Here is a 71,171-nt window from a genome sequence, read left to right as displayed (position 1 = left end):
GCCTGGTCACCCCATGCAGCCTGCTGTTCGGTCGTCCATCTGGTATTTTAGGTCGTGACAGCCCCTAGCTTTTTATATATTAAGTAGTAGTAGTAGCTGTAGTAGTATAGAAATGCTGGGAAAGGCACTACATAAATTTATCACTGAAAAATATTGGCAGTCCACAAGAATAGGTAATACATTATGTGCATTTGAAACCACAGGATGTTTGGAAATGACTATTTTATTTATAGCTATGAGATTCTGTACAAATCTATATCTTTCCCCATTGAGTTTCTTTACTGGAAGAGTAGGAGAATTACAGGGGCTTGTACATGGAATTACAAGCCCTTATGATTGTATAATGGGCTTTATTCCAGTTAGTACATAAAGGATATTGGTGACTTGAAAAGGCCTGAAGTTGCATTGGAATACCCTGTAACAAACATTCAGTCAGTTCCTCTCATGGAGGTTATTTTAAAATCATTTTTGGCATCATGGGGGTGCCATTGGAAAAGACATCCATTAAAGGCTCTCTCCTGTGTTGTTGGAAGGGACCTTCTCAGGTGCCTAACCTCAAATGGACATCTGCCCCTGTTTCTGACACTTGACTCCACCTAGAGCGGAGATCACAAACTTCTCGAGGTGAGAAACCACCACCATCAGAAATAGACAGCGTCCCTAAGACACTGACAAGGCCCGGTTTCCTACAAATTGATGTTGAACTTTATTAGTTTGATTGTCTTTACCTGTCTGCAACTATTAATAATAATAATAGTTACGCTTGTTCTTTAGGCTTTTCTCAAACCTCGTGTATATAGCCCAACTGCTAATAACTGCTGAAAGAATATAAGGTAACTTTTATATTATCAACAACACTCTTTTTATGGTTTCTCTTTTGAAATGTAGAAGAAATGCTATTGCAAAAGGAAGGAAAGGGATGTGTATATTTTTAAGAGAAGTTAAAAGGAAGTAGTTTGTCCTAATAAGTTGCTCATTTCTGAAAGAGTAAAAAGAGACAAACTAAGAACAAGGGAAGTTGCAGAAAGTTAGCGGAAGAGGAATATTGAAAAAGAATTGTATGTATAAATGCTAAAACCAAATTATGGGAACGTGCCTACCCCCTAACCCAATAAGGACTACTGACTATATTAATTCAGATAGAAGCTGAAGTGGCTATAAAAACGTGGCCTTCTATTCCTACTGCTGAGGCACAGGGAATTTACTTATGAAACTCTTACTGTTCTCCGGGCCTCTGGAACTTTTAGATAGTAATGATAATTTACAGCACTGTGTTCTTACAGTCTTGGCCCCTATTAAACCTTAAGGTTACAGCTTCCAATTGCACAAATACTGGGAATCAGATTAATAACAACACGTGAGTGCTTCCAATGGGAAGTAGATGGGCCATAGTGAATAGAAAGCCATCTCAAGGTCAGATTATGAAAGCTGAAAATGTGTATGGTGTGCCCTCAAACTATAAGTTAGTGTTACACTAGATGCAAAATACAGAGAAGTGAGACAGACAGCACCACTTGGATCATAATAGCTCATAGGTTAGAAATAATCCAGAGTATTTTTCCCTCCCTCCCTCCCTCCCATCCTTCCTTCTTTCCTTCCTTCCTTCCTTCCTTCCTTCCTTCCTTCCTTCCTTCCTTCCTTCCTTCCTTCAAGAATAGTTTATTGGTTTTTAGAGAGAGAGGGAGAGGGAGAGAGAGGAACAGTAATGTGAGAGTACATCAATCAGTTGGCTGCTTCCTGCACTCCCCCCACTGGGGATCGAGCCTGTGACCTGGTGCAAGGGATGATGCCCTACCAACTGAACCACATCAGCCAGAGCCAGAGTATTTTCCTTAACAAAGGCCCATGGGACCTGACTGCCTCCCATTTACCTGCCTTTCACTTTTGAGAAAAAAATCTGCCTTGACTTTCAATTCAGGTTATGGTCTTGACCCATCCCCAATGGTTCATCGTTCAGCAAGACAAACACTGAGCATGAGACTTCCTAGAAATGAACCTTCTTAGTACCATGAGATGTCATTATCCAACCAAAGAGTTGGTCATCAGTGCATCCTTTAGCTTGATTTATGCCCAAAAGGGAGGAGTGTGGACAAAAAAGGGGCCACATACTAAGCCTGACAAGCTCAGGGGAGGCCTACATGATGGCCGTACAAATCCAGAGGCCTAAAGTAACCATATGGGATGTCAGAACTGTGACCCTGTCACTGCCATGTGCCCTGAGATGGACCAGTACACACACATCTATCAGCTGGATTTTCACAACAGTCCTACACATTTACTGAGCACTCCAGTGTTTGCCAGGCATCTTTCTAAGCTCTTAGCACATGGGCACATGCAGGTACACACATACAACATCCTGATGAGGTAGGCATTGTCTTCATCCCCATGTCACAGAGGAAGACACAGTGGCACAGAGAGGTTGAGTAACTGGCCTAGATACACACAGTTGGTAAGTGATAGATTGGGAGTCAATCTGTTGGCACCGGAGCCCACCTTCTTTGACTTTACAGTCAACTACAAGAGCCCCGGCAGTGGGGAGGGGTGAGCAAGTGGGGCCACTGGCTCTGAGATGGCCAGGCTGCCTGGCGGTAACGGAAGGGGGCTCCTGAGTCTGAACGTCTGCCCCTTCTCCCAGTCTCCTGCCTTGTCTGCTCCGGGAGGAAAACAAACATGGACAGGACGAGACTCAGGGTTCATCTGCGGGCTGCTGTTTTCCCAGCTGTGGTGTGGCTGCCTCCTCCCAGCTGCCCTGAGCCAGGCCCGGACTCCAGCGGTTCCAAGGAGCCAGGACAAAGTGTGGGAAAATTAGCAAACACAGGAGCAAAAGAAAATAAAATCAGCTGCAACTCCTCCGCTCAGAGAGACACATGGACAGCACGTCTGCTGCTTATCTGGCAGGTTGTCTTTCTAGCAGCGTGTGCATTTGTATAGGCACAGATAGGTGGGAACCTATAGCGGCATAACATAGACATTCATTCATTTGACAATATTGTGGTTGTTTTTCCAGATTGTTAAATGTTCTTACAACCTATTTTTCATTAGCTTTCCCATCATTGGTTTATTTTAATTTACAAAGGTATTATATATAGCACCTTTAATTACTTGCATTTTTCATTGAAGTGTAATTTGCATACAAAGTCACCCTTCCTAGTGTTTATGTCTGAGTCTTGACAAACCCAAAGCCATGTAATCACCACCTTAATCAACATATAGAACAGTCCTTCGCCCCCACGAAGTCCCCCTGTAGTCAACCACCACCACCCCTCAGTCCCGGCAGCCTCTGATGTTTCCTTTCTTATAAATTTGCCTTTTCCAGAATGTCATATAAATGGAACCACAGAGCACATAACATATAAAACTGCCTTTGAGTCAATGAGAAGAGGCTAATAAGGAGCACAATAGAAAATATGCAAAAACATGAACAGAAACCTCATAAAAGAAGAAGCAGAAATGATTCATAAACATGAGAACAGACATTCCACCTCATTATTAGTCAAAGAAATACAGATTGAGACACAATCGGATTGCATTACACAGTCCCTGGACTGGCAATGATTTAAAAGCTGGACAGCATGAAAGGATGATGAGGGCCTGGAGGGGCCAGTGAGCATCTGAACTTCAAAAGCAGGTTTCCTTTACCTTCAGTGGATGCTGTGCTGTGACGTACACACAGATACACATGCACTTTCACTCCCAGGCTTACCCCAAAGAAGCACACCTGTATGCCAGCTACATACGCAGGACTACTCATAGAAACACTGTTCGCAATAGCAAAACACCGGGAGAGAACTCAGATATCTCTATATATAAAAGCCTAAGAGACCAAACGACCAGTTGGCCGGTTGCTGACAAGCATTGACCACTAAGGGGCAAACACTCAATGCAGAAGCTGCCCCTGGTGGTCAGTGCGCTCCCATAGCCAACCTCCCGGGGGCCCTCCCCCTGGCCAGCTGACACCTGCCCCCTGCCCCCCATCGGCCCTGATTGCTGGCCAGGCTGAGGGGACCCCACCTGTGCATGAATTTGTGCACTGGGCCTCTAGTTCATTAATAATACAAAATAGATACATTGGCCCTGGCCCCTATGGCCCAGTGGTTAGAATGTCGGCTCGCCCCTGGTCAGGGCCATGTGGGAGGCAATCAATCAATGTGTCTCTCTCACATCGATGTTTCTCTCTCTCTGTCTCTCTCTCTCCCTCCCTCCCTTCCACTCTCTCTGAAAATCAATGGGAAAATATCCTCAGATGAGGATTAACAACAACAACAAAAAGAAAATAGGTACATTGCAATCTGCAGTTGTACCACATACACTGTAATAGGCAGACAATGAAATACTGTATAGCAGTGGCAGAAAGTGAGCTGCCGCTGCTGCTGTGTCCACATGGATGAATCTCAAAGCAGCCTGTCCAGGGAGAAAGCTGAGTCACAGAAGAATATATTCAGTCTGACTCTATCCTAACAAAGTTCGAAAACAGATGAAGCAAAAGAAAAACTTCTTAGGGATTTATATGTAAGGGGTAAAACTATACAGAAAAGCCAGGAATGGGTTACCCCGGGCAGGGGGTAGGAATGTGGAGGGAGGGGTATATTAGCCATGTTTTATTTTTGTGTCTACAGTGTTTTAACATCTTCAAACTCTTGCTGGCCAAAGAGAGATGGCCCACCCAGGGGTAGCCAACTCTTAGAGATAGCAGAGGGCTCTGCCAAGAGCATGCCTTTTATAAGCAAACCATAAGGACCCAGTTTATCTAACTCACACGCCAAGCCAATATTTCTCCCGCTCAGGGCCAGCTACTGGACAATGGGAGACCACCCCTATAGTCCAAAGCCCACTGGAATTATTCAAGCCAGCCTCTCCTAAGCTGTTCGGCCTGCCCTGCCTTGCCTTTTTCATGGAAACCCCAATAAATGCCATGCCCAAGTGCTTCCCTCTACCCTGGTCTCCTGATGTCTTTCCCATGTGGCCCTGAGTGGCATGGTGCACCCCCTTCTGTTGGGAAATGTAAGTAATACATTTTTTAAAAATTGATTTCAGAGAGGAAGAGAGAGGGAGGGAGAGATAGACATACCAATCAAAGAGAATCATCAATCGGCTGCTTCTTGCATGCTCCCTACTGGGGATCGAGTCCAACCTGGGCATGTGCTCTGACCGGGAATCGAACCTTGACCTCCTTGTTCATAGGTCGACTTCAACCACTGAGCCACACTGGCCAGGCATAAATTCTTTTTTAAACGGCATTAGCCTCTCCTAGTTTTCAGTCAGTTACCTCCATAAGTTAAAATCTGTGGGTGCAGCCCTGGTCAGGTTGCTCAGTGGTTAGAGCGTTGGCCCATACACCAAAGGGTCGTGGGTTTGATTCTCAGTTAACGGCACATACCTGGGTTGCAGGTTCGATCCCCAGCCCCAGTTGGGGTACATGGGGGAGGCAACCAATCAATGTGTCTCTCTCACATCAATGTTTCTTTCTCTCCCTCTCCCACCCTCCCTTCCACTCTCTAAAAATCCATGGAAAAAATGTCCTTGGGTGAGGATTAACAACAACCAAAAAATCTGTGGGTGCAATCATTGAAATGGAGGATTTGATCAGGGAGGGGCACAGATCATGCCAAGGTAACGGTCATGTTCTATTTTTTAAACAGACTGGTGGGTGCCAGGCATTTATCATTATTCTTCAAACTGTACATTCATACCTTGTATCTGTAGACTATGCCACAATAAAAATGAAATAAATCCATAAACATTTTTGTTTACTATGAAAGTAGCACATCATTGAACCAATGTTAATTCCTTAGTTTGGATAAAAGTACTATGGTTATATATGATGTAAACATTAGAGCAGCAGTTCTCAACCTGTGGGTTGCCAACCTGTGGGTCGCGACCCCTTTCGCAGGGGTCGCCTAAGACCATCGGAAAACACATATATAATTACATATTGTTTTTGTGATTATTCACTATGCTTTAGTTATGTTCAATTTGTAACAATGAAAATACATCCTGCATATCGATTCATAACAGTAGCAAAATTACAGTTATGAAGTAGCAACAAAAATAATTTTATGGTTGGGGGTCACCACAACATGAGGAACTGTATTAAAGGGTCGCAGCATTAGGAAGGTTGAGAACCACTGCATTAGGGGAAGCTAGGTGAGGGGAAGTCTTCATGCCATCTTTGCAATCCTTATGCAAGCCTACAACCTTCCCAAAATGAAAGACATTTTACGCCCCACAGAAGCCAAGCCGCGCAGGGTCCTGGAGGCCACTCGGAAGTGATTGGATTCTGTTTACTGAGCGATGGGGAGTCAGTTACTGGCGGGTTTTCAAAAGGTGGGGCAGGGTCCCATGGATGTGAAGACAAAACAGTTTCTTAAAATTTTCAAATATTGGCAGATATGTGGAGGCAGAACTTCCTTTCAGCCAGATGGAGATTGCTGTGGTCTTGGCCATGTGGTCCCTGGGATAGGAGGACATGTGGAGGGGGAGCAAGAGAGAACACAGCGTCCATTGATCGGAGTGGACAGCAGATGGGAGGGAGTGTCCCACGGACCTCATAGGAGGGTCCTGGGGGAGATGGGGAGGAAATGGCAAGGACAGAGGCTACAGGGGCTGCTGGGGGATCCGGAGGGAGGTCTGGGTCTGAGGTCTGGGGAGCCCCACACTCAAGCTTCCTGAGTCTCTCAGCCCAGCCCTCAACCTACCCCTCCTCATGCTCTTACACCCCCTGCACCTCCACTCCCAGCAGATCGCTTCCTCACCTGCTTCCCACTTTTCCCTAACATTCCTGCATGTACACCTGCCTCTTCCCTTCTCCCTTCCTCCCAGCTTCCGGAACCTCCTCTTTTCTGAACTTTTGGAGTCCTCTAAGCTCACAGAATTCTCTATCATAAAATCAGATGAAACTTCTCTTTGATCCCAGGCCTCCTTCCAGCTACGATCCATCCTCCGCCCCTCCTTCCCCCCCCCCCCCCGCCCCGCCACGCCCTCCCCCTCCCCTCAGCCAAACCTCCTGAAAGCCCCATTTGTCTCCCTGGTCCCAAGACTCCACTTCCTGCCCTCAGGCCACCCTCCCCACTCAGCTCTGGAACCTTCCACCCCATAGATAAGAGCAACCCTTTCCGCTTGTCCCGCTGTTTCTCTCCCCAGCAACCCTCACCTCCTGAGGCATCACATACGTATTTGCTTATCATCTGTCGCCCTCCCTGGACTGTAAGGTGGACGTTAGGATTTGAATTGTGCTCCCCCCAAACTCATATGCTGAAGCCCTAGCCCTCAGTGCCTCCGAATGTGACCTTATTTGGAGACAGGGTCTTTACAGAGGTGATCACGTTAAAATGAGGTCATGCGGGTGGGCCCTGATCCAACACCACTGGTGTCCTTATAAAGGGAGATTTGGACACACATGCACAGGAAGGAGGCTGTGCGCACATGAAGATGGCCATTCACAAGCCAGGCAGAGGCCCCTGGAACGCACCCTCCCCTCACACCCCCCGAGGAAGCAGCCCGCCTGACACCCTGGCTTCAGGCTTCCAGCCTCCAGAGCTGTGAGAAAATAAATGTCTGCTGTTCAAGCCGCCCAGGCTGTGGTATTTTGTTATGACAGCCCCAGCAGACTAATCCCGCTGATGACAGCAGGAACTTCGCTGGGCTCACTGTTTCCAGTGCCAAGAACAATGCCTGGCACACAGTAGGAACTCCATAAAAATATTTGTTGTTCGAAGGAGTGAAAGAACTTCTTTCCAAACTCAAGGGACACCCCTTCCCTTCCTGCTCAGCTGTCTTCTTGCTGGCTTATTGTGAGCATCTTGTGTGCAAACTCTCTCTGTGGTCCACCCTTAGCACAGAGCCAAGTATGGTCAGTGCCGAGTGAGTGATTTTATGAATGAATGAATGCAGGAATGAATGAATGAATGAATGAATGAGTTGGCTTGGGTCTAGCTATAAAGCTCGCTCTGTGACCCTGAGCAAGTCCATGCTCCTCTCTGGATCCCCGTTGTTCTCAGTCTGTGGAACCCCAGGCATCTCACTAAGCAGTTGTGTTTATTAAAAATACAACTTCTGTATTTTTGAAGCCCCCAGCCCTGGGGGTTCTGTTCCTGGAGAGGAGGGACATGTCTGCATGCCACACGTCCCCGGGGCATGCTGATGTGGCAACCGCTGGACACCATGGCCTCTGAGGCCCCTTCTCACCCTGCAGACCTGAGGTTCTGCTTTGACAAGAGAGGCGGGGAACCTGGCAGCTGGTCCCTGGAGGACAGTCCTGGAGGACATCCTGGTGGGGCCGGGGGCACAGGCGGGAAGAAGATGAGTGCCCCTCCCCATCAGGACTGCAGACTGAAAGGGGAAGCAAAGCAAGCACAGCTGCTGAGGACAAGTCAGCCCTTTCATCGGGAGCTAAGTTCTGGGCGGCCGGCTGGCCGGGGAGACCGCAGTCTGACCTTGGCCCCCGCCCTGTTGCTGCTGCCACAACACCATCTGCCTGACTTTCTCACACTGCCCGGGCCTTTCCACCCCAGGAGGAGACCCGGGCTGCTCTTGGGTGGCCCCGGAGCCCTCAAAGTGGGGCCATGGGGGGAAGGTGCTGTCCCCATGAGTTCGGAGACATTTCCGTGCTGAGAATCCCAGGAATTGGGGTAAATGAGGTTAAGCTGTGACCCTTGGGGCGGGGTGGCTTGGGGAGCCCAGCTTTCTATTTTTTTGCAGCTCTGCCACTGCAAGGCAATGTGGGGGGATCCCACCAGCCCTCTGAGCCCCTCACCTTCTCTGTGAAGTGGGTGTCCCCACTGTGATGCCATAGAGAGGCTTGTTCAACGCCTGCCATTCCCAGCACTCTGGGGTTTGGGGGTAGATTCCTGGTCAGGATGATGCGTGTGGATCCTGACTCTGCCAGGGACAGACTTGGAGAAGACTGTTGCCCTCTCCGGGCATCTCTGCAAGGCAGGTGGGGGCAGAATGGAGGCGTCTAAGGCAGCCTGTACCTCCATTGCCCCATTCTTGCACAGCGTACCCAGGGCGCATACCATCAACAGGACCTACCACTGTGGATGCTGACCCTGGCACCTGGCAGACGTGGTGCCCGTGGGGTTTCTCCAGCATCATGTTACTCTTTCCCCCTTTCCTCATGGCTCTGGGGAAGGAAGTCACCGTGAGTGACCACACTCTCGGACTGGGGAGTTATGCTCCCTCTCCTTGAGGGTGAAGCATCCACATAAATTATTTGGGATTCTTCTGCATGGGAGGTTTGTCTCTTCTCTCCCTCTTATTTATTTATGTCAGCTCGATGCTCGATTTTCTCCCTCAGATGGCTCCATATTTGGTTATTAGAAGCTCTCGGGGTTGGTCCCTGTGTTCCCTCTCCGTCATTGTGGGCTTCATTGTTTGTGCACTTCCTTACTTTCTGGCACTATAAGGTGCTCCAGGCTCATCCTGGACACTTCCTACTCCAGCCCTAGAATCAGCCATTTCTCCCAAAAGCTCTGGTTTCTTCCATCGGAGAATGGTAATAGAAACCAAGACTCGGGTGCTAGGTGTGCTTGTTGTTACTGGGGTGTCATTGCCTGCAAGCCTTCTCAGCTGATGGAACAAGGGAATATATGTGTATGTACTAGCTTCTGCGCACACACACATATCTATAAATATTTCCATATGTATCTATCAATCTGCCTCTCTATCTACAGCTGTATCTATTGTAAGCGAAGCATGAGTTCATGCTGTCTCCAGTATATATTAATTTGACATATAGTTAAGTTCATTTTTTCTCTTTGTTTTCAAATTTAGGGTTTCGATTTTCACCTTTTTATTATTTTTGAAAATGTAAAATGTTTACACTGTTAAAGAGTATAAAAATATATTCAGGGAAACCTCACTCCCATCTCTTTCTTCTCCATTGTATTCCCACTAACTCCTTATGAGTAACTATTTTCCCATCCTAGTACTAACCAGGCCCAACCCTGCTTAGCTCCCGAGATCAGACGAGATCGAGCGTGTTCAGGGTGGTATGGCTGTAGACATGAGTAACTATTTTCAATAAGTTTGCTATTTATACTTCCTGGGATTCTTTTGCATAATTAAATGAGTATGTGAGTAAATAAATAAATGTTTAAAATGTTTTTCTTACGTGGAAGGTAGCCTACTATATGCAGTGCTTTACACTTTGCTTCTGTTTTGTGTTTTTGCTTAACAACACATGCTGTACATCACTCCATCTAGGTTCATGGAGACCTTCCTCCCTGCCTATATGGCTCATAACTTGCCCTTGTGTGGTACCATAGCTCATTCATCCAGTTGCCTATGGATGGTCATTTGGGCATTCTAACATTTTGCTATTATAAACAATGCCTCCATGAATAACATACGCATATGTTTTTAATATTTGTGGAATTATATCTTTAGGTTAAATCATAGAAGTAAGAATCCTGGGGGAGAGGGTACAGCATATGTCATTCTATTAGAAATTACCAAATTCCCTTCTATAAGGCTTGCTGCCAATTAACATTTCACTAAAGATGTTGGAGGGTGCCTGTTTGCTCGAAGCCTCGCCATGTGTCGCCAGGCTTTTGAACCTTTGCCAGTTACCGAGATGAGAAATGGCATTTCAGTGCGGTCTGATTTGCATTAAAACTTCTCCAATATATTTCCCCAGAACACGTGGTGGGTCATTCCAACAACCCCAATAGACTGGATCAGGGTTGATCTACCCAAGTGGTGATTGGTATTTGTGTTCCCCATCATGCCGAGGGGCCAATGGGGTCTTCACATGGCATCACAGCTCCTCGTACCCCCTCCCCCCAGGTTTCTGAATGCTACTGACCCTACTCTGAGCCCCTCCCTCTCCTCACCAGCTGGGGAGCAACTGCTTCCTCTACACAAAGAAGACTCTGAGAGAAGAGGATGACTTGGCCTCTGAGAAATGCCGAAGTCTTGACCTCCACAGTTCGGAGGGCCAGCCATGGCTGAGGAATGACGGAGTCAGGGCTATGGGGTGCAGAGGACTGGGGGGGCTGCTGCTTGAGGAAGCTGGATTTGGAGGTGCAGGGCACCCTGTCTCCCAGGATGACTGATCCAGATTCTTGCTTACCTCTCAGCCTTAAGGTTCATCAATTCCATCCTCCCCTACCTCGCTGCATGAATGACCTGCCTAAAACTTAGAGATGAACATGGCACGCCGAGGTTACGAACTTTCAGCTTGTCAGGATGACAAACTCAGTTGGGATCTAATCCCCACTTGCTTTCACAATGGAATCTTCCTCCCTCCTTAAAGCACTTTATATCCATTCAGTTGTCTATCCGTCTGTCTATCCATCCATTCATCCCTTCATTCATCCCTCCACCCATCCATCCATCCATCCATCCATCCATCCATCCATCCATATTAGTTATCTATTGACAGATAAATTGCCTCTATCTCAATGTCTGAAACAACCATAAACATTGTTTCACACACTTTCTCTGGATCAGGTTTTGGGAGCAGCTTAGCTGGTGGTTCTGGCTCAGGGTCTCTCATGAGTTTGCAGTCAAGCTGTCAGCGGGGGTGCAGCCATCCAAAAGCTTGACTGGGCTGGAGGGCCCGCTTCCAAGGTCGCTGCTCTCATGGCTGGAAGTTGGGGCTGGGTCTTGGCAGGAGGCCTCAGTTCCTTGCCACCTGAGTGTTTCCATAGAACTCTTTGAGTGTCCGAACAACATGGCGGCCGGCTTCCCCCACAGAGAGGGATCCAAGGGACAGCAAGACAGAAGCCACATGTGTTTTATGACCTAGTCTCAAAAGTCACACACTCACTTCCTCTACATTTGGTTCTTTAAAGGTAAGTCTTTAAGGCCAGCCCACCTCAGGGAGGGAGGCGTTTTTAAGAAATTTGTGGACGTGCTTTGGTGTCACGACACCATTCATCCACCTGGTTATCAAACATTTACTGAGTGCCTCGCCCTGTCCAGAACCTTGAACATATCATCTAGATCGGGGGTGAAACCTCAGATGCCCACAGGGCCCGAGAATTGCACCAGGTGTGGACCCTGCTGAGCTGGAAACCATGGGCCTGGATGAAAGGAGAGGCTGCCCAGCTCCAGACGTTTATGTGAAATCTCTCTATTGTCAGAGGTTGGCAGCTAATTTATGTGTTTTTTTAAACCCTCTGTTTGCCTGGTGTGGCCCATACACCACCAGTTTGCAAATTCTGATTTGCCACACCAAATTTCTCAGTGTTCTCCCCAAACATTCATTCACTCAACAATGCACTAGGCCCCTTTCCCACATTACAGAAACTACTTGCAATCACACAGTTTCCTTGGCCTGGAATGCCTTCCCATCTTTCTCCCCTCAGGGAACTCCTATTCCTCCTTCACAACCCAGGTGCAAACGTCCCTTCCTCTGGGAAACCTCCTCTGCCCCACCTCTGGGTCTGTTCCTGGCTTCCTTCTCATCCACCCGACAGCCCACGGCTCCATCACTGCACTTCCGTCTCCCTCACCAAAAGGCGAGCTCCTGAGGGATGGATGAAAAGACCAGGTGCCCTGGGCACAGCTTCCCTGAGGAGGTGGCCCCTGGAGTGGAGCATGAACAGGACTTGCACAAAGGGGATCTCCTGGCAGGGGGAAGAGGATAAGCAAAATCACATCAGCACAAAAACGTGGGTGGTGCCCGAGGCTGGCTGGGTGCCAGCTCCTTCCTTCTTAGACCTGCCGCCCAAGTTGGCAGGGCTCTTGGCTGCCACCCAACATGGTGAAGGTCGAGAACTGCGGGCCTGAGGAGCTCCAAGCAGAAGGAAGTAGGGGGTTGTGGGGAGGACGGCTGGAACAAGAAACCCAAGTCCTGGATGAGTCATTGATGGAGTCTGTCCCACAATAACAAGAAAGGGCTGGACTGGGGGATGGGGTGAGAGAAACCCTAGAGATGCAGGGCCCAGAGGGGCTGGGCTGAGGGAAGTAGGACAGCTCTCAGCACCCCAGGTCTTGGGGCCTCCAACCCCAAGTTCCCCTGAGGCCTTGGCCTTGGTTTCCACCTGCCTTAGAGCCAGACTCTTCTCCAGCCCTCCATGGCAGCTCCCTTGCTCCTTCCTTGCAGCCCCCCTTCCCCTGTCTCCTCCACCCAGCAGCTAGAGGAATCTTTTGATTCCTCTAGTGATCACATTACTCCCTCCTTAATTCCCCCCATGGCTTTTCCTGGCTCTAAGGAGAAAATTCAAGCTTCCTGTGATCTGCAGAGCCTTGCCCACCTCTCCCACCTCTTCTCAGGTCCCTGTCCCTCTCACTCTGCCTCTTTTGTGCCTCCAACCTGCTCACCTACCGCAGAGCTTTTGCAGGTCTGTTCCGTCCGACTATAATGTTCTTCCTTAGCTCTTCTTTAACTAGTTAATTCTTCCTCTCTTCAGATCTAAGCTTACGCCTTCAGAGCAGCCTTCCTAGACCCTGAGAATCTACTGGGTTCCTTTGATATAAGCTCCCCACCTTTAACCACCTCACCACGAGGTGTGCGATGCATTCATTGTAAGGATCTGATCCGCTACTGCACTGTGAGCTATATGGGGGCAGGGATGGTCTGTCGTGTTTCCCAGCACCCAGCACACTGTCCTTGGCATAGAGTGGGCGATCAATCAATGCATCGCACGACTCCTGTCCCTTGCAGGATATGACAAATGCTCCTGGCTACTGCCTCATGGCCAGCAGGGGAGGGAGACACAGCAGAGGTCAGTGATTCCACTGTACAGCTGAGAAGACTGAAGGGCAGAGAATTCAGGCAAACCTCCATGGCCCTCCAGGCAGTTAGTGGGCAAGCAGGGACTTGAGCGAAGGCGGGCCGCATGCGCCGGCCGCGAGTTTGACATGCTTGCCATGAAGCAATTTCAGGAGCAGACCGTATATGGCAGGTAGTTGTCCTGGCTGGGCTGTGTGGCACTGGGTGTCATTGGTCTCTGGGTGGTTCTCCCTGCTGTAACTTAGGACAGTTGAACAAGGTGAGTTTTAAGTTTCAGGGGCTCCGAGAGGTTTTGTTCTCATGGATTGTCTCCATCTGTGTCCCGGCCACCAGATGTTGGGCATCCTAGGAGAGGGTGGGGCAGTGTCTGAGGTACCTGTGTCTGCAGGTCTCCTCCACCCCATCCTCAGATCTTGTATCAGGAAGCTCATTTAAACATTCAATTTTCCCCTGCAAGAAGAGAAGGCCACTAAGGGAGAGAACCGTGTCTTTTCTTTCCAGGGTTTATGAAATAGGTAATGAAAAAAGCATTGTGTTGACTTAACCCGTGTTTCCATCTTCCTCTTTCTGGTTTCTTTGAAGAACTTCTCCCCTCTGCATGCAGTCCAGGGGTAGATATTGACTCTATTCTGGCCAATCAGACAGAGCTGCCTGGGTTCTGTGTGGAGGAGGATTCTGATTCCATGACTGATGAATGATGTCTCCCATGAGTAGGAGAGGAGGGCGTGTCCACATGTGTGCCAAGTTTTTGCTATCTTTATAGTAGAAACAAATAAATATTCATTGAATGAATGAATTCTGAATTCCATGACCTTCTGTTTCAATTAGGCAGCTTTCTTTCCCCAAGTGAGACTGTCCCCTGTGAGATGTCCTGACACTTGGCCCTGGGATCTATATATATATATAAAAGGCTAATATGCAAAGTGTCCCCTTGGGAGTTCAACCGGGAGAACGGGAGTTCAGTTGCTCACTATGACATGTGCTGACCACCAGGGGGTGGCACGCAACATGGCGAGCAGCCAGGGGTGGTGGTGGGGCGCTGAGGGAGCAAGGGAAGGAGGAGGCGGGGAGGTGGGGAGGTGGGGAGGTGGGTAACCTGATCGTCCCAGATCGCCAGCCAGGCCTAGGGACCCTACCCTTGCACGACTTTCATGCACTGGGCCTCTAGTATCAGAATAATAGAACATCAGAATCAATATCAGAACCATTTGCCAGGGATGTATCATATGCCCTTTCAATGAATTATTTCATTGGATTTTCATAAGTCTCATGAGGGGAGGATTATAATATCCATTTTATGCTGAGAAAGCTGTGGCCCCACAAGGGGAGGGATCTATGCAAAACTATACAGCACGTCGGTAGCAGAGCCCATCGCCACATTGCTTCCCCGTTTCTCCACTCCGTCATGTGTAAGACCAGTGATGGGCTTTGTTATTTCTCCAAATCCAGTGTAGCAACTGGAGCACGACTCAGTTATTCATTTACCAAAGAGAGAGGAAATAAATACTTGCGCAATCCTTGGAAAAAACCTCTGGAAAGTCCCTGCGTGATGAATCCAGTCCAATCCAACATGTAAGCCTGGGTATTTGCAGGCTGACTTCACAACCATTGGCCCCTAACACAACACCGTTTTATGGTTGTCGTGTTAATTCTACCGGGTACCAGGGGCAGTGCAAAGCGTCTCACATTCATTAACTCATTTCACCCCCACCGTAGTCCTGTGAAAAAGTAAATAGTATTCTCTCTGTCTTCCAAAGGATGAATCTGAGGTTCCAAAAGGTGAACCTCCTTGAGGTCACACACAGTATGAGGGTGTATGCATGTGTGTGTGCGTTTTGGGGTGCATGTGGAGTTGTACTGTGTCAGTAGAGAGCATTTTTGGAGGAACAGGCATGGGAATAAAGGTGCAAAGCATGTCGAGCGGCCCAAGGGGTGGACTGCAATGAACATGTATTTGTACACCATTTCAGATCCTCCATTCCCACCCTTCTTACGCAATCTATTTCCTTTTAGGTGACTGACTAGTCCTGATAGGTTCAGTGTTAGGGGATCTTGGGCACATGATTAGAATCTTTCTTTAAGTCTCTGAATCTAGCTAGGAGTGAGACAAGGCTTGAGAGTCATTCAGTTAGCACAGCAAGGGGGTTAATTAATAACATCATTTCTGGAAACGGATGGCCTTGTCCAGTGCCAGACTCCACAGTTTACCAGCTATCTGACATGGGGCAAGTTGCATAGCGTCTGTGTGCCTCAGTTTCTTCATCTTTAAAATGAGGACAATCGTAGCATTTTTCTCATAACTGTTACACATTGAGAGAAGTACTTGACACGTAGGAAGCTCTACTTTGGTGTGTGTGTCTGTCTGGATGTAATGCCGTCAGTCATCAAGGCTTTAAAATTCATTTCTGCCATCTTGCCTGCTGCCGCGCTTTCCAGAGGACAGCTCCCCGCCTTCTCGCTGATTCTGTGAGCGCCTGATACCCAGCTAACCCATTGCTGACCTACCTATCTCAGTTACTCTGTTTCCTGAAAACCCAGAATACTAGGTGTCATGTCAGTTCTGTGTCACTGCAAAGCTGGGACTCTAGAACCTCCAACCCCCCTCCCCCAACTCTCAGTGGAATTCTGCACCTGCCATCAATCAGCAAGTCTGTTTCCTCCCAACTCATGTCTGGAGTCGTGATACCAAACCCGTCCAGACTGGCTCCTGCAGGCTGGGGAGGGCTTATGTGATTACTTAGTAAATGCTACTGAGGGACCCTCTGGGCTGCCTGGCACAGTGGAACTATTGGGGACTATTAGTCCCAAATTAACAGCCAGCAAAGGGAGGTCCAGGAGTATGAAGGGACTTGCCGAAAGTCACACGGCCAGATGGGCTGGCGCCTAGCTCAGGTTCTCTGTGCTAAAAGACTGGGTAACCTCTGCGGAGTGAGCAATGAGCTTTGAATAAGGCTTGGGTTTTGAATTTAAAGCCTTACTACTGCACTCGTCCATCTTCCCTTTGCTTTCTCCCCATTTCTTTAAGCTTAATAGCCCCTCAGGGCCTTTGCACATGCTGTTCCTTCTGCCTAGAAGTCTGTTGCCTCCCCCCCCCCCACCCCACCCCCCTTCCTCCACTCTTCACCTGATTCCTTCCTTCCTTTCGGATCTAGGATTCTCTGTCCCTTCTGAGACAACCAGCTCTAATGTGAGCCCCTTACAGTCCCAATGCCATCATTTGTCTGTTTCCTTAGCAGTTACCACCTTAAGTTGTTTGTTTTTCTCTTGTTTATGTGTTTCTTGCCTATCTTCCTCACTAGGTTGTACATCACCCGAGGGCAGAGACTCTGATTTATTCTGGCTCAGTGCTTGGAACAATGTTTGACGGATCCTAGTCATCCAACCAGAAATCATCTAGTTTCTAGTCTCCCTCAAAGCTGAGGAGCAAAGGCTTGGCGGAGGTCACACAGGCAGTCATTATCTGGGATGCACAGGATGCTGACTCCTCACCGCCAAAGCTAACAGGCAGGGATCATCGTCATCACCTATCACAATCAGCCCCATTTTGCAGATGGAGAAACTGAGGCCCAAGACAGTTCGTGACTTGTCTGAATGCCTCAACTGAAAGGTGGACGACGAGAGGGCTGGGAACCGGGTCTGATTCCGAAGTCGGTAGCTCGGCCCCGCTCTGCCAGTCTGCAAATGTGGGCAGTCCGAGCGGGCGGCCTGCGAGGCGGAGGGGGCGCGGCGGGAAGAGGAGGGGCGGGTGGGACGCGGCTGCAGGGCCGGCTGAGCTCCCCTTGGCAGCCGGCGCGGCCTGGAGCCGGGAGGGGGGCGCCTGGTTCTCATCACGCGCGGCGGGCAGGGCGGGGGACGAGGCGCCGGCACAAAAGGCCGCCGTCGCGCCACCGGGACCCACGCGGGGAGCCGCGCTCCGACCCAGGCGGGGACCTCCGGCCGCCCCCGCCCGCCCCGCCCTGCCCGCCCCTGCGGCCGCCCCTCGCTGGTGGCGGGGCCGCACCGCTGCCTCTCTCACTGTCTCCAGTCTCGGTTTCACCGTCTCTCAGGCACCTCCTCTCCCGGCCTCTCCAGCCTCCCCTCCGAGATGAGGCTGGGATCGGCGCTCCGGTCCAGCCCGCTCCAGTGCTAGGCTGGGCACCGGGCTGCACCAGACAGACGGACCCGCGGACGGTTGGACTGCCCGGCGCCCAGGAGAGGAGAAGCCGCCCCCGCTGTCACCATGGTAACGCCTGCCAAAGTCTGGACCACCTCCCTCTGTCTTCTTTTGGAGGGGTCCTCGCAGACCCCAACCTTTTATGCTCAGACGACCCTTAGAAGCCCACCAGGGCTCTGCTTAAATGCCGCCCCCCGCCCCCAGCAGGGGTAGTGGAGGCGGGGGGAGGTTGCAGAGACCCATCCCTGGGCGATGCCTCCCTCTGCATTCTGGGCCTCTGGCTCTCCATGTGCAAAGTGGACGAGTAAGACGGGATGACTTGTAAACTTTGATATTGCCCCATCCCACGGCCCAAGTCAGAGCTGTAATCCCGGCTCTTGGGCCGTGGACCCAACTTGGGGTGGTGCTGCATTTCAGACGTGGGGCTGTGCGTCAGACATGCCCACTGTCCGTCCCCACACAGGTTTGGATGGGGGTGGGGGTTAAAGGCCCTCGGAGCACAGTCAGGCGGTGCAGGGCAAGCAGAGTTAAGGGTGAGGAGCGGAGAGGAGGAAGTTGCCACCAAAACTTGGGGTGTTTTTGCTATTTCAGACTCAGGGCAGGAAAGTCAGCTATGCACATTGCCCTGATCAAAGTGCTCCCCTGGGGACTGGGTGGGAGGTAGGTCTAGGGGAGCGGGGAGAGGGCAGTGCCCACATACTGTGACTTCCTGGGCTGGCACCTCAAGGTTGGGACAGGCGTGTGCGTGCCCACGCCCGCGTGAGTGTGTGTGTGTGTGCGTGCGCGCAGAGAATGAAAGAAAAGTCTGTTTTCAGAGAATCCTAACCCCTCCAGACAGGCCCAGGAGCCAGGGCAGATTCACACAGATCGCAGGGGTGGTGGGATTTGGGAAAGGGCTGTGAAGACAGGCCAGGGCTTTAACCCCTTGACTGTTGAGTGTGTGTGGGTTTTCACTGTGTGCACATCACCCACAGAAGATTTCTGTGTAGCAGTGGTTCTCAACCTTCCTAATGCCGCGACCCTTTAATACAGTTCCTCATGTTGTGGTGACCCCCAATTTCATTGTTACAAATTGAACATAATTAAAGCATAGTGATTAATCACAAAAACAATATGTAGTTATGTATGTGTTTTCCGATGGTCTTAGGTGACCCTGTGAAAGGGTCATTCAACTCCCAAAGGGGTCGCGACCCACAGGTTGAGAACCACTGCTGTATAGCGATGTGTATACACACACGCACACACACATACACACCAAAACATGCTCCTACTGACGCACACAGCTGAACACATGTGCCCTCTCATGTACAGGCCTTGTTCTCCTGCTCTCTCATACTGCTAAAATAGGGGCACACACCTGTGTACACACCATAGACACACTGCAAAAGCAGGCTCCTCAATCCATACACCAGCAGGGCAGGGGTATGCGTATATTGCCGTTGGAGCTGTTTGGCAATAATCATAAGCTAATGTTATTCACTGGGCAATGTACATGCAGGAGCTCCTGTAACTCACACCAACTCTAAGAGAAACCTGCTGGTATTGCTACTCCACAGATGGATACCTGGGAATCGGAGGGCTTAGGTGGCTGCCCACAGTCACCCTGCCAAGAAGTCAGAAGTGGGACAGCATGAATTCTGAACCCAAACTCGGCTGTCACAGCCACCCCAGAGCTGTGATGTTTGCCAAGTGATGTTTGCCAAACCTTACCTGGTTTTGGACCTAACTTAGTTATTATTTTTAGAATCCAGAAACTCCTTGCTGAAGCCCAGACCCTAAGATCTGGGTAGTCCTCTCAAAGAATGAGCAACTTTTTCTTCTGAATGGGAATGAAGGGCAGATCTCCTTCCCACGGTTGTCTTTAAGTATTAAAGGTTGTCACCTGCCCACCTCTCTGGCCTCACCTCTATATTGCAGACACTCTGACCTTGGTTCAGAGCCTCTTATGTTTCGTGTTCCCTCCAGCCACCGTGCCTTTGTACATGCTGTTCTGCTGGGCGGAACTCCTACCTTTAGTAAATCCCATTCATGCTGTACATCTCCACCCAAATGTCACCTCCTCAGGAAAGCCTTTCCTGATTTTCCTGACTCTCACTGTATATCTCTCCTTCGTGTCACTGACCACAGTTGTAATTTTTGTGGGATGCTTTGATTAATGGCAATCTAATGTTCGGAAACAGCCCAGTGTCAGAGCATCTTAGGATAAAGGAGCTTAAGGTTTATTCAGTCCAATATTTCTGTAATTTTAGTATCATCAGAACCATTTTTGCATATCCACTGACTGGATATAGCAAATAATAAAATATACTACTTATCATTTGCTCAATATTTTTATTTATATAAATTTACTTTTTAAACCTAAAAATATATTTAAAAAGGAAATTTTATGTCATGGCCATGAAAAATCAGTATCCCTTGTCATAGACAGGAAGTAATTGGGGGGAAAAATACAAGGAAGGCAAATCCATGTTAGAAAATTCTGGCTGGATGAGGCTGACTGTGGATGACTCCAAGCCCCAGGACTGCTTTCTTGCTGTTAAAAGGAGTAATGACTAAGTGTTGACAGGTGTGTAAGATATACTGGCACTGAACTGGGACTTTCTCTTTGGTGTCATCAAGAGCACCAGAAGAGAACTGGAGTAACCTCTTTATTGTGACTTCATTTTGAGCTCATGCCCTCCCCAAATCATCTTTTGGACCACCTGTGATCGTATTGTACACTTTGAGAAAAACTGCTTGAGTCAATTCAATTTATTCCCCCAAAACACCTACTGTGTGCCTGCCAGGCCCAGCGAGAGAGATGTGTAAGCCCTGGGCAGGCCCACTCACTGAGAATTCTAGGCTGCATGCTGGGCGGTGGGAGTCCATCTCTTTGCCTGGAAGCACCTGTGTCGTGAGAAGAGCTGGAGGTGGAACAGGGCTCTGAAGTGTGGGAGGGAGCTTGCCCAGGGCCAGCGAGGGACACCGTGCTTCCCAAAGTGAGGCACCTGGGTCTTCAGAGGGGAGACTTCATTTTATTACTTATTTTTTTCATGCTCTTTGTTTTGATTTTATTTTTCAATTACAGGTTGTGTTCAATATTATTTTGTACTAGAGGCCTGGTGCACAAAAATTTGTGCACTTGGGGGGGGGGGTCCCTCAGCCTGGCCTGTGCCCTCTCACAGTCTGGGACCCCTCGGAGGATGTCCACCTGCTGGCTTAGGCCCACTCCCCGGGGGATCGGGCCCAAGATGGCAGTCAGACATCCCTCTGGCAGCCCGGAAGCCCTCAGGGGATGTCCACTTGCCAGCGGGGAGCAGGCCTAAGCTGCAGTCGGACATCCTTCGCGCTGCTGAGGAGGCAGGAGAGGCTCCCACCACCATTGCTGTACTGGCAGCCATCAGCCTGGCTTGTGGCTGAGCAGAGCTCCCCCTGTGGGAGCGTACTGACCACCAGGGGGCAGCTCCTGCATTGAGCGTCTGTCCCTGGTGGTCAGTGTGTGTCATAGTGACCAGTCAGTCCCAGTCGTTCTGCTGTTATGGTCAGTTTGCATATTACCCTTTTATTATATAGGATAGAGGCCTGGTGCCTGGGTGGGGGCCAGCTGGTTTGCCCTGAAGGGTGTCCCAGATCAGGGTGGGGGTCCAGCTGGGGTGCCTGGCCAGCCTGGGTGAGGGGCTGATGGGTGTTTTCAGGCTGGTCACACCCCCTTCAGGGTGGGGGTCCCTACTGGGGTGCCTGGCCAGCCTGGGTGAGAGGCTGATGGCTGTTTTCAGGCTGGTCAATGCCCCCCCCCCAAAGTGGGGACCCTGACCCCATGGAGGTTTGGCCAGCCTGGGTGAGGGGCTGATGGCTGTTTTCAGGCTGCCACACCCCCTTTAGGGTGGGGGGGTCCACTGGGGTGCCTGGCCAGTCTGGGTGAGGGGCTGAGGGCCATTTTCAGGCTGGCCAAATCCCCCAGTGACGGAAGCTCCCAGCCTCTCCTTTTTTTCTTTTCTTTTTTTTAATTCTGGGATTTATTTACCTTCTATAATTGAAACTTTGTAGCCTTGAGAGGAGCTCAGAGCTGGCCAGGGCGGGCAGGAGGGAAGCCTCCTGCTCGCTCCAGCTCTGTGGCCACAGCTGGCTGAAAGCAGGTATCTGGGGTTTATTTACCTTCTATAATTGAAACTTTGTTGCTTTGAGTGGAGCTCAGAGCCGCCACGGCAGGCGGGAAGCTTGGCTTCCTCCATCACTGGGGCAACCAAGCCTCCTGCTTGCTCCAGCTCCGTGGCTGCCGGCTGCCATCTTGGTTGGGTTAATTTGCATATAGTCGCTCTGATTGGCTGGTGGGTGTGGCTTAAGGTGTAGCAAAGGTACGGTCAATTTGCATGTTTGTCTTTTATTCGTGTAGATTAGTTTCAGGTGTACAGCATAGTGGCCAAATAATCATATACTTTACAAAGTGTTCCCCCTCGTATTCCAGTACCCACCTGATACCATATATAGTTATTACAATATTATTGATTATTGATCACCTAGCCTCCCAACCCCCTTCCCATCTGGCAGCCATCAATTTGTTCTCTGTATCTATGAACCTATTGTTCATTTATTTTGTTCTTTAGTGAAGAATTATTTTGTTTGTTCTTAAGTGGAGTCATATGGTATTTGTCTTTCTCTGTCTGCCTTATTGCACTTAGCGTACTACCTTGAAGGAGAGGCTTTAGATGGCACTTAGATGACCATTTTTTATTTTACAGCTTTTCATCTTGATGAGTGTTAGGAAATAATCCAAATTAACATACACATGTGATCATAGATACAAACAAATGTATTTAAGTTGAAAATTAATTGACCAAAAGATGAGTGTGAAGTAAATAATAAACAGTAAATGAGGACAGATGAATAGCAAGAGAAACTCAGGCTCGCAGCATGTGGGTGATGGGGAAGCCCTGGCTAGAGTGTGAGGTGTTAGAAGAGTAGGAAAGGTATGCTGGGTGTAGACTGATGGGCCACCAATGCCAGGCCGAGCTGCTAGGCAGTGGGGAGCCACTCAAGGTTGCTGGGCAGTAGAGGGTTACAAAGGCCACTGTGGTGGCCAATGGAAGCCTGGTGTGGTGTCAGGGAGCTTGGAGAAGAGGCAGAAGAGGTGGTAGTTATCTGCACAGGTTCATGCCCCAGCTCTACCATTAACTGGCAGTAGAGCCTATAAATGGGAATAAAAATACCCATTCAATAGGCTTGTTTGGAAGATGAAATAAAATAATATACGGAAAGTGCTTCGCATAGGCTTGACATAGAAGGCTTGCTCAGTAAGAAGAAACTGCAGTTACAATTGTTATTGCCATGTAGTTTGGGTGAGAGGTGGTGAACCCTAGGGCAGGGGCAAATGGCTAGGAGAGAAAGGGATGAGCAAACACAAAACTAAGGCTCAGAGAGGTGAAGTGACCTGCTCAAGGGTACACCAACGGGACATGACAGGGCTGGGCTTGAACATGGGTAATCTGACACCCACTTGCTTCTCGGTTTACTGTAACTCTGGAATGTTTTTTCCAGTTTCTGAAAGCTTCTTTTTTTTTTTTTTTATGAGAAGCCAATTCTCACTCATACCTCCACCCACACAAAAATAAGGATTTCGGGCAGAAGTTTTAGTTGGAAGTGAGCAAGAACTTTCTGGCAGCCAGAGCAACAGGATGCTGGCTTTAGAATCTCCAGCCTGGAGATTCAGAGGAGTGTCCCACGTAGTTGAGGCTGGTGGTCACAGCCTGGCACCTACTGGGTGTATCTGGTTCACAGATGTGTTTGTTTTGGCCAACCTTTAAAAAATTGGGAGGTTTTACTAAAATATCAATGGATCATAGGCTAAGGCAACCCTCGGCTAAAGCTGATGAGATGAGGAGTGTGCTTCAGGCCCCACTACTCCCTATTGCCTCCCAGACACCGATGATGACTGCTGGGGCCATTCACCAACGTGCTAGAAGGCCTGTCTCCTCACATTTGGCTCATTCTGGCTTCCACGTCCCCTGTCAGGCCCCTGTAGGCATTTGCATTTGTGGCTGCTGGTTTAGGCTCTCCCTGGGTCTAATTATATCTGAATTCTAGAATGGCCCTGCTGGAACGGCGCTTGGGGAGAGATAAACCCAATGTCCCCATTAAAAGATTTTTTTCATCAGTTTTTTATTGATTTTTAGAGTGAGAGGAAGGGAGAGAGGGAGAGAGAGAAACATATATGTGAGAGCAAAACATCAATCCACTACCTCCTGCATGCTCCCTACCGGGAATCAAGCCTGAAACCCGGGCATGTACCCGGACCCAGAATCGAACCGGCAACCTTTCGGTGCATGGGACAACGCCCAATTAACTGATCCATACCAGCCGGGATACCAGTGCCTACATTTTACACATCGGGAAACTGATGCCCAGGTCGCCCAGTGAGTCAAGGATGTAATCCCACCTACCCTAGGCATTTCAGCCCTGGTGGGGAGCAGGCGTTGAGGGCAGCCTTAAGACACTGCCCACCTCGGCTTTTCTCAGTCCTCTCCCTTCCCAAGCTAGGAGGTGCCGATGCTAAGAGATACTAAAATTTTGCCTGTTGGAGCAAACGATAAACCTGGACATTTAAGAAAAGTTCAGCCACATCTCAGAAGGCCCAACTAACAACATCTGGTGAGACCATTTCAAAAGAGAACCAGCCTTAAAAACACACACCATCGCACTTGTATTTTCCCCCAACGATTATAAAAGCCCTACAAGCTGGATACAGAATGTTTGGAAAATCCAGTGAAACTACGAAGAGAATTAAGATGGTGCCTCTCCCCTTTGCAGCCCTCAGGGGGAACCACCGTTAACACTCTTTGATGGTCTCTTGGCTCACACACCGTTTTCCACAGTGGAGAGCAGGCTGTGTGGGGATTTCTCTTTTAAAACATTCCAATAGTCAGAAGAGTGGCTCCTCCTGGGGTGGGGGCGGCCGGGGAGGGGGCCTCTTTTTGGGGTGGTGGAAGTCCTGTATATCGATGGGGGCAGCAGTCACAGGAGTATGTAACTACCCTGTGCACTTCATGTGTGTTTATTTTACTATATACAGATAATCCTCAGGATTACAATCATAATAGAGGCTCATTACAAAGACATTGAGACAGAAGTATACAAAAACCTTCCCCTTCTCTCTCCCCTTGCCCAAATGGAACTGCTGGGGGCCCATCGGCTCCGTACGAGGTCCCCGGGTCAGTCCAGAAGGCCCGTGAGCATTGTTAGGTGCCAGCCCCGTGGGCTGGTTCGGCCTGTCCCCTTGGGGGCTCCTTCCCTGGCCTGGGCTGCAGGGCGGGGCTGAGGCTGCACACCGCTCTGGCCCGTCTCCCTTCTTCCCTTCCAGCGTCATGCTGTCTCCTGCCTGGGCTCCTGCCGAGGAACAGTTAAAGGCCCAGCCGGGCTGCGCTCACGGAGAAGGAATGGAAACGGGTCGATTAAGTTTCATGGAAATCATTTGGAGGGGCCCACGTCTGGACGGTGGTGTTTGGGTTCCTGTGGTCCCAGGCTGGGCTGCCAGGTCGACTGTGGATGGAGAGTCGCCAGCTTTCCTTCCTGCCGCCGCCCGGTCCCCTTCGCGGCGTGCTTCCCCCAATACATGGACAGCTTATGAGCCCCTGGGGTTCAGGCTGTGGCAGGTAACGCTCTGGCCAAGAGCTCGGAGTCCTGCTAACTTGGAACATTCTTCCTCGTTACTGGCTGCCCCTTAAATGGTTACCGTGTGTGCAGGCAGCTGAGCCAACTTGTGAAAGCCAAGGGCGTCCCAGGCTGCGAGCCTTGGTCTGCGAGAGGCAAACAGCTTTTCCAGGGCCCGTTGGGAAGGCCACCCCTGAGGCTGGCGGCTGCTGGTGGCCCCAAACTGACCAGCATAAGGACCGGAGAGGAGGGCGCACTTGGTTGATCTGGACTTGGGTTGGATTCTGGCTCTGTCTTCTCTGTGGGAACTCGGGCAAAATCAGCCTCAGTTTCTTGATCTGAAAAATGGGATGTTTCTGCTTAGCCCCTAAGATCTCCGTGTGCCTAAGCAAGTGAGTATGAATAGAGGCCCTGGTGCATAGTAGACGTCTGGACACTGTTGTTATTCTTGGGGTGACGGTAAGTGGAAGGGACCAGGAGGGGGAAGATGTCTTTACACGGAGGCCAGGACTTGAGCTTCGTCTGACAGGATGAGTAAAAATAAGTAACTAATAACAGTAGCAGCAGCAGCATTGCCTTTGACTTATCCCAAGATCCCCTACATCTGTTATCTTGTATCTCCAGGTCAACCTCTAAGTGAGACAGGATAAGAACTAGAATCCCTACTTACAGATTTGGAAACTGAGGCACATCAAGGAAGAGATGGTTTAGCTCATTGCTTCCAGAGGCTGGGATGCAGACCACAGCTGGGGCACAGACTGGAGCTAAATGACATGGAATGGTGTGTTGAAAGTCTGTCCCTTCTGAATTCTCTGATCTCCTGAGGACCCAGAGAGAACTCTGCCTGTCTTTTACCACCTTCCTAATGCAGGACAACCTTTTTTTGGAAGAGAGAAAATTATTGAGCCTTTAGGAAGTGACCAGCTGTCTCTAGAATTTAATGGCAGTATTTGTTTTCATTATTTTTTTAAAAAATATTTTCTAGCCCTGTGGGTCAGTTGATTGGAGTGTTGTCCCATTTCCAGGTCAGGGCACATGCCCAGGTTGTGGGTTCAGTTGTCAATTGGGTTGTGTGCAGGAGGCAACCGATCAATGTTTCTCTTTCACATCAATGTTTCTCTCCCTTTCTCTCTAAAATCAATAAAAAAACAACAAAAACATATCCTCAGGTGAGGATTTAAAATTTTTAAATAATTTATAGAAACAGAGCAGTAAAATAATTTTACATAAGAACTATTTATTATTTAGTTGTTATAATATTTATATAAATATTTTTATATAAGATATATGCTATAGTTATTATAATAATAAATATAAACATTTATATAAATAAAATAATATAAAAACCACCCAATGCATTGCTGGTTTATTTTTGGAGTTTCATTGTATTTATGCCAGTTGATACAGATTTTTCCATTTAAAGTGATGACAAAATAATAACTGTAATATGAACACAAAAGTAGCAGTGATGGCTGTTGCTTAATGAGCGCTTACTAGGTGGCCATCCCATGCAGAGAATATGTTTATTTTATCATTGAATCTCCTTCAACTCTTTTAGGCAGGTACAATTTTACCCATGAGGAAATTGAGGCAGAGAAGAGTTAAAAAAAAAACACACAAAAACTTGCCAGGTCACATGACCAGTAAGTGGCAGAGCCAGAACTTGAACGTGGGCAATCTGGCTGCATTCTCATAACCAGTATGGTGACACAGAGTCTCCATTTAAAATACAATTATGCAAGTCTTTAAAAAGTGAGTGGGTTTGAAAAAAACAGTAAGTGCTAATAGTAAAAATGGCTAGCATATGCTAACATTCATGAAGGTGACAGTGAATGACTAAAGTTCCAAAAACAAAATGAAGCAAACTTAGGCCAACTCCATGTGCACACGAGGAAAGAGGCCCAGAGAAGGAAGGCAGCTGCCCCAGGTGGCACAGTGATGTGGACCGGGGGCCAATGCCCCAGGGAAGGCGGGTGGTGTGGGGAGGGCCTGTGGCGGGGGACGTGCTGCTTGATCGACTTAGTGTGTCTGTGCTCATGGATATTAGACGTGGCCCTCTAACTCCCTATGCCCGTTCCCACCGCCATCGTTAGGAGTGCACGGGCTGGGGATAAACCACTGTTGGAGCTTAGCCTTGCTTGGGGGGGAGCATTGGAAGAGGCTTCCAGGCCAGATGAGCCAACCGGTCTGCCAGATTAAAGACCCTCCTCCCGCCCTAATGGGTTTGGCTCAGTGGATAGAGCATTGGCCTGCGGACTCATGGGTCCCGGGTTCGATTCCAGTCAAGGGCATGTACCTTGGTTGCAGGCACATCCCCAGTAGGGGGTGTGCAGGAGGCAGCTGATCGATGTTTCTAACTCTCTATTCCCTCTCCCTTCTTCTCTGTAAAAAATCAATAAAATATATATTTTAAAAAAATAAAAAAATAAAGACCCTCCTCCCCCTCAGTGTGAAAACACCCCCTCCTGGGCACGCGCACTTTCGGCATCAGGTACCTGAACTTACTACCAGGACAGTGCCAGGTGCCTCTTTCCTGCAGAGCGGGGGCTGTAGGCACCCACTCATTCATTCTACGAGCAGTGATGGGGCTGTCTTGTGCCCAGCACTGTGTGGGCACTGAAGACACAGCGGTGACACTGACATTTGTCTAAATGCCCTGGGCGAGTGTTCCCTGTTGTACAGCCTCCCGGCATCTTGCTGGGCTCGAGAAATGCCTTCTTCCTCCTCCCCTAGGGCCCAGTGTTATTTCCCTGTCTCCAGGGACCCCTACTATATACATGATGATTCTTATTTATTCTCCTCTTCCTATACATTCCTCGATAGATGGCCTCGGAGCTGGGGAGCCCAGAATGGCCTCCATATGCTTCTCAAAGGTTGAAAATCATATCCATGGATTCTGTTATTGTATCTGGATGGAAACCTCTGCCCTTGTCCAACTTGCCTATGTTACAGATGGAAAAACTGTGGTTGAGAGGGGAACATTTGGTCCCATTTTCCACAACGTTTACTGAGCGCCTATTTGGTGCCAGGGACTGAAGACCCTAGAGCAGTGGTTCTCAACCTTTTGGCCCTTTAAATACAGTTCCTTATGTTGTGACCCAACCATAAAATTATTTTCGTTGCTACTTCATAACTGTCATGCTGCTACTGTTATGAATCGTCATGTAAATATCTGATATGCAGGATGGTCTTAGGCGACCCCTGGGAAAGGGTCGTTCGACCGCCAAAGGGGTCGCGACCACAGGTTGAGAACCGCTGCCCTAGAGCAATAGGAGCCAGTGCCTGCTGTGTCAGTGTCTATTGCTGCTGAAGCAAATGATCACAAACGTAGTAACTTAAAGCAACGAGAGTCAGTTGTCTTGCAGATCCATAGAGCAGAAGTCCAACGGGGTCTCCCCGGGCTCACATCAGGCGTTGGCAGGCTGCGTTCTTTTCTGGAGCCTCTTGGGAGAACCTGCTGTGTTTTCCAGCCTCTAAGAGCCGTCCGCATTCCTTGGCTCTTTCTCCATTGTCAAAGCCAGCAGCGTCGCATCTCTCTGATCCTTCTTCCACGGTCACATTTCCCTGTGGCTCCTGCCTCTTCTGTGCCTTCCTGCACTTTTGAGGACCCTTGTGATTGGATTGAGCTCACCTGGATAATCCCGGATAATCTCCTTATTTTAGATCAGCCGATCATCAACCTTAATTTCATCTGCAGCATTCGTTCCTCTTTGCCCTATAAGGTAACATGTTCACAGGTTCCAGAGACTCGGCTATGGGCATCTTAGGGGGCCCTTATTCTGCTTGCCATTCCTGTTCTCAGGGATCCTGGAGTCCATTGAGAGAGTCAACAGTCAGTGTGGGAATTGCTATGACAGGGGCACCATAGAAACCCAGAAAAGGGGACACCTGACCCAGGGGGTACGGGGGCAGGAGGGGGGGCAGGGAAGGGGTCAGAGAAAATCTCTGGGAAGAGATGACGGTGGACTTGAATCTTGAAGGATGAGGAGTTAGCCAGATGAAGAGGGAACAGAAGTGGAAGGCATCCTGGGGGAAGGAACAGCATGTGCAAAGGCCTGGAGGTGAGCGAGGGGATGCGTGTGCCATCCTGGCAGATGCATGAGAGGGGCAGTGAGGCTGGAGGGGAGACCAGAGAGGCGCACAGTGGCAAGATCACGGAGGATCTGGATGCCTGGAGGCTGATGGTTTCTGAAGGCACTGGGGAACATTTAAGGTTTTGAGCAGGAGACTGAGGAGGTCAGGCTTGCGTTTGAGAAAGTCGGGAGTCCTGGTAGAGTGGCTGGAAGTGAGGCTGACTAGAGGTTGGAAGACAATGAGGAGGTGATTCAATGGAACAGGTGATGGGGACCTGGGTCAGGGCGGGGTCAGGGGAGCAGAACAGAGCAGAGCGGGTGTGTTGGTGAGCTGTTGGAGGCAAGAAGACTGTACGGGTCATGGCCAAGGGCTGTTTGTGGGCAGGGGAGGCAGGAGGAGGGGGCAGCATGATAAGCAGACTTCTTGGCCTAGCAGCTGATTGGATGGTGGGCTCATTGCTGATGTGGGGACACAGTGGAGGAGTAGGTTAAGGAAGGTACTGAGTTGAGTTTAATATGTTGATGGTCTGTGTCTGATAGACCTCTAGGGGTGGTCTCCAGAAAGCAGCTGGATATACGAATCTGGGACTCATATGTTAATTATATAGACTTGGATCAATTAGTTATTGCTGTGTAACAAACCACCCCAAAACTCAGTAGTAAAAAACAGCCACTTATTATCACTCAGGCACTTGCATACTGACTGGGGTTGTCTGATCTAGGCTCAGATTTGCTGGTAGCTCAGCTTCAAAATGCAGGTCTGCAGGTCACCCAGGTGGTGGGATTGGCAGATGCTGACCTCCCCTTTCCCTCTGACCCTGACCTGGATGCCTTCCTTCATTCCTCCATTCCACCTTGGACTAGAGAATGACATTTGAGCAAAGACCTGCAGGAAGTGAGGCAATGAGGATGTCTTGAGGAAGAGTATTCTAGGCAGAGGGAACGACCTGTACAAAGGCTCTGAGGTAAGATGGTCACGAGTGGAGGAACAGGAAGGAAGCCAGTGTGGCTGGAGGAGGTGAGTGAGGGGAAGGAGCAGGAGAGGAGGTCAGAGAGTTACAGGGGCCTCAGTCATATGGGGCCTGGAAGGTCATGGGAAGTGGCTTCTACCCTTGTAATTACTGCTTCTATCACTTTTATCCTCCTCTCCTGTGCCCCCAGGACCCTCCATCCCTGGACGCAGCCATCCAGAACGCCCTGGCAGGCCTCTACCCACCTTTTGAGGCCACAGCACCCACTGTCCTGGGGCAGGTGTTCCACCTCCTGGACGCTGACTTCCGGGGAGACGGGCTGAGCTTCCTCCTGGATTTCCTGATCCCTGCCAAGCGCCTATGTGAGCAAGTCCGAGAAGCAGCCTGTGTAAGTCCCAAAGGATGCCCTCCAAATGGAGCAGGAGGGCCACTGGACCTTTACTCTCTGACATCCAGGAACCCGTTGTATTTGCACTTTCACTAGCAGGGAGGAAGGCGTGGATAAAGGGTCGTGTGGGTTCCCCGGCCCCCAGGAGCCTGCCTTGGGGTTGGCATTGTGGGCATTGCCAGGCTGCCTTGGCTGAAGTAGAACAGCTTCAATAGAAATAGCAGAGAATGTTCCAGACCTTCTCTGAAGCCCTTGCGGTCTTTCTTCCCAGATCCCTTCAAACCTAGATCTCAGGGAGGCAGCTCCTGAGGCAAAATGGAAAGAAAAGTGTTTTAGGCAGGACTCATTGACTGCAAATGATGGGTCCTTCCTCAGACAGGGCCTCTGACCCAAATTTATCCACCGATCAATTTCCTTAAGGACCTTCTGTCTCCGTCTCTGCTTTTCCTTGCTTGCCAGCGTCATTCTTAGAGGATAAGTGTTCCCGCAAGGCTGGAACCCAGGACCACTCTGGGTTCAAACCATCTCCTGGAGGGGAAGATGAATTCTTTCCCATCAGCTGCAGATAGAAAAATTGCAAGGAAGGATCCTGATTGGCCAGGCTTGGGTCTTGTGTCCATCCCTGGACCAATCACAGCAGCCAGATTATATAAGATTATCGGGGAAGGCTCTGGCTTAATAGATGGGGAGGAGAAGAGAGCATGAGTCAATAGGGCAATCCTCATGGATAATGGACTTGCTAACTAGTGCCTAGAACTCAAGCTTTTCTCTCTTGGACCAGTAGGTTAGCAAGTATTTTTAAGGTCAGGGCCAAGACCAGGGTGAGACAAGAGGCATCGAAGGTACAGCATGTCAGAGGCACTCACTCTCAGGGCTGTGCGAGTTGTAGGACCCTGACAGCGGGGCTTCCTTAGATGCTACATCCTCGGCACCTCTCTGGCCTCACCTTAGCCCCCAACCTGTTCAAGATTCCTTCTTGGAGAGGAAAGGGAGCAGTTCCACAGGTGGGGTTTTCAGGGTCAGGTTCTCTGACATCATCCCCTTCTCTCTGCAGGCCCCCTATGCACACTGCCTCTTCCTGCATCAGGGCTGGCCGCTGTGCCTGCAGGACAAGGTTGTGGTCCACCTGGCCCCTCTCAATCCCCTCTTATTGCGCCAGAGTGACTTCTACCTTCAAGTTGAGCCTCAGGAGGAGCAGTCTGTCTGCATCATGATCAAGTGCCTCTCGTTAGACCTCCGCACAGTGGACACGAAGCCTGTTCCCGTGTCATCCTACCCGACACTGTTCACCCAGGAGTGGCTGGAGGCCTTCAACAATGACTTTGAGGGAAGTCCCCTACACAACTGCCTGGTAGCTTCAGAAGAGGGGATTGTTCCTGTGCCCTGGACCAAGATAACCAGCCCAGAGTTTGTGGATGACAAACCCCAAGCAGTGACTGTTCTCTCCCAGGCCTGGGGTTCCCTTCAATTAGAGGCACTGGATTTGAGTGGCCCCCAAGAGCTGCACCCGGCCAGGTCTCCAGGCAGCCAGGTACTGCTTGGCCAGAGCTTGGCCAAGGGTAAAGACGAGACATATGAGATTAAGTACCCTGGACTTATCAAGGTGGAGCAAGCCAGGCCTGGGGAGGTGGCCTTCAGGATGGACGATGTGGCCAGCCAGAACTTAGAGGGAGAGTATGTGGCTCTCCTGGACTTTTCCCAAGAGAGCAGAGGAGAGCCTGTGAGTAGGGAGGTGGACACATCCCGTGGGTGTCCTACTGGGGCACTGGAGGAGCTATCTGGAACTAAAGAAATCCCTTTGTCCCAAAGCATGCTGCCTCTCTCGGGGGCCAGTGGGGGGCCTCCCCTGGGAAAGTGTGCTTGCGCAAAGCCAGCAAGCTTGGAGGAAGATCCCTGCGTTTTGAGCCTGAGGAGAAAGGTCAACCATAAAGCCCCCTCCCACAATGTAGAGCGCCAGCCCCAGGAGCCCTACCTCAACGTCCTTGAGAACCCACTGCGCTGTGCCTCTGGCCTCAGGACAGGTGTCTCAGAAGAGTCAGCTGCCTCCAAGAGGCAGGGACCTCTGGGAAACCCAGAGAATGTGGTCCAGCTCAGGCCTGGGCAAAAACAAGCATCCTGTCCCCAGCTGTGCCCAGCTTCTCCTGCTGCGCCAGCCCTTGAGACCAAGATGGGAGAGAGGACCAAACAGGGAAGTGGGAGACTTCCCAAGCCCATGACTGGCCCTGGTCGAAACACTTCCTCTTCCAGATCCCCATCTCTCGGACTCAAATTCTCATTCTTGAAGGGGCAGAGGCAAGCTCCCGTGCACCCCGAGAGAGCCTCGCTCCAGCATGACGGGCCCTGGAAGGTCTTGTGTTCACTCTACTCTCCCAAACCCAACCGAGCCAAGTGCTTGGAGAAAGGTAAGGTGTCCACTTGCAGAGCTGGACAGGGGAACTGTTCTCTGACCAGATCAAGTGACAAGGTGGTGCAGGCTGTTAGGTGCAGCCAGATACCCACCTGGCTGCTCAGTCTCAGCAGTTCAGAGAATCGGGTGGCATGTCAAGAGGCTTGAAGGCTTCGGTTCTGGAATTGAGCAAGGGGTTATGACTGTGTTTTGATGGCTTGAGTCCACACTCCAGGTTGGGTGACCTTGGTCAAGGACTTCATTTCTCCAAGTTCAGTTCTCCCTCTCTGAGCAATGGGATCTCACCTGCCTCACAGAGTTGGGTTTTTTGTTTGTTTGTTTGTTTGTTTGTTTTAAATATATTTTTATTGATTTCAGAGAGGAAGGGAGAGGGGGAGAGAGAGATAGAAACATCAATGATGAGAGTCATTGATCAGCTGCCTCCTGCAAGCCCCACACTGGAGCTTGCAACCAGGGCCTATGCTCTGACCGGGGATTAAACCATGACCTCCTGGCTCACTGGTTGACGCTCACACACTGAGCCATGCCAGCCGGGCATCACAGAGCTGTTTTGAGGTTCAAAGAGACATCAGAAGGCAGGAGCTTTGCACAAGCCTGGCACACAGTAGGAGATCAATAGTTGTAAGCTATCATTCTCAGCCAGAAGGACATTCCTCTCGGCCCCCGCTACCCGCCCCCCCCCCCCCCCGGGAAAATCCATCTTCTGCTTAACACCCTTTCCTTTGTTGTTGCTTTTCCCCAGCTGGAACAACTCAGACCGAAACATCTGGTCCCGCTGCTGACTCAGGCCCACTGGCTGGAGGAAAGGCTGGTTTCCCAGAAGCTTCTACAGAAAGGGGCCCCACTCTGGATGAGGAGCCACCAGGGCCCGAGCCCAGGATCGGGGCTCTGAGTATGGAGATCATCCACTCCCGGATAGCATGCCTGCCAGGTCCTCAGGATCATAGGGGCAGGTGGAGGGGGAGGGTATGTGGGGGGCGGGGGGGGGGTGAGGTCCCTGGGCATCCTCACATGTTGGTGGGTGTGGGGGAAGACATGGAAGGCTCTGGAGATCTGTGTTCTGGACTGAGCTTCAGTTTTCTCATCTTTCCAATGAAGATGTTGGATTATACAAAGTGGGGCAAAAGTAGATTTACTGTTGTTCATATGGAAAATAATTAATAAATAATAATACAAAAATAAACTCTGTGTCTCATGTACTCACAACTGTAAACCTACCTTTGCCCCACCCTGCATAAAAGCAATTTCTAGGTATCCATCCAAATATTCATCCATCCATCCATCCACCTAACCACCCACTCACCCATCTATCCATCCATCCATCCATCCATCCATCCATCCATCCATCCATCCTTCCACCCACCCATTCATCTACTCATGTACATACATTCTACTTTCAACAAGGCAGGGAAGGTGTTTGTCTTAGGTCAGATTCCCTAGAAACTGAGCCAGAGACAGCGATCCTATTGAAGGTTACTCTCAGAAGGGGAGTGAGGGAAGCAGGTCAGGGTGGGGGAGGAGCTAAGCAAGGATGTGGCCTGATCCCACAGAGCTGGTTCCATCTTAAGGTGCAGGCAACTGGCCATTTGTGCGGGCATCTGTTGGTCATCAACCCGGGCTGGTCCTGGGATGGGAGGCAGGATGAGCCCAGGCTCCAGTTCAGCCGAGGGCACGTCTTCAGAGAAGAGGGCATCTGTGAGCCATTTACAGCTGATACGTATGGTCGTGGGAAGATGAGTGCCCTGACTTGATGAGGGGGTCTGGGCGGGGCGTTAACAGCATCCGGCACAGAGGGCATTACCATTTCTGTTTAATATTCATTCACCTTTGCAATTAGTATTTGCTGAACACCTGCTGTGTGTCAGGCCCTGAGCTTAGCACGGAGGATTCAGCAGGGAGCAAGTCTGATGTGTTCTCTGCTCTCAAAAAGTCTCTATTCTAGTGGCGGAGAAAATTCAACAGGTTACTACAACTCACTGTAAAAAAACTTGTTATGATGGGGCCACACAGGAGACTGTGGGAGGACAGATCCCATGAGCTTCACCCCCAGGGTGCCCAGGACAGAGGGAGTCCAGAGGAGGGGAGGCTACCGCTGCATGGAGGAGGAATTCCGGGATGACTTTTCTGAGGAAGTGGCTCTTGAGCTGGGTTTTGACGGATGAATAAGAGTTTAGAATTAATGGATGGGGGTGGGGGTAGGGGTGGGGGTGGGGGTGGGGGTGGAGGTGCGGGTAGGAAGGGACCAGTGTGGGCAAAGGCCTGGAGGCCACAGAGAGGTCCCAGTACAGAGGGTTGCACCAAAGTTCTCACTGCACATGTGTGTCCTCTCTCCTCCAGGTGGTCGGGACAGGGCTGGGCGGCCCCTGCTTCTGGTGTCAACCCCCCAGGGGGCCTGGGAGGCACCATGGTGCACAGCCTCAGAGGTCACCAAGCTGCTTGCCTACCTGTGCACTGTCCCCAGGTAAGAGGCTGGGCTGGTTGGCCACTCCATCCTTCCAACCTCTCAGCCCAGGGCCTAGGACAGGGCACCCAGTGGAGAGGCACCATACCCTTTCATCCAGTCATCTGTTCCCAGAGCCAGTCCCCAGATGGTGGAGACAAAGCAGGACACACTTAGTCCCCGCCAGCGGGATCCCGGGCTGGTCAGGGAGACAGACGATGTGCCAAAAACTGACCCATGGGCAAGCAATTCTCCGGAGCGTTAGTGTGGCGAAGGCCCCAGAGGGCTGTTGTAGGTCAGTGGTTTTCAAACTCGAGCTTGCATCAGAGCCCCCTGAGGGGCTGCTAAAACAGCGCTGAGACCCGCCTCCAGAGTTTCTGATTCAGCAAGTCTGGGGAGGGGCCTGAGAATTCGCACATCTAACAAGCTTTCTGATGATCCTGATGCTGCTGGACTGTGGACCACCTTGAGGACCACAGTTGTAGAGTGAGAGGGGTGAGTGGACTAATTCCAATTGGAACATCAGGGAAGGCTTCCCTGAGGAGGTGGTAATTGAGAGCGGACATCTGAATTATAAATATTCGTTGAACAAACGGAGGGCGACTAAGTGAATGAATGAATAAATGAATGAGAGAGTGAAAGAATGAATGAGTGAGTGAGTGAGTGAGTGATGAGTGACCCAGGCTGATTTCTAACCTCCCACCCCACCATTTGGACTTCATGTTGGACTGGCTAGGGAAGAGGTACCATTCTTTCCTCTGAGTCCCAGCCCCAGTCAGATGGTCTCAAAAGTGATGTTTGCTCAGGGCTATGGGTATTGACCCCAACCCAACCTAGCGGTTCTGTTGCTAGGGGCGGGGGTGGAGGGACTGATGGAACCTTCTCCGTGCACTCCACCCCATGGAAGGCACCACCTCCACCAGCTGGCCACTGAGATTTTTCTTCCTTTTGTCCAAGGTGGAGTGGCTTTTCTGACCTGACAGGGAGATGGGATCCCCTTTTCAGTGCTGAGAAGTGGCCAGCGTGGTACACAAAACCCTGCAATCCCACTAACTGCTGTGTGATCTGGGGGCAGTAACCTCCCCTCTCAGAGGCTCACCTGAAAAAAAGGGGGGGACCAAGTGTGGGCACAAGAGGTGGGGGTGAGCTGCAACGTAAACTGTGGAAGACGGTGTCCTCGGGGCTCCTGTGTGCTGGGCTTGCTTTTCTCTCCTGCGTTGAATCAATATTGCTGGGCATCTGCTCTGTGCCTGGCTTCATGCTGGGACATTCTAGGGACCCAGACGCTCCTCACATTGAGTCCTGTGCCCTAGGAGCCTCTAGGCTGGTGGCTGAGGCAGGTGTGGGAACAAACTGCTCTCCCCTGAGGCCAAAACTAGTATCCCCATTTGCAGACGGGCAATGGACTCCCAGCTAAATGGAACAGCATGCCCAGGTGACCATGCACCAAGGCAGTGCCACAGCTCCACCCCACTCTGGCACCCCTGGCTCTGTCTGTGAACTGGCTGGTAAGGCTTGAAGGCAGTGGGTTTATTTTCTCAACCTGCCTGATGGTCAGAATAGCCAAGGGCACTTGGAAGCCCACAGATTCCCTGGCCCCACCTCTTACAACCAGATGTCTGGGCGGACCAGGTGGGCCTGGGGCTGAGGGATGAGAGAGTGAAAGAATGAATGAGTGAGTGAGTGAGTGAGTGAGTGAGTGAGTGAGTGAGTGAGTGATGAGTGACCCAGGCTGATTTCTAACCTCCCACCCCACCATTTGGACTTCATGTTGGACTGGCTAGGGAAGAGGTACCATCCTTTCCTCTGAGTCCCAGCCCCAGTCAGATGGTCTCAAAAGTGATGTTTGCTCAGGGCTATGGGTATTGACCCCAACCCAACCTAGCGGGGTCAATTTTAACAAGTTCTGACAATTGGCCAGTTTGGGAAATCCAAGGTGATTGCTGAAAAGTGCGATGTGAATCAGTTAGGGTGTTTCGGCTGCAAGTAACACATTCCCATTTAAAATGTATTATCTGGTAAGGAAATGTACCATTCTGTGTCTCTGCCTTATAGCTCTTTGTAAAAACTTCTTAAAGGAGAGACTTCTCTCCCTGAAGTTCCCCAGCAAACTTCTCATATTTCATTGGCCAAAAATATGTCACATGACCCTTAGTGAAACCTATCATTGGCCAGAGGAATTAGATCCCTACTGTTGGCCCCAACTAATCAGAAACTAGCCCCTGTGGTGGGGGGGTAGGGGGTGGGGGGCATAGTCATATGGTGGAACTTGGATTCTTGAACAAAATGAGAGTTCTGCCCACACAAAAGGGGTAGGTGAGTGCTGGGTGACTTGCCCACTGCAAATGGGATAGTGCTTATAGTTTATGATTATTAGGGTGTAAGAGAGGGTTGTGTGAGGTTCTGTGGGAGCATTGAAGAGAGAGCAATGGGCTCTGGAGAAAAATCCAGGAGATCTTCCTGGAGGAAGGGGCATTGGATCTTAGTCTTGCAGGATGAAGACTACCAATTAATTAAAGCTCCTAGCAGCCAGTTTCCCTCACCTTCCACTAGGTCCTTCCCCCTAGAGGGCCTGGTTTACCCAGCAAGACTGCCAGTTCTGTTTACCACCCACAGGCCAGAAGATAAAACCAAGGGGCTGGCGGTGGTGATAGATGCCAGGAAGCAGCCTCTACACCCTGTCCTGGTCAATGCCTTGGAAGCCACCCAGGTGAGTGAGAGGTGGACAACATCAACCTAGAAAGTCTTGGGAGCACCAGGGCTTTCTGGTATTCATGCATGGAGTCTGGGAGCTCAGAGTTGGGTCCAGGCCCCCAGACAGGGACTCCTCGTTGCAGCTAGCAGAAACCCCAGCCCAAACAGGCTGAGAGAGGAAGGTTCTTCATTGGTTCACGTGACTCCATAGTCCAGGAATTAGATCCAATGTCAAGTATGGCTTGATTCGGGGACTCAAATATGTCACTCAAATATTCTCTCTCCATTTCTGGCCCTGTTCTCCTGGGAGGGTGCCCTTCTCAGCCAGGCCCCTCTCTTCGTGGCAATCTGGCTCCCAGAAGTTCTGACTTTACATGGTCTTGGATTCAAGTCCAGTAGGAAAGAGTGAGAGAACCTTTTCCCAGAAGTCCCAGCAAAAGTTGCTTTGTGTCTCCTTAACCCTGATTGGCTCAGGTGTCAGGAAAATGCAACACACTGATTGGCTTAGACTTAGGTCACCGGGACCTCAATAACTGAGAATAGGGGAGGGAGGAAATCCCTCCATAGCTGGTATGGGCAGCAGAGTAAATAGAATTTTGGCTTAAGCTCACCTCAGGATCTGATCTCCTCCTCCTCACTGTATAGATGGGGAAACTGAGGCCCAGAGGGGATGGATCATCTGGGAAGTTTGCAACCCAGCTTGGACCTCTTGATGTCCAATGACACCCTCCACACATACCCTACAAGGGTCCCAGCCTTGCACACCCCCCCCCCCTCCCTGGCCCTGTGACCTATTTGCTTGTGTCTTAGAAGGGAAGCTCAGGGGCTCCGTGAAGGCCTGGGCAGAGCAGCTCCGAAATGCTTCTTTTGTACAGGCTCTGGACCCAGCCTCCATCCATGTCATACTCTTCCTGGGGGAGAAGGAGACTGCTCTTCCGCTGGAGACATTACCTGACGTCCAGGTGAGGGGCAGGCAGCGTCAGCTGAGCAGAGAGGAGGTGTTGGGCTTGCACTGAGCTGGGCTGAAGAATTGCAGACATCCCGAGCGAAGAGAGGCCCTGAAATAAGGTCAATACATACAAGGCCCACGAGCACAACTCTGGGCCCTGCCCCTGGCAATCCTCGCAATGCCCGGTGGGCACCACCACGTGATCGAGAGCTGCACATGCAGGATACCTTTCTGAGAAGCTTAATCTAGCCAAACCCTCCCCACTTCCTTTGCACCTGGGGAAACTGAGGCCCACGGCCACACAGCAAGCTGGAGGCAGAGGTGCCTTTTCCTCCCAGTTTTCCTGTATTTCTCTCCCTAGTTTCTCTGAGTATCTCAGCCTCAGGGGCAGAGTTGATTTGGACTTTGCAGGAAAGAGCGCGGCAGCTCCATTTCTCTAGAGCCAGGTACCACAGCCACAGTGCTCTGCCCTGCTTCAGGAGATGGTGTTAAAGGGCCCCTCCCTCCTGGTTTGTGACGGGCACATTGTGAGCTAGAGAAATGCCTTCCAAGCTAATGTGCTTACGAGTCACTGGTGGATTTTGTCCAAGTGCAATTTCCAATGAAGTCGTTCTGTTTGGGGCCTGGGACTCTGCATCTGCAACATGCTCCCAGGTGGTGCTGGTGCTGCTGGTCTGTGGACTGCACTTGGAGGACCAGCAATAACTAGTGGGCCCCCAAACCACAAACCTGCCCAGCCCCTAGCTTAGGTGTCTGGAGCTGTTCCCAGCATAAACCTCCAACTTCACTGCCTGGGAGAAGCAGTCACCTAGTCCCTTCTCCATGTCTTAGGGGTTGCTGCTAGGATTTGGTGACCTTTTGCCACAGCCTCAAGAAGGAGACGGCACCTTGGTGGGTCACCAGAGAATGGTACAGGATTACAAAGAAATTAGGGCCAGCTTCAGTCAATTTGTCTGATTGCCTGGAGAGCTGGGCTGGGCAAGAGCCGAGCTCAGAGGGAGCAAGTGCTGTGATTGATTAATGATGTCTGCCTTGGGCACAAGGCAGCAGAAGGGTATGGCAAATGTTGTTTATTTGCTATTCCTCACCCAGGGTCTGGTTCTGAATTTTGATTTTTCAGAATTCCCAGAGAAAATCCATTGCCCAGAAAGCAACTCTTACAGGGGCAGACTCACCTGTGCGAGGTGGAATGGTGCTGGGGCTGGGATCTGGACAGGACCTTCTCAAATATCTGTCCCCACACCGAGTCCCCGGTCCTCCTGACTCACTTCTTTTGTCTGCAGGTGGAGGTGCTGACCTCCTTAAAGGCCCTCAGCCACCACGTGGACCCCAACCAGATGCCCACAGCCCTGGAAGGCTCCTTCCCCTACTGCCACAGCGAGTGGGTGCAATTCTTCCAGGTGTCTACCGTCACAGCCTTTAGTCCTGTACCCTCACTCCTTCCCTTCCTCCCTTCACTATCCTGCCCATGGATCCATCCACACTGTCAGGTTCAAAACTAGTCAGTCAACAAAAGTTTAAAATGAAGGTGCAGCATGGACTGATCGAGAGCTCAGGCTCTGGGGCCCGACTGCCCGGGTTCCAATCCCAGTCCGGCTGTGTGACCTTGGGTAACTTATATACCTTCTCTGAGCCCACTTCCTCGTCTATAAAATGGGGTGGGTAATCATAGTCGGGGGTTGTTGTGAGCAGTAATTGAGTTAATGGGGGTAAGGAGTTTAGAAGAATGTCTGGCGCATGCTAAGAGCTGTCTGCATCAACTGAAAATAAATACAGACGTCTGCTCTGTGGACCCACACCTCGGGAGCTCAGGGTCTGATGGGGAAAGCAGACGTGTTCCCTTTTGTAAGAGGGAGGAAATAAGGAAACCGCCAGCGAGGGGCTCCTTTCCCGTGTGAGCTCAACTCCTCTGGCCCAAATTAACACCCGGACGGGGTGGCTCACACAGCAGTACGCAGAAGATTACCAGCGTAAGCCGCGTTGGAACCCCGCCCAGCAGTGTCCGCCAGGGCGTTCTCTAGACCAGGGCTGCTCAATCTCCGCGCCGCCCACATTTGGGGCCGGATCATTTTTTCTTGAGAGCTGGCTTGTGCATTGTGGCATGACTAGCACCGTCCCTGGCCTCTGCCCCCTTTGACCATGACAACCAAAATGTTTCCAGGCATTGCCAATGTCGCCGAGGGGGCAAAATCACTCCCCGCTGAGAGCCACTGGTCTATGCGAACAGCTTACAATGCGGTCCTCTTCTTTGAAAAATCACGTCTGTTTAAAAATAGGCAGTGCGTTCAAAATTCAAGTGGGGCACAGGGTACTGAAAAATCTCCTTTCCTAGCGTCCCCTGGGCCCCAGTTCCCTTCTCCAATTAATCGAGTGACTTTCAAACTACATTTTTGTTTTAAAACCTTCCCTTTAAATGAAATCTTACCTATAGACCCAGGATAGAAAGCTGGTAAAGAGGAAGACTAACACTGATCCTCACAGCAGCCTATAAGGCAGGAATTACTGTGATCCCATGTTACAGAGGAAGAAGCGGAAGCACAGAGAGGTTAAGTAACTTGCCCAAGGCCTCACAGCGAGTAAGTGGGGAGCTGGGCTGAAGCGGGACCCAGCAGAGCATGTCGCCCTTTGCCCTGCCCACTCTCTCCCCCTGCCTTCCCCTCCTCCGAGGTATCCCCACTGGCCTGGCACAGTGCCGGCCTGTCTTTTTTCTCCCTCTCTCCTTCCCTGCATCGGCGGTTCTCAAAGTGTGGTCCCTGGACCGGCAGTGCCAGCATCACCTGGGAATTTGTTGCAAATTCACGTTCTCAGGCCCCACCCAGGGGAACAGGGCAGAAACACGGGGGGCGGGGGGGGGGGCCAGCAGCATGGACACTAATGAGCTCTCCAGTGGCTCTGATGCAGCTGGAGTTTGAGAACCACCACCTCGGGCCCCTGCTGTGTCTTCCTGGGTGGGGGAGGTGCCCTCCTCACTGGCTCAGGCTGACACCCCCACTTCTGTCCTGCAGAAGTCAGACCCTTTCCTTGCTGACCTCCGCCAGGCCTCCTCCCGGCTACAGGCATCCATCAAGGAGTTTGAGAAGGGTGACGCCCCTGGAGGGGCACAGGTGAGCCAGGGGCATGGGTGGCAAACTCTCACCACACCCCAGATTCCTCAGACCAAGGACTCAATGAAGGGAACAGACAGGCTGGGCATGATCATCCCTGTTTTACTTTAAAAAAATAATGTTTTTACTGATTTCAGAGAGAAAGGGAGAGGGAAAGAAAGATAAAAACATCAATGATGAGGGAGAATCATTACCTCCTGCATGTCCCCTACTGGGGATTGAGCCCACAACTCGGGCATGTGTCCTGACCAGGAATTGAACCATGACCTCCTGGTTCCTAGGTCGATGCTCAATCACTGAGCCATGCTGGCTGGGCTCATCCCTGTTTTTCATTCATTCATTTGACTAATACTTACTGGGTACTCACTATGTGCACCCAGAGACCCAGCCTGGGCAAACTGATTTGTCCCGCCCCCATGGGGTGCATGGTATAGCGGCAGAAGTAGTTGTTAAACAGTGAACAAAGAAATGGACATGTAGCTACAAATTATGCCAAATGCTATGAAAATAATGGGGAAGGAGGGAGGGCCTCCCTGAAGAGATGGTATTTAAATTCAGACCTGAAGGATGAGAAGGAGCCTGCATGGGAATAGGAGGGGGGTTGGGGTCCAGGTGGAGGGCATGCATGTGCAAAGGCCCTGAGGTGGGATTATGGTTGGTATGTTCAGGAATAATATGGAGGCCGGTGTGGAACAGAATGATTGGGGGAAGGGAGGAGGAGAAAACTAGGAGATCTTCTGGATAGAGGCTGGATCAAGGAGGAGTTGGATTGGGATGTCCTTCTAAGCAGGCAGGGAAGCCACTGGAGAATTTTAAGCAGAAGGATGTTTAAATTTGCACCGAGATCCTCCCAGCTGCCATGTAGAGAATAGACTGCAGGGGGAGCCAGAGTGTAACAGGAAGACCAGTGAGGAGGCTGGGATGGGTGTGCCAACAAGAGATGATGGCACTTGGACCAGTGAGCTTGCCATGGCAATGAGAAGAGTGGCCTGAGGAGATGTTTAGAGATAAAGGATCGACTTTCTGTAGGACTTTGTATGCCAAACTGGGGCAGTTGGGCATGGTCAGGGTGTGGGCAGCCCTGGAAGGTGGTAGAGGGAGAGTGGGGACTGGGTCTCAGGCCACCTCCCTACACTGGCAGGAGGCCTCCGGGTGTCTGAGCAAGTCCAAGGAGCTGATGGAGGCCGTGCTGAGGGACCCGGTCCTGCTGGGCCTCCAGCGGGAAGGCGGAGCCACCCTGGCCAGGCTGCAGCAGGAGGCCAGCAGGCTGGACTTCAACCCAGATGTCAGGTATGGACACCCATCTTTTCCTCTCCCACCCCACCTGCTTCCTGGATGGGAGTTTGGAGCTGGGGACACATAGGGTGGGCCCGGCAGATGCCCAGGATAGGGATGTGCCCAGGATAGGGATGTGTGCAGGGCCCATATCCTCTCCCTTCTCTGCTGCCCTCCTTCAGCCCCAGTCATCTTCAGACGGGGGTGGGCATTGGAGGACAGCCCTGCCTGTTTCCGGTCACACTCATGGACCAGGCACTTTCTCTCACCCAGACACTGAGCTGAGCCTGGCCAGGAGAACCTCGCGGTGTGTGAGGTCTCAGAGCCACAGCAAAAGCAATTCCTAGAAAGTACCAATTTTCTTAAATTTAGGGGTGGTGTAGGGACAAATCAGTAATTAAATCAGTCAATAATTGGAAATTTCTTTATCTCTGTTAGAACACAAAGTTTGCATAAACTCAAGGACAATTTGTTTATTTAACCAGCACCTAAATAGCACGTAGTATGAGCACAATGTTGTTTTAAAGGCTTTACAAATAGTAACTCGTTTAATTCCCACCCATGTGGTGAACCTAGCAGCATTCTCATTTTACAGTGGAGGGGCCTGAGGCTCAGAGAGGCTAAGCGACTTGCCCAGGGTCACAGAGCTGGGATGTGGTGGGGCCAGGGCTTGAGCCCAGGCAACTTGGCCCAGAAATTTGAACACACCACCCTGAGCTGTGCCACAGGCAAAGTCATGCTGATGCGCACTGGGCAGCAGGGCCCTGGTACCAGGTGTGGAGTCCTCACCCTGCCCTTCACGTGGCCTGGTGGGGCTGTGATTCCCAGAATAAATATCCCATCTCACTGGCTGAACGCCAGGCCCCTATTGTCACCAGAGGCCCCTCCAGGTCGTTGACCACTGGCAGGTCCACCAGGGGGCGCTGTGGTCCCGTGTGAGCCGCTGTGCGTGTTTGTTCTGTTGCTGGGTCCCTGCAGCTCTTGCCTACCGCCGCCCCGCTCCTCCCTCCGCCTGGCAAGCTGGCATTTTCCATCAGGTTCACGCAGCCTGGGCCCTCACCTGGAAGGGCAGGGACCAGTCAGATGGGGAGGCCCAGAGAGAGACCAGCAGGCGTTCCTTTCATTCCATCTCTCCTTTTTCCTTTTCCTTCTGAAGTAAGACACCCCTCTCCTCCCCCACCCCCCACCAACCGCGAGCAGAGGATGGTGGGTGGGATTTGAGGGGTGTCGGAAAAGCCTCCCTTTACCCAAGTGTTACCACGCCTGGGTCCCGTCCACAATCCATTTATGTATTCCTGGCTTTGACCGTTTTCAAAAATAATGTTCAGAAAAAGCCATGGACTGGGTTCCAATTCAGACTGCCTTACCTGAGAGTCAGTCCCTCTCTCGGGACCTCAGTTTTCCCATCTGTAAAATGGAGACTGGTGAGGGGCTGTTACAGCTACTCACTACCACTGCAATGGACATAACAAGTGCCAGCAAACGCTGTATGCCCAGCCCTGTGTGAAGTGCTTTGAAGGCAGGAGGGCTGGTTCTCAGGCCTGGCTTCTAGGGACGTTTAGGAAGCACTGGGGTCCAGGCTGCGTTCAGACCTGACTCTGTCGGCCTGGGATGGGCCTGGGCATCGGGATTTTTTAAGCTCCCAGGGCAGGTTCTAATACGTAGCCAGGGTTGAGAGTCCAGGAGTTAGTTCATCTAACCCTTGCAAGCAGTCTGTGAAGTGGATTCTGTCATCTCCACTTTTGAGAGATGAAAAAACAGAGGCACAGAAAGCTTGAGAAATGTGCACTAGGTCCCATGACTAGAAGGTAGCAGGGCTGGTATTTGAACCCAGATCTGTTCAGTTTGGTTCATACCCTCCTAGGTAAGAGTATCATTTGGTGTCTGCTGTGTTTGATGGTCCTCCCAGTCCCATGTAGACCAAAGCTGAGGCCCAGAGAGGTGTTCGGACCTGCCCAGGGTCACACAGCAAATCAGCAGCTAGAATACCCAGGTCTGGGCCACAGACACGCTGGAAGATGGAGGGCGAGGCAGGCCTATACTGGGCAGGAGTATTGGGGTGGGGGGCACCTCTTGGGCCTTCTCTCACCCTCCACTGCCTCCCAGGAGCCATCTGGCTGAAGCCACTGCCCTCTATAGCCTCGTGGACGAACAGCTGCATGTCCTGGTCACCACATCTAATCACCTCCTGGGGAGGCTCGAGCTCCGTGTCCGCATGGGCCGCCTGGAAGCTGCCATCCACCAGGTGAAAGGGGAGGCGGCCTGGGACATGGGGGCTTCTGCTCCAGGCCCTGCCTCCGCCAGGCACTTGCTCTGGTGCAAGGACCTGAGCCCCTCGTGTCCAAACCTCCCTCCCCTCCCCAGGTCAGCAACTGGATGGAGCGGGAAGGAAGCCGGCGCCTGCAAGCGCTGACCCCCAAGGACGGGAGCCTGGAGACAGTGCAGAAAGCCCACCTGGAGTTTGAGGACTTCTTCCTGCAGGCTGCAGTGAGTGCCTGAGACTGAGGGGCAGGACTGGAGCAGACAGAGAGGGCGGGAGGGGGCGGCACGCCAGAGCCAAGGTGTGGAGGTGGGCAAGTGCGAGAAGACTTCCGGAGACAGTGAGGAGACCGGCTTGGATATATAATGGGTTCAGCTTAGATGCTATCTCCTCTGGAAGCTTCAGGGACCCCAAGTCCAAAGCCGACTCATCTCAGAATCCCTTGGGGAACTCCCAGAACAGTGGGGGATGGAGGTGGGGGCCAAACAGGGAAACAGACAGAAAGGGGAGATGGTGGGGACCCGAAGACTCTGGGGCCGGGAAGCTTTCCAGAAGAGGGTGACTCTAAGCAGGGTCCCAGCTAGGAGAAGTACGCCGCCTCGGCAAAGGCCTGGGGCCCCGTTGTATAGATGAGGAAACTGAGGCACAGGAAACCTCATCGCTCAGCAGCAGGGCAATGGGAGGCCTCAGCTAAGGCAGGAGCTGAGCGATGCCTGCCTCCTCACACAGGCCCAGTACCGGCAAGGCCTGGAGCTGTCCAAGCAGGCGGCCCAGCTGGGAGCCTCAGCGGGAGGGGCCCGCGAGGTGGGAGGAACAGAGCCCCCGGAGCTGGCTGCCTTCGCCTCCACGCAGCGGACCTTCCAGGCTAAGCTGACCCACTTCTACATGGCTGCTGAGCGGCAGCGCACGGACCTGGAGACGCTGCTCCAGCTCTACCACTTCTGCAAGAAGGTGAGCCTTGCAGCCCACCGGCACGGCCCACCCTCCAGCTGGGAGGCAGGGAGCAGCCCAGGCACACACTAGGCTCTTTGCACGCTCATTCCATCAATCCATCACCTCCATTTTCCAGCTGGGAAGCACAGCTTGAGAGGTCAAGTCACTCACCTAAATCCAAACCCAGCTGGTCCCTGACCCAGTTTAACTCACTACACCAGGCAACCTCCCAGTCACTTAGCCAAGATCACACAGCAAGCCCATGGCACCATTATAGTGCTCTCTCCCATGCCTTGCCTGCACAGATGGCGCCAGCAGAGGAGGGAGGGACCATTGGCTGAGGGTGGCATGTTCAGAACAGGGGCCTCAGTTCTAGCTGGGAACCTGGAGTTTGGCCAGGAGTGTGGAGGAGAGGGTAGGACTACCATGGTCAGGTGGGGGTGGGGGGCAAGCACAGAGTATCGGGGTGAGAGGCAAGAGGAACTCCATTACTTTGCATCTATCATCTCTTGGCAACCCAATGTGGCAAGGTTGATTAGCCCATTTTACAGATGAGGAAACTGAGGCCCAAAGAGGGAAAGGGCCTTGCCCAAAGCCATATAGATGGAGAAAAGAAGAGCTGGAATGTGAACATAGATGTGTCCATGCCCTATAACATGCTCTCTGTTCTCCAAAGGTGGGGAGGTAGGTGGAGAATGACAACCAATTAGCCACGTCTAAGCCAGGATGATGATGATGATGATGATGATGATGATGATGATGATGAAGATTAGGTGATTATTATGAGGATAGGCTACTTGTTGACTGTGTACTCATGCCAGAGCCTCCTGTAAGTGCTTCACAAACCTTGCCTGACTGAATTCGCACCAGATCTTTATGAGGGAGGGGTGCCAACATTGTTTCCATTTTACAGATGAGAAAGCTGAGGCCCAAAGAGGAAAGTAGCTGGCTCAAGGTCCCCCAGAGGGCTGATGGTCAAGCAGGATTTGACTTTAGAGCCCTCACTTCTTCTAAATCTCTCCCAAGTTCCTCATTTTCTGTTGGGGAAACTGAGGCCTAGGAGAATGGGTATTAGCCTGGGAGAGCTGTGACCCAGTTGGAACAAGAACCCACCTCTCTGGCCCAGGCCCAGTGACCTCAGCTGCCCCTCACCACTGAGGACAGAGCGTGAGAAGAGCCTGACCCCAGACTCCCAGCTGTCAGGCCTGCCCATCACACGGGGACAGAGAACACAGGATGTTTCTGAGGGCAGTGGGAGGGACTCCCGTCAATCATGCCAGGGGCTCTGGGAGGACGGCCACTCTCTGTCTCCCTGGGGCAGCAGGCAAGGGAGGCAGATGTGGGCCGTGACAGCAAAGGAATCTCCTACTCCCAGCTGTACAGACTTTACGCTTGTGCTAGAGTCCTGGTGCACAAATCTGTGCACAGGTAGGGTCCCTTGGTGTGGCCTGCGGGGATTGGGCTGAAACCGGCAGTCCAACGCCGCCTGCTGCTCCCACTCATCCCAGCCCCACTGTGCCTGCCGCAGGCTCATGCCCAGTCAGTACTGATTGGGAGAGGCTTGGCTGCCATAGCAGCGCTCGCCAGCCATGGGCCCTGCGTCTGGTGCCTGTCCCGAGAGGGGGGTTGGGGGAGAGGCGGGACACAATTGGCCCTCTGGGCGAGCAGTGGGATGCCCTTGCTGGCCCCTTCTCCGGAGATTATACCTGCAGGACTACTGAGGGAGGGAGTGGCTGCCGCTGGGCTGGTGGACCACCTGGATGGATTGGTCAGCTGAGTAGCACTCCCACTATAGGAGTGCACTGACCACCAGGGGGCCAGCTCCTACATTGAGCGTCTGCCCCCTGGTGGTCAGTGTGTGTCCTAGAGACCAGTCAACTAGTGGTTCAGTCATTCAGTAGCTTAGGTTTTTATATGTACAGATGGGCTGTGTGACTTCAAAGTCGGTCTCACTGCTCTGGGCCTCAGCTCCTCGTTGATAATGATGATGATGACAATGACAGTGACGATGGTAACAATAATGCTTCTGTGGCTCTTATGATGTGCCCTGGTTTCAGTCATTTGCACATAGTTGGATGGTCACACTAACCCAGTGAGGCCGGTACTATTATTATGCCCATTTTGTGCACAAGGAAGCATAGAGAGGTCAAAGCACCCAGGGTCACACAGCTAGGAAGTGGCAGAGCTGAGATTCGAACCCGATCATCTGGCTCTAGTGCCAGCCTTGCCAGGTTCCTTGCCGAGAGAATTAGATTGACTGTGAATAACCCACACCTTCTCCCTTGCTCGCCAGTTTCAGCCCCATTGGCCGTTCCTGGAGAAACCGAACATGCTCCAGCTCTGAGGCTTCGCACTTGCTGTTCCCTCAGCTGGAATGCTCTTCCCCTCGACTGGCTGGCTTCTTGTCTTTCTTCAGTGCTCAGCTCACTGTCCTCTCCTCACAGAGACCCTTCCTGACCTCCTCATTCCTGCCCCCACCCCCCATTCTCTCTCATCACCTTGTGCTTATTGCTTCCTGGACCTTTGTGATCTGAAATTATCCTGTTACTTCATCACCTGCTCTTCTCTTGTCTGCCACCTGTGAGGTGAGCTCCGGAGGCGGCAACCGGGTTGGTCCACCGTGCCCAGAGCAAGACCAGCAGGGGGCTTGGTGAACTCGGGGGGGGGGGGGGGCTGGCCAGGTGGCAGGAGGAGGAGGGCTGTGGATGTGTGTGGGAACATGCAGTCTGACCCAGGACTAGAAATCGTACATGAGGTCCAGCTGACCTGAAGTCCCACCATGGCCATCTCTCACTGCTTGATCTGGGCAAGCCCCCTCTCCTCCCTGGCACTGAATTTTAATCTGCACAGCAAGGGTTGGGCCGAGATGATTTCTGAGGTGTTATCCATCTCTGTCCAGCTCAGCCTAGAAGATGGAGTCCTAGACAGACAGACAGACAGACAGGACAGCTCAGTGCTGGGCCCAGCCCTGGGCGGAGAGCCTGCGTGCTGCAGCTTTGGCACTAAATAATAATAACACGATTGCGCCGCTAAGGGAGATTTATGGAGCCCTTTCCCAGCCATGAGCTCCGTGAGCTTCCGCGAATATGAAGCCATTTATCTAAAGACAAGTTCCCTTAATCCACGGAAAGATGGTTTCCTCGGAGAAAATGGTTCTCCAATCCCCACAGCCTAACAGCTCGCTGTCAGCTTCTAAATTAATGGAGAGAAAGATGATGTTTTTCACGAGCTGCTGGGAATGTGTTGGCCCCTTTGCAGCCTGCAGACATTTTGCAGGTGAAGCAGGGACAGCAGAACCCCAAAGTGGGGCAGAGGGGCTGGAGCGAAGGGGGCTGTTGGGCCTGGTTTGGCTGATGATCTCGCGCCTGGGCCAGTTTCTCCTGCGCAAGGAGATGCTTGGATGATACTCACTTGAGTTCAAATCCCAGCTCCTCCCTGACGTGCAGTGTGACCTGGGCAAAGGATTTCACGTCTCTGAGCCTCAGTTTCTTCCTCTGGCAAATGGGCTATTGGTACAGTTGCGTGTGATCAGCGGGAGACACAAAGATCCTGGCCCTGCTCAATAACATTAGCCAGACTCCTCCCTGAGTACCACTCCTAAGGGGCTAATGCAATCCAAGAGCCTGAATATTCAGCCCTCATAAAGGTTTTTATGATCACCTAGTACACCTTGCATTTTACAGAAGGAGAAACTGAGTCCCAGGGAGGCCTAAGTCCCCACTGGCCCATGGGTACCTGAGGTTCCCAGGGTGCTGGGGACTGTTCCCGGTGGCACGTGTGTGTGCCCTGGGGAAGAGAGGGAACCATTGTCATCACCATCAGCAAAGGAAATCACGGCCATCTGAGGGGGCTAACGTTTGGGGTGTGTTACTAATGTAATCCAGCCAATCCAGCCACGCTTAGTCTCCGAGTCCTCTCTCTGCTCGGAGAGGCCCATCCTGTCCTCACGGAGCCCCCCTGGCCCCACTCCCAGCCTGAACCCCACCTCCCTCTCTTGTCTCCCAGATAGCCTGGTTCCACATGGACTGTCAGGACCTGATGACCCAGCTCAGGCTGGGCAAGGACCCAAAGGCCAGCCCCGGGGGCCAGCGCCGCCTCCACCGCTACCTGCAACGACTGTCGTCCGAGTTCCCTGCTGAGAAGCTCACGGCCATGGGGCTGCAGGTGGCCTCGCTGAGCCGGGAGGACCTGGGCCAGAACCTGTGGGAGGAGGCCCGGGTGAGACACGGGGAGATCCAGACCCTCCTGACGAAGGCACTGGCCCGCTGTCCGTGCCCACTGGGCCCCAGTGCCCACGCGGCACAGCTGGAACTACAACGGACCGCCGCCAAGAGCCAAGGTGTGAATGGAGAAGTCACTTCCAAGGGACGGCGGGACCCGGGCCTGGATCGGTCACCAAAACCCCGCTGGCCTCCTCGGGCCGAGAGAGGGGGGCAGAACAGACGTCTCCAGGCAGGCCCTCTGCCCCTGGACGCCGGCCAGGCCACAGAGGCTGGTGAAGGCAAGGGCCCTCGCGAGCCCCTGGATCCTGCCCCGGAGCGGCTTCTCACCTCCCTCTTCTCCTGGCAGCGGCTCCCCAGGCAGAGGCAGGTCCCCCACCCCACCGGGGGCAGCTCCTCCTCAGAGGGGACAGACTCACGGACGTCTCTGGAGGACTCGCCCCAGACAAGCCCCCCTGCCTCCCTCTAGCTGGGAGCAGAGCCCCCCCACCCCCTGTACCAGGCTCCAGGGGTCCGGGCTGGCCTGTTGCTGAGGGACCAAGCCCGTCAGGCCACGGCTCCTGAGCACTGGGTGTGTGCGTGGCCTGTGCCGAGGGGCCAAGAACTGGCACCAGGAAACTCTGAGAAGTCCGGACCCTGGGAGGTCAGGGCAGGGTGCAGCAGAGCGTGGGGCTGGCTCCCTCGCCCCAGTACAGACCTTTCCAGAGGGCTCAGCCATAGGCAGGCTGCCTGCCCAGCTGGAGGTCAGGGGCACCCAGCTTCCCCTTGGGACGCAAGGGGCATCGCTGCCCTCATACGGAACCATGAGTGAGAGATTCGGGAGTGGCTCCTGGTCTTAGGATCCCACTGAACAGACCCCGGGACAAGGATCCAGGTGCATGTGTGTTTGATAGTCACCCCAGGAACCACTGGGACGTGAGCCTGGGAAAGGAATAAAGGGGGTGCTGTCAAGCAAATCGCTGCACGCAACTCATTGTGCCATTGGCCCTGGCCGTTGACCTGCCTGAGACCAGTTAGTGTTTCAGGTAGGGGAGGGGGAAGAGAGAGGGGAGGGGGAAGGGAGAGGGGAGGGGGAAGGGAGAGGGGAGGGGGAGTGCCTGCTGCACCTCTGCTCTCCATCTCACTCGGCAACTCCAACCGCCACAGACCTCACATTCAAGGACCCCCACAGCCCGGTCCTTGCCCTCCAGGGAGAACCCTCGACTCCCTGATGTTCTCTGTCTTCTCTTCTCTCCTCCCCACCACGTCTCCTCAGACACCCCCCCCCCACCTCCCCCAGGCTTCACCTGCCTTTAGGCACAGCCTGTGGTGCCCAGAGTCCCGGGTCCTGCTGGCTGTAGGGACCGGACAAGGGTAGGAGCCATGTCCCCGCCAGCAGGTGGTGAGGGATGGGGGACAAAGGCAGAGGCCTTTACACGTCTGATCTTAGCGTAGAAGACAGTGAGCCTCCCACCCCCCCAGAGTAAGCCCACCCTTCCCTGAATGTCACTGCCCTGAGAGAGCGTGGGCCCGGTCTCTGCCCAGGATGCATACCAGCATGGCCTCTGCCAGCCTAGCCCGGAATTTTCCTGGCTGTGGGAAGAGGGTGCGGCCCATGTCCTCCCACAGATGAGGCTGTGGAAGGAGAGGGAGGCAGGACTGGAGCAGGCCCAGGAAGACAAACTGGGTTTCTCAGGAGTTGTCACAGCAGAGAGAGCCACACAAACCTCAACGCCCAAAGTGACTGCAGGACTTCCAAGACTCAAGTGTGGTTTGGGGCCTGTCTGCCTCCGAGCCAGCAGCAGGGCTGATCTAAGGCAGCTTCTTTGGCCGGGGGTGGGGGGTGGGGGTGGGAGGTCCCCCTCCTGATCATTAAAATCAGACCCTTGGGGCCATCGGTGGCTGGAATCTGCATTTGTAACCAACTGCTCAGGTGTTTGTGATGCGACACAGAGCAATGGGGCTGCTGTCTGCACACAGGGGGCTGAGGGCTGAACCAGCTCTCATTCTTATGTTCCTCTCTCCTGTCTTCCATCCAGGCAGGCCTGAGAATGCAGGAGACATTTGATCAGCCAATCTCCATCTAGGCCTGTCACCTCAGAAGGGGGCCGAAGGCTCTTAAATGCTGTTGCCATAGCAACAGCATCCAGCAAGTGGGGACCACAGGCAGGGAGCCAGGGTACCTGGGGTGCAAGGATAGAAACTGACTTCGGAGGAGAGACTAGAGCTACTGCGAGGGATGAGGGAGGCTGAGGAGGGGGATGGGTGATCCAAGAATCCTTGGGAGGGAGGGGGACCCCAAAGCCATCTTGTGCATCTGCTGTCTCCAAAAAGAACAACCTGTTCACTCACATCAGCCCCTGGGAAAAGGGGTCCAGAAATGAAATGTAATAATAATAACAACAATAAAGAATGAATAATAATAACACTAATAGCTAACATTTATCTGCATTGTCTCTGTGCCTAGCATGCTGCTAAGCCCTTTATTTTATTTTATTTTTAAAATAATTCTTTATTGTTGAAAGTATTACATGTGTCCCCTTTTTTCCTCCATTGGCCCCTTCCAGCCCGCCCCGCCCCCCTCCCCAGGCCTTCACCACCCTATTGTCTGTGTCCATGGGTTATGCATATATGCATACAAGGTCTTTGGTTGATTACCTCCCACCCACCCACCCTCCCCCGCCTTCCCTCTGAGATTCCGCACTCTGCTCCATGCTTCCATGTCTCTGGATCCACTCTGTTCATCAGTTTATTTTGTTACCTAGATTCCACATATGAGTGAGATCATGTGATACTTGCCTTTCTCTGACTTATTTCACTGCTAAGCCCTTTAAACGCTTTCCAGGGCTGTTGAAGTTTTCACAACAATCCTAAGAAGCCAATGCTAACTTCACCCCATTTTAATAAGGGGGAAACGGAGACTCAGAGAGATGTGGGGGGCCTTGCCCAGGGACACCCAGCGAGTGGCAGAGCTGAGACTTGATACAACTGATGCTTCTAACTCACCCGTGGACAAGCCTGGGCCGGTTGCTGGGTCTGCAGTGGCCACAGGCTTTGTCCCCTCAGCAGTCCTGCTGTGCCTGGCCACTGCCCTGTCCCCAGGGGCCTTGGATGGGCTGGGCTGGGCGTGGTCCTTTGGGCAGCACTCATATCCGGTCTCCTGTAGCACACATGGCAGTGTGGTCCAGTGGTCAGTCACACGGCTCTGGACTTGGACGGACCGGGTTCCTGCCCAGGCTCCACCACTCACAAGCTGTGAATCGTGGCCAAGTTATGCTACCTCTCTGAGCCTTGCTTCCCTCACTGGAAAACGAGAATAATCAGACCTCAGAGGCTTGCTGTAGGTATTAAATGAGTTAATATGCGGAAAGCCCTTAGAAAGGTGCCTGGAACATAGTAAGTGCTCATTAAATGGCATCTAGTATTATAATTTGGTATCAGCCCAGCCAGTCCCTGCTTCCATTACCGACAAATTAAGGAATAAATTTCTCCAGAGGCCACCAGTAAATTCCCAAAGAGCTTTTCACTCTTTGAATCGTATAGATTTCCTAATTAGTTTTCTGGATCCCCAGTTGTCTCCTGAAGTCCAAAGAGACCTGGTTTATTGACTTTGGCCCTCGCCTGCCCATGGTGGGGGCCCGGGGGGACCTCCCCCGATATTCCCCACTAGTGACAACAATGCTCTGCGTCAGTGAGGCCTCAGCCCCTGAGAGGCTGCTCTGAGCCTGGACGGGTAGCTCAGCTGGTTAGAGCGTCGTCCCATATGCCAAGGTTCAATCCCTGGTCAGGGCACAAACAAGAGTCAACCAATGAATGCATCAATAAGTGGAACACAAATTGATGTCTCTCTCAAATCAATAAATAAAAATGTGTAAAAAGGGTATGTGGGGGTAGAGTGTCTCTCTGTGGAATTTTTGAGAAAGTTTGCAGCCTGTTCTGGTGGGAGGAATATGGGCTGACAAGGAACACAGGCTCTGCCAGTAACTATGAATATCCTACTGTGATAGGAGCCCCTTTTTAAGCTCTAGGGGTTGGGCAAGGGGTGGTAGAAAGAGCACGGCCTGGGATTCAGGGCCTCACGTGCCACGTCTGCCCTGTTTCCGACTGCCTGTGTGACCCCAGGCTTGTTGCTTCCCCTCTCTGGCTCTCAGTTTACCCTACCCGTCCAATGGGGACATTGAATGGTAAGGAGAGTTTTCCTCTTTGGACTCAAAGAGCCCTACCTTCGAATCCAGGCTCACCAGCCTGGTGGCTCTGAGCAGATGGCTGCCCCTCAGTTTTCCCCATCTGTCCAATGGGTTGGTCAAGCCTGCTGGGCCAGGAGAGTAAGAGCTCTGGATCCCTGAGCTCCACGCCAGACCTTTTTCCTCTCCGAAGGGGTGGCCGTCTTGCGAAGGAGCAAAGCCTTAGGCGTCCCCTGGGCAGTGGCATGGAGCACAAGTAGGACTGGGTCCAAACAGGACTGTGGGCACTTTACAGTTTCAAAGGACTTTTTCTTCCATCCGTTTCCTCTTCCAACGTTTACTGCAACTTTGAGGTGCCCAGGAGTCGTAGCCTAGGAGGTCCCCGTTTTACATTTGAAAAGGCTGGAGCCTGAGAGGGGGGGAGGCTTGCCCCAGGCCACGTGGCCAGGGAAGGGATGGAGAAGGGGAAGCCTCCGAATCTGGACCTGGTTCTAACTAATGCCAAATCCAGGAGCCTCCATCTTGTCAGCATCTTGAGGTAGGCACCCCACACCCTTGTACCCTCAAGTTGCCCACATCAGACCCAGACAGGACAGCTGGCCGGGGTCAGGGTACAGGCAGCCCTCATGGAACAGAGCTGTTCTGTTCTCTGGGGGCTGTGAACTGGCTACCAGCCCAGGACAAGCTCATCTGGCCTGAAACCCCACCCTCTCCCAGCTGAAAAATAGCTCTCTGAGGCCAGAGCCTGTGACCCCACGCAGAGGAAGTGCTCCGGCTGGTGGCAGGGCTCCTATGGTTTCACTCCCTGCTGTCTAGGGTGTGATGGGGGCCCCTGGAGGGACCACTGTACTTCCTTAGGCCTCACTTTCCCCACCTGTGAAATGGGGGTGGGGGAGGGATGGGAGCAGACCAAGGATGATGGCAAATTGGTCATCTTGCATGTGGAACTCCTGATCTTCCCTCTTAGTCCTGCCTCCCTCTCTGTTCACGCACCATCCATTCCAGCGCCCAGGCAGGAAACCTGCAAGTTTTCCCTGAATTGCCCCAGAGCCTCTAAATCGACCCTCAGTCGCTCTCTAACCTTCCATTTCTCTCTCCGTCCACCTTCCCCACCCTCATCCCAGCCTCCATCCCCTCTCCCGTGGGTGGCTATATCAGTATCCTCCATGGTCTTCCTGCAGCCACCTGGGCCCCGCTCATCTGTCCTCCACACGGGAATTGGAGGGACCTTTGCAAATAAATGTAAAATAATGTGACACCAAAGCACGAGCAACAAAAGTAAAAATTGATCAGCTGGGCTTCATCACAATGAGAAACATTTGGCTATCAGAGGACATTGTCAGGAAAGAGAAAAGGCAATGTACGGAATGGGAGAAAATATCTGCAAATCATATGGGTTTGACATCTAGGACATATGAGGAACTCTTACAATTCAACAACTAAAAGATAAACGTCCAATTAAAAGGTGTGTAAAGAACTTGAATAGACATTTCTTCAAAGAAGATATTCAAATGGCCAGCAAGCACATGAAAAGATGCTTACTGCCCTGACCCGTTTGGCTCAGCAGATAGAGCGTCAGCCTGCAGACTCAAGGGTCCCGGGTTCGATTCTGGTCAAGGGCATGTACCTTAGTTGTGGACACATCCCCAGTGGGGAGTGTGCAGGAGGCAGCTAATTGATGTTTCTCTCTCAATGATGTTTCTAACTCTCTATCCCTCTCCCTTCCTCTCTGTAAAAAATCAATAAAATATATATTTTTTTAAAAAAGAAAAGATGCTTACTGCAATTAGTCATTAGGGAAATGCAAATTAAACCGCAGTGAGATACTACCTCACACCCACTAGGATGGCTATAATCAAAACAGGAAAATAACAAATGTGGGTGATGATGTAGAGAAATTGGAACCCTTGTGCAATGTTGGTGGGAATGTGAAATGGTGTAACTGCTGTGAAAAAGTGTGACGGTTCCTCTAAAAGGTCAACAGAGAATGGCCCAGCAATTCTACTCCTGGGTACATACCCCAAAGAATTGAAAACAGAGATGCAAACAGATACTTCTATGCCAATGCTCATTGCAGCATTATTCACGATAGCTAAAAGTTGCAATAACCCAGGTGTCCATCAGCAGACGAATGAGGAATTATCATTTAACTAGAGGCCTGATGCATGAAATTCGTGCAAGGGGCTCGGCCCCTCGCAGCCCCAGCTTCGACCAGAAGGTCGTCTGGACAGTTGGTCTGTCTGCTGTTTGGTCTAATTAGCATATTAGCTCTTTATTATATAGGATGATAATTAACAATAATTACCAGAGTTTCTGTTTGGGGTGATGAAAAAGTTTGGGAAATAGATATGATCTTTGCACATTGTGAATATACTTAATGCCACTGAATTATATACTTAAGAATGGTTAAAATGGCAAATTTTATATTACACATATTTTACCATAATAATTTTTTTAAATAAAAGTATTGACACATACACAACATGGATGAGTCATATAACCTTTAGGCTAAGTGAAAGAGGCCAGTCTTAAAAGATTACATAGTGTATGAGTCCATTTATATAAAATGTCCAGAACAGGCAAATCTATAGAGACAGAAAGCAGATTAGCAGTGGCTCAGAGCTAAGGTGTGGGTGGGAGGGTATGAATATCTAAAGGGTAAAGAATTTCTTTTGCAGGTCATGAAAATGTTTCAAAAGTGACGATGGTGGTTGTATGTATCGTTGAATACCTTAAAAATATTGAACTGTACACTTGAAATGAGTGAATTGTGTGGTAATGTGGACTATAAAGGTGTTTTGTGGGGTTTTTTCCTTGAAGCCACAGAAGAGATACAAAGAAACAAAAGGTGATCATAGAGAATCTGGGTGTGGCACAGACAATGTCTGCTTGCAAGCTCTCCCTGGTCTCAAGGCCAGGAACCTTCTCCCCCTTCCTCCCTGGTCAACTAGTTAAGCCTTCCTTAGCCTTCTGAGATCAGCCACAGGGTCAGCCTTTCCGGGCCGCACGGGGTGTGTCAAAACTCTCTTATAAAAACATGTTCTTCTTCTTCTTCATGTACTTTTATAAAAACCATGTACTCCAATGGTATTTACCTCAATTGCCATTTTGTAGTATTTTATTAATGCTTATATTGCCTACTACACAGTGATTTTCATGAGAGTAGGAATTGAATCTGCCTGTTCAATGTATCCTTAGCACAGGGGGAAAAGTCAACAAAATTTATGAGATGAATGGATGGATGAATGAATGAATGAATGAATGCCAACGTTGATCAATAAGTAGGGACTGCCTAGAGCACCTGGTTGGCTTGGTAAGAAAAAATTCTATGATTGATTGATCATGTCTGCCACGGATGCCAGCAGGGATAGAGGTCATCGATGTGTCCCCAGACTTGCCATTCCTGCACTAGACAGGGCCGCGCCTCAGGGTCTCCCATCAGAGGGCGCTCTAGAAACACTCTGATCTCTCTCCCAGCTCCCAGGAGAGGAGCGCAGTTGTCATCCCAGCTGGCTTTGATCATCAATCACACAGCCTTGCAGTGCCCATTAGGATTTGTCACTGAGCCACATCCAGGTGTGTCAAGCAAGAGCAAGCAGGCCCATTTACATCTCATCTGCATACAAATTTGCATATGTCTCCACAGCCCTGTCTCCTTGCAATTTTCAAATTAAAATGTCATTATCGCCCCTGTGAAGGCGGTTATTTCTTGATTTCATTCTCCCAGCTCCCTTACCCCACTCCCTCCTATGCCTCAGACACTCACGCGTGGGCTGGGAGAGAAAAGGGGTTTGAGCTCTGGTTCTGCTGCTGATTCACTCATGACTTCCCTTTTGGGGAACCACCCTTCAAGCAGCCACTAGAGGGCTGACGTAAACGTTCTCCACTCAGGTTCGCCACACAAAGCCTCAGGCTCCCCACCTCTCAGCCCTTGCCCACGCTGTGGCCTCCTCCTGAAAGCCTAGGCCCTTTGCTAAGAGTCCAAGGCCCCCACCCGTTGTTTCCTTTGCTTCTGTTTTATCACAGGCCTGTTGGCCACATGCCAGTTTGATGAGGCCATAGACATGTGACCCAGGATAAGCAATAGGATTCTTTTCAATAGGCCACCTCCTCCAGGGAAGCCTGCCTTGATGCCCCCACCCAAGTCAGAAAACCCTTGGTCTGTCCTTCATGCTCAGCACTCACTCCCTTAACCTGGCCCTCATTCCCATAGGACTGTGTACAACCCGAGGGGAGGGCTGTTTGTGAGGTCTGCAGGTCTGCCCCTCCTGGTACATGGCATAATCAATTAATAACAAATAAAACTCACTCAAAATAACAATGGCCTCTTTTTTACTGAGCATTTATTCCATGCCAGCATTGTTGTGAAGATTTCTAGGTTATCTAATTTCATCCTCACAATTGTCCTATAGGGGTCGGTTGGTTTTATGAATGAGAAAACTAAGGGTCAGAGAAGTTAGGTAACAGGCCTGAGCTCACACAGCCATAAGAGGTAAAACCAGGCTGTGAACCCAGTGAGTGTCATTTCAGAGTGTGTGTTGCAAACCTCTACACATAGATTTGAATGCCCTGAGGGCTGCCCCATGACTTGAGGAATTCTCAAAAATCTACCTGCCTCAGAACTCTCTGGCCCTAGCCTGTAGCTGGTGCCTCAGTGTCTGACATTTGTGCTTCTAATAACTTAAGTTAAGCAACAACCCATCACTAGGGTGACCAGACATCCCTGTTTGCCTAGGACGGTCTTAGTGAATGCCTACTATCCCCAAATAATTATTAATAGCTCCCCAAAGTGTTTTGGTTTGGACAATAAATTACATGGTCACCCTGCCCACCCTGCCTTTCGCTGAAGAACAGTGTCTCCCTGGGAATGGGTTGAGGGGGGTGGGATTAACAGGTCTGGTGCCCTCCTTACTTCTGAGGAACAAGGCTGGGCCAGGGGGGTTGAGCCAGAGCAGCCTCGGAGCCACCAGGATGTGGGGGTGAGTCATGAGGACTGTCTGACCAGCTGGACTCTGCAAGTAGAAAGCTGCTGGCTCACTCCTGTTTCTACATCATCCCCATGCATCCCACTCGCCCTGGAGAAGGAGCCGTGGGCAGGGAGTCAGCCAGGGTCAAGCTGCAGCTTCTGCTTCTCACCCTCAAGTTTTCTAGAAGTGGGGGTGACCTGGTTTCCTCCCTGAGCCTCAGTTTGCCCATCTATTAAAACGAGGAGAATTTATCCTGGCTCTAACTGCCAGGATGCCAGGGGAACAATCCCTCTCTCAGATGGGGCCCAGCTACTTCCACACCCTGAAGGAACTCCTATTGACATAGCCACAGCTGGCTGGGGGTCCTGGGAGTTCTAGTTGCCAAAGACCTGGACAGAAAGCTCCAATGCACCTGAGCAAGCGCTGGGAATCCCCAGCACCCTCAGCGTCCTCAGGGGGCCACTTCCCTCCCGGTAGATGTGCACCTAAGTGTGAGTGCTAGGCTCAGGGTCTCATCCCAGCTCAACCGTTTATTCCCTGTACAGTCACGTCTTCCTCTGGAAAATGTGGGTGCCAGCACCTTTGTTGTTAGCTGGGTGAGAAATGCTCAGCACACGAAGTGCCAGGAGTGGGTGGTGGCACTATTTTATTAATAACTAGAGGCCCGGTGCATGAAATGCATGCACTGGGGGCAGGGTCCCTCAGCCAGCCTGCAACCTCTTGCAGTTCGGGATCTCTCAGGGGATGTCCGCCTGCAGGCTGACAGTTGGAAAACCCTCTCGCAGTCCGGGACCCCTCGCTCCTTACCGCCCACCTGCTCACTGCTCCTTACCACTCGGCTCACTGCTCCTTAGTGCTGTCACAGAGGCAGGAGAGGCTCCCACCACTGCCACCTATTGATTGGAGCCTGAGGGACTCCAGAAGGAGGGACCAAGGGGTCTGCCTTCCAGCCACTCGCCAGTCGCTGCTGCCACCTATTGATTGGAGCCTGAGGGACCCCGATTCCCCCCATTAGCCATCCCCTGATCAATCAGAGCCTGAGGGCCAGGGGAATGGATCAGTTGTTTGGTCATCCTGGTCATCACGGCCACGGGGTTTATATATAGAGAGAGATTAGACCAGTTTAAACAAGGGATCCTGAGCCAGAAGAGGCCCTTGCCTGATCGCCTCGGTGGAAGGAGGCAGGGCCTAGGGTTCCAGTCCCAGCTCAGCCCCTGGTTTACTGGGAGACCCCAGGCAAGCCCCGCCCCTTCTCTGAGCCCTGGTTTCCCCTCCCATTGCTGGGGTGAGTATCAGACAGAGGAGGAGGTGGAAGTCTGGAAAAAGCTGGATCAGGAAGCTGTTGTTAATCTAACTGGGGCTGGTCTGGCTCACACACACACACACACCCGCCTCAGGATCTCAGCAACCCCATCTCAATGAGTCCTTCCACGCTGAAGTCTGCTCACGGGCATGTGATGCTAGTGTGCCCCTGTCTCTTTCAGGGGCCCAGTTTCGACCATCTGCTCTGAGGTTCTCCACTATGTGGGTCCAGGCCAGGACCCCCATGCCACCCTCCAGCCCTCAACACATAATCACATCCTCTGGCTTGGGGAGCCAATTCCCAGCAGGTTTTGCCTCAACATTTCCCCATCTGCTTGGCCAATCTTCCTGCAAATGTGGGGTCACCGGGGCAGCTGCATGGGTGGGGTGTTTGCTTTTGTTCCCTTCATTGTTTGTAAGAAAAAGGCTTAACCACACTGACTGTGAATGTTTCCACTGCAGGATTGAGCACGGGCTGGGTCTGACCAAAAAGGGCTTGAGTGGGTCTGAGGGAGGGGCCTGGGCAGTACGGGCTCCCAGGGCATCCTGATGCTGCCTTGAACCAACAAGGACCCTGGCCCAGACCCACGATGGGGTCCTCACATGCTTTGTCTTCCTTTCTTTTCCTTTCTTTCTTTCTTTCTTTCTTTCTTTCTTTCTTTCTTTCTTTCTTTCTTTCTTTCTTTCCTCAATGCTTTTATATTTTATTTTATTTTATTTTATTTTATTTTATTTTATTTTATTTTATTTTATTTTATTTTATTTTATTTTATTTTATCTTATTTTATTTTATTTATTGAGAGAACCATGGGCCAGTATTTAAAAAAATAAAGTTGTTGGGGTGACTCTAGTTAATGACATTACATAGATTTAAAGTGTAGATTTCTATAACACATGACCTGTATATTACATTGTGTGCCCACAATCCAATGTCAAATCACCTTCTATCACCATATGTTTGGCTCCTTTTGCCCTTTTCTACCCCTAACCCCCTCCTTTCTGGTAACCACCATACTGTTGTCTGTGAGTATGAATTCTATTTTATATCCCATATATGATTGAAATAATATGGTTCTTAGCTTTTTCTGACTGACTTATTTCATTTAATATTCTCAAGCTCTATCCATGCTGTCACAAATGGTAGTACTTCATCTTTCCTTGTGGTTGAGTAGTATTCCATAATATATATGTGCCACATCTTCTTTATCCAATCATCTGTTAAAAACCCTTTGGTTGTTTCTATGTCTGGCCAACGTGAATAGTACTGCAATGAACATAGGGGTGCATATATCTTTGTGAATAAATGTTTTCAAGTTTTTTGGGTATATAACCAGAAGAGGGATTGCTGGCATACAGTAACTCTATTCTTAATTTTTTGAGGAACTGCCATACTGTTTCCACATTCCCACCAGCAGTGAAAAGTTTTCCTTTTTCTCCAAAACCTCTCCAACACGTGTTATTACTTGTCTTATTAATAACAGCCATTCTAGCAGGTGTGAGGTGGTATCTCATCATAGTTTTGATGTGCATTTCCCTAATAGCTAGAGAAGCTGAGCATCTTTCCATATGTCTGTTAGCCATTTGTATGTCTTTGGAGAAGTGCCTGTTCAAGTCTTCTGCCCATTTTTAAATTGATTGGATTGTTTGTTTGTTTGGTCTTGAGTTGTATGAGTTCTTTATATATTTTGGATATTAACCCCTTGTTGGAGCTGTTGTTTGCAGATATCATCTCTTGTTCGATTGTTGCCTTTTAGTTTTTTGGTAGTTTCTTTTGCTGTACAGAAGCTTTTTAACTTGATATAGTCTCATTCATTTATTGTTGCCTTTACTTCGCTTGCCTTTGCGGTCAAATTCATATAATCTTCTCAAAGACCAAGGTCTATTAGCTTAGTATCTATATTTTCTTCTATGTAATTTATTGTTTCAGATCTTATATTTAGGTCATTGATCTATTTTGAATTAATTTTTGTACATGAGGACAAACTGTAGTCTAGTTTCATTCTTTTGCATGTGGCGCTCCAATTTTCCCAGCACCATTTATTGAAGAGGCTTTCTCTTCTTTGTTGTGTGTTTTTTGGTTCCTTTGTCAAAACTTATTTGCCCATATACATTTATTTCTGGGCTCTCAATTCTGTTCCATTGGTCTGTATGTCTTTTTTTTTTTTTCCTTGCCAATACCATGCTGTTTTGACTATTGTTGCTCTGTAGTATAATTTTAATTTTTTTATAAGTTTATTTGAGCCAAATTGATGATATATGTCTGAGAGCAAGATCTCAAATGCACTGGAGAATAAGAGGTTTGCAGCTTCTTTTGTGCATCTTAAATTAAGAAGGGAATGGAAGGAGGTGGGAGAAACAAGGCAGGGATTGCCTTATAGGAGAGTTAACAAGATTATGTGCTGTCTTGAGAGTTAATACCCACTTTGAGGATTATTACTTCTGGTATTTCTCCAAGTGTTTGATTTTTTCATTGTTTTTATTGTAGTTGATTTCTAATTTTAGGCCATTGTGATCTGAGAAGATGCTTGATAACTGCTTAAATCCTTTCACTGAAGAAGTTATAGGAATGGAGCATGGCTACCCGCTATGACCTTCCCAGTTAGAAATTTATGAACAGATCACCCTGTGAAATTACTTTCCACAGAACATTTTTTTCACCCACAGTTCCCATCTTTGGTCATAAATCAATCCAAAGGATCCAATGACCAACCTTTCGATTGGATAGTGTGGTCTCACAGCACCAGAAAGGCTCATTGCTAGGAAATCTCAGCATCAATGTTGTCTTGTTGACCACTGGGCATGGGACAGTATTATAACCATGGAATCTGAACTGAGGTTGAATTTTTCCCAAAACAGGAAGGAGAGGTAAGGGGAAGGGAGTTGGGTATTATGGCCTTCATTCAAAAACACAAACAAAACCACACACACAGAACTCTGGATCATTTCTATTCTGTGAGCTATCATGATCCAAATTTTGTCTTCTGTTTCATTTTTCTGAATTTGGCATATGATATATTTACACAAGCCCTGGAAAGAGTATTAATAGTTATATTATACATGTACAGTAATCATAAATAGTTGGGCTATGTAGAAAGACCCAAGGACAAGTATCACTGTTATGATGACTAATATCATTATCAGGCAGTTAAAGATAACCAAACAAAACAGATTTTGAGTTCAATATCAAATAGCAAACATACAAGCCTTGTCGATGTCTAAGGGTAACGTCTACCCCTGGTGTTGGTGGCTTCTCGTCCTCCAGCGATCTTTGATGTCCATCAACTGGGGTAGATGTCCATTCCCGGATAGGTGCCTGACAAGGTCCCTTCCAATGAGAGTGTCTTTTATTTGATGTCCTTTCCAGTAACAGAATCTACAGGTGACAGTCAAATGATCTTTACTGTCTTTGTCTCTTGAAAGCTGACTGTGAAAGAAAGTGGTTTCCAACGTGGCATTCTCTTGAAGTGACCCTGTCAAACCTTGGCAAGTGTTAGAAGTCTCCTTTCCATAATGTTGGTTCAGCCCTAGCCGGTATGGCTCGGTGGATAGAGTGCCCACCCGCGGACTGAAGGGTCCTAAGTTCAATTCTGGTCAAGAGCACTTACCTCAGTTGCAGGCTCCATCCCTGGCCCCTGTCAGGGCATGTGTGAGAGGCAACCAATCGATGTGTCTCTCACATCCATGTTTTTCTCTCTATCTCTCCCGCTCCTTCCTACTCTCCCTAAAAATGAATGGAAAAATATCCTCAGGTGAGGATTAACAACAACAACAAAAATAATGTTGGTTCATATGGTTCTTCATCTAAGTCCAGCTTAAATGCACTGTGATGCATGAAAGAATGCAAAAACTGAAAAATAGGGAGGCAGGGAGCAGGGAAGAACCAAGTGGCTGTCTTGGGTTTCTGTAGCCCCGACTCTTCACTTAATTTACAACCATTGTTTATCCACACAATATACCCTAGAAGTTTGCATCACTTATTTTACAATGCTTCCCATGAAATTTTGAGTCTTTTGAGGTTTTCCAGAGGCCCTTCTGAAACACTACAAAGTTATTCATTCCTACATATATTAAGATTTTAACCCTTAAAACCTCAAAGTCTACTGAAAGCTAAGAAGTCAAGTAGCATACTTTAGTGTGGATATTTTATAACCTCTAAAAACATAAACTTGTTAACATAAACTTACTTTTGTAAACCCAAACAAAATAAAGACATGTCTGTTTTACTTGAACCAACAAACTTAAGCTAGCTTTTATTACGAAAGATTAATCTTAGATCACATGAACTTGAAAAAACATTTAGGTTGGTTGCTAAAATTACTGAGAATTTTAGAATATCCACTTCTTACAAGCAGGCATTTGCCTTTAAATTAATTTTAACAAAACCATCAGGAGACAGAAAGCTATCTCACATTTACGGCATACAGATATATAGACACACATACAGACAGCCACAGAAACCTTGTAGCCATGAGAAGAGCTCGCAAGTTTATAAAAGAACAATTAGATCCAATGTTTGTCCTGAGGCATTTACAGTTTATATTTGTCCTTGACAAGTCAAATTCCAAATGACCTTCTCCCTTGTAAAATAAGGACAGCCATTATTTTAAATGCTTCAAAGAATTGGACTGACACCTAAATGACATCATAGAAGGATCTATTTATCTAAATCTTCTCTTTGAAGTTTCAAGAGGCCAATTAAATGTGTTTCCCATTTATTTTGCCTAATTTCATAGCCAGCTTTTTCTAACAGTGCACGCAAAAAATTAATTTAGAAGTATCACAGGATCATCATCTCGGCCATCTTAGTTGTGTTAGCGGCGGAAAAACCAGGCATTAATGATGAGTGAAGTTAGACCAGACTTCAGTTCAGCAACCTCGGTACTTGAGTTCTAGCTAAGAAAGAATTCAGAGCCAAGACACAAACTATAAAAGAACGTTTATTTAGAAAGACACAGAAGAAAAAGATTGAAAGTCACAGAGATAGAACAAGTGAGCCATAAAAGAAATGGGCTCAGGAAACAAGTCACAGAGGCAAACAAAGGGCCCTTGGAGCTCAGGAAAGAAGAGAGGCCAGGAAAGCTCTCCTGGGGGAAGAGAATTGGGGAAGGGTGAGCTTGCTCCGTAGAGAGTATAATTTGAAGTCAGGTAGTGTGATATCTACGTCTTTGTTCTTCTTTCTCAGGATTGCTTTGGGTATTCGTAGTCTTTTGTGGCTCAATATAAATCTGATCATTTTTGTTCTATTTCTTTAAAAAATGACATTGGGGATTTTTATGGGGATTCCATTAAATCTTTATATTGCTGTAGGTAAAATGGACATTTTAACTATGTTGATTTTTCCCATTCATGAACATGGAATATCTTTTCATTTCATTGTGTCTTTTTTAATCTTTTTTAATAATGCTTTGTAGATTTCAGTATATAGGTCCTTCATATCCTTTGTTAAGTTTATTTCTACTAAAAAATGACTGGGTCAAAGAAGAAATAAAAGGTGAGATCAAAAGATATATAGAGACAAATAAGAATGACAATATGACATTAAAACTTCTGGAGTGCACCAAAAGCAATAAGAAAAGGAAAGTTTATGTCATTACAGGCCTATCTCAAGTAACAAGAGGACTCCCAAGTAAACAATATAACATTACACCTTAAAGAACTGGAAAAAGAAGAACAAAAACAACCCAAAGTGAGTAGAAGAAAAAAAATAATAATAATTAGAGCAGAATCGAATGGAATAGAAAACAAAAAGACTACACAAAAATTAATACAACAAAAAGTTGGTTCTTTGAGAAGATTAATTGACAAACCCCTCACTAGACTCACTAAGGAAAAAGGACTCATATAAACAAAATCAGAAATGAAAGAGGAAAAGTTACCACAGGCATCACAGAAATACAAAAAAAAAAGCATACTAAAATATATGAAAGACTATATGCCACCAAATTCAATAACCTAGAAGAAATGGATAAGTTGCTGGATATGTAACCTTTTTAGACTGAAGAATTAGAAAATTGAAAACAAACAAAAAAAAAACAAAAAAAAACAATAAGCAGTGAGGAAATTGAAACAAAAGTCCAAGTTTTGATGGCTTCACCAGTGAATTCTACCAAACAGAAAATTTGATACCTATCCTTCTCCAACTCTTCTGAAAAATTAAAGAAAAGGCAATACTTCTTAACATATTTTATGAGCCAAACCTGGTACCAAAATCTGGCAAGGATAACACAAAAAAGAAAACTACAGACCAATATCTCTGATGAATACAGATGCAAAAATTTTCAACAAAATACTAGCAAATCAGATACAACAATAAATTTAAAAATAATACATCAGGATCAAGTGTTCATTCCAGGGGCACAAGGATGGTTCAACATGTGCAAATTGATCAATGTAATACACCACATTAACAAAACAAAGGATGTAAATCATATGCTCTTATCAACAGATGCAGAAAATGCATTTGGTAAGATACAACATCCATTTATGATTAAAACACTCAATAAAACCGGTATAGAAGCAAAGTACCTCAACATGATAAAGGCCATATATGCCAAACCCTCAGCTAACATCATATTCACTGGTGAAAAACTGAAAGCTTTTCCTATAAAATCAGGAATAAGAGAAGATGTCCACTCTTACCACTTTTATTCAACATAGTCCAGGAAATTTTAGCCAGAGCAGTCAGGCAAGAGAGAAAAATAAAAAGAATCCAAATTGGGAATGAAGAAGTAAAAGCGTCACTTTTTGCAGATGACATGGTTCTATAGATAGAAAACCCTAAAAACTCCACCAAAAAATGATCAGAAACAATAAAAAAAAATACAGTCAAGTTGCAGGATACAAAATCAATGCACAAAACCCCAATGCATTTCCTATATACTAACAATGAAACTTCAGAAAAAAGCAATTCCTCTCACAATTGCAACAGAAAGAATAAAATACCTAAGGAATAAACTCACATGCTTTTCTTACGATGTGACCCTAACTCTCCGTCTATTGAGCAGTGGGGTCTATGTTCCTCCTCTGTGACTGCTTTGACCAACAGAGCCTGGCTTAAGTGACATTGTGTGGCTTCCAAAGGTAGGACGTAAAAATGCGCTTCCACTTTGCTCTCTTAGAGCCCAGCCACCGTGCTTTAAGGAAGCCCATCTAGCCCACACGGAGAGGGACCCTTGGGATCACCTGGGGGTGCTCTGGCGACAGCCCCTCAGACAGCCAGCATCAGCCTCCAGACCCGCAAGTGAGGATGCTTGCAGCCTCCAGCCACTGAGTCACCCTTCAAGTATTCCCAACTGACATCATGGATCGGGACACATTGTCCCAAATAGTTCTGGATCCGAATTCCTGACCTGAAGGATCTTGGCCCATTACAAAATGGTCGTTGTACACCACAAAGTTCTTGGCTGTTTGTGACTCAGAGATGGAACCAGAACAGTGTGCCTTACTGGGGGCTGCCCCACCGGCAGTTCTGACCCTCCCTCACCATTGTCAATCGCATGCCCTCTTATCGCTGAAACTCACCCAGAACATCCCCTCATTGTTCAGGTGAGGACACAGGTTCAGAGGGACCAGGGACGTGCCCAGGGTCCCACGGCCTTTAATGACTAGCTGCCAGGTTTCAGGGGAAGCTCTGATGAAACCAGATCCCCTAGCAATCAGCAAGACAGCCGCCTGGTGGGCCCGCTGCCTACTTTTGTGATACCGTCGTAATTAACCTAGTTACTAATAACAGAAAAGGGGCCACGGGGAAGGGAGGAGGGTGGGCGCATGTGCAGCAAAGTTGGGATGACATTGGGAAGGTACTTGTCTGTCGGTCATACCCGGGAACAGGTCATTGGCCAGAATGCATGTGGCCACAGCAAGCACACAGGAATTTGGGAGACTTGGTTCCCTAAACAAAGGAACTAGCTCCTCTTGTGCTCTTGGTTCCTCTTCGCGTGCTGTGCTTGGCTCCTGGCTTGTGGGCTCTCATGCTTCCGCTTCCCGGCGTTCACCCACGAGTGGACCCCACACACAATGGACGAACGGACCGTAGCCAGCCTGATGCTGGACTGGACCCGGCTGCAACTCTGGACCCTGGCTTTGCTTCTAGCTCTACCGAAGCCCCCACTACACTTCTTCTTCTATGACTGGACTAAGGGAAATGGGATTTTGGAAACCCAGGGTGTAATTTCACACGAATAAAAATAACTCATCCTCCCGAATGAGTCTCAGAAAATTCTTTTTCTGGAAATATCATAAGGACTCCACCCCCAGTGCTCAGTGGGGAAGATGACACCAACTTTCCCCATCACAATACAGTCACACCATCATTTACATGTCACCTGCTTTCCCACTCCAAGGGCATAGTTGAGTATGGCCCACAAAACCTCAAACGAAAGAAATGCCCAAACTTGTAGAGAATTTTTATGAATGTATTTGAGCCAAACCGAAAAGATATGCCGAAGAGCAAGATCTCAAATGCTCCAAAGAATGACAGTTCTGCAGCTTATCTTATACAAGATAAGAATCAAAGGAGAAGATGAAACCCCCTGGTGGTAGATTAAGGAGGCGGGAGAAAGCAAAGTGGGGATATCTCTAGGGTTGGATGTAAAGAAAACGTTGAAACACATACTTCTTTTACATTGGTGAGGAGAGGCGAGTTTACAGTGAACAGTTACAGCATGTAGAGATGGTATGCGGGAGAATAAGACAACAATGAGGGGTTAAAGGTTTCGTGCTCTGGTGGTTTCGGGCTCTGGTGCCGGTGGTTATGCCTTTTAAGGGCAGGAAAAGAAAATGACTGACATTTCAAAGGTATGCTATCCTGAGGCAGAGCTCACTTACGGTAAGGATTGACCTTTGCTAAGGAAGATGTGAGCCTGGGACGTGACCACCCACAGTCACCTGCCCAGTGAGGAATTTGTGATCAGTTCATCCTGAGTGATCGCTTTTGGTCACTGAGCTTGTCAGGCCTGCCTTGGGACTACCTGGCCTTTTACAGAAAGTGAACATGGGAACATTTTTAGCAAAAAACTCTAAGTTTGATGTAAGGAGACCCAACTAGACCCAGGATTCAAATCTTCTCCTTTCCAGTTCTCCCTTTTCTGCAAAATAGGATAATAGCTGTGCCTGCCTGGGACAGGTGCCCGGAGGATGGAGGATGTAAACAGAGAAAGCCCCTCTGCACAAGCTCTGACTCACCCCTGTGAGTGTCCGTCTTCCTCTCCCTTCCACCCAGAGAAGCCTCTGGCCTGCGGGGAGGACAAGAATGGAGCTGGAGCCCCCAGAGAAATTAGTTCCCAGGCCCTAGGGCTTCACCTCGTTTCCAATGTTAATTGAATAGATGTGCATGATGTGCTCGCTGAGGTATTATTTTACTTGTCCATTTAAACCATTTAATCATCCGTGAGTTTTCCTCTCTTAATTTTGATGATGCCAAGATGGGGAGAGGGAAGTAAAAGAAAGACTATGAATCTTCGGGTCTCTCTCTCTCTCTCTCTCTCTCTCTCTCTCTCTCTCTCTCTCTCACACACACACACACACACACACAGCACTCCTGAATGCAACTCCACTGCCAAACACACTC

At 50.0% G+C, this 71,171-nt stretch overlaps 1 protein-coding gene across 1 annotated transcript; it reads left to right on the top strand.

The window, feature by feature from the left end:
* Positions 1-17,663: 17,663 nt before the first annotated feature.
* Positions 17,664-52,203, top strand: KIAA1755 (KIAA1755 ortholog). Its single transcript, XM_059706124.1, has 14 exons — positions 17,664-17,903; positions 30,692-30,889; positions 31,944-33,291; positions 34,039-34,227; positions 35,634-35,757; positions 38,353-38,446; positions 39,306-39,392; positions 40,663-40,779; positions 42,385-42,483; positions 43,625-43,773; positions 45,865-46,003; positions 46,123-46,245; positions 46,748-46,969; positions 50,957-52,203. Exons 1-14 carry the CDS (start codon positions 17,901-17,903, stop codon positions 51,638-51,640), a joined length of 3,576 nt encoding a protein of 1,191 aa, XP_059562107.1. The 5' UTR covers positions 17,664-17,900; the 3' UTR covers positions 51,641-52,203.
* Positions 52,204-71,171: the final 18,968 nt, after the last annotated feature.

The sequence above is a fragment of the Myotis daubentonii genome, chromosome 8 (assembly GCF_963259705.1).
Source record: "Myotis daubentonii chromosome 8, mMyoDau2.1, whole genome shotgun sequence".
Classification (NCBI taxonomy): domain Eukaryota; kingdom Metazoa; phylum Chordata; class Mammalia; order Chiroptera; family Vespertilionidae; genus Myotis; species Myotis daubentonii.
This window is presented reverse-complemented; position numbering and strand designations above follow the sequence as displayed.

What these genes read in the sequence shown, in the direction of transcription:
- KIAA1755 (XM_059706124.1), top strand. An exon ending in AGTGGGTGCAATTCTTCCAG is followed by an intron (nt 40,780 to 42,384) that starts GTGTCTACCGTC and finishes TCTGTCCTGCAG; the next exon opens with AAGTCAGACCCTTTCCTTGC. An exon ending in TGGAAGCTGCCATCCACCAG is followed by an intron (nt 46,004 to 46,122) that starts GTGAAAGGGGAG and finishes TCCCCTCCCCAG; the next exon opens with GTCAGCAACTGGATGGAGCG.